The sequence below is a fragment of the Odocoileus virginianus genome, chromosome 14 (assembly GCF_023699985.2).
Source record: "Odocoileus virginianus isolate 20LAN1187 ecotype Illinois chromosome 14, Ovbor_1.2, whole genome shotgun sequence".
Lineage (NCBI taxonomy): Eukaryota > Metazoa > Chordata > Mammalia > Artiodactyla > Cervidae > Odocoileus > Odocoileus virginianus.
In genome coordinates this window covers 61,001,353-61,073,037 of record NC_069687.1, presented here as the reverse complement: position 1 = coordinate 61,073,037, position 71,685 = coordinate 61,001,353, and the positions used below count along the sequence as shown (strand labels likewise).

Below are 71,685 nucleotides of genomic sequence, written 5' to 3'. Positions count from 1 at the left end.
CCAAAATAAAGCCTGTCATCATTTATATTGTTTCCCCATCTATTTGCCATGAAGTGATGAGATCAGATGCCATGATCTTAGTTTTCCGAGTGTTGAGTTTTAAGCCAACTTTTTCACTCTCCTTTCTCACTTTCATCAAGAGGTTCTTTAGTTCTTCACTTTCTGCCATAAGTGTGGTGTCATTTGCATATCTGAGGTTATTGATATTTCTCCTGGCAATATTGATTCTGGCTTGTGCTTCATCCAGCCTGGCATTTTGCATGATGTACTCTGTATATAAGTTAAATAAGCAGAGTGACAATACACAGCCTTGACGTACTCCTTTTCCAATTTGGAACCAGTCTATCGTTCCATGTCCAGTTCTAACTGTTGCTTCTTGACCTGCATACAGATTTTTCAGGAGGGAAGTAAGGTGGTCTGGTATTCCCATCTCTTCAAGAATTTTCCACAGTTTGTTGTGGTCCACACAGTCAAAGGCTTTGGCATAGTCAATAAAGCAGAAATAAGATGTTTTTCTGGCACTCTCTAGCTTTTTTGATGATCCAGTGGATGTTGGCAATTTGATCTCTAGTTTCTCTGCCTTTTCTAAATCCAGCTTGAATATCTGGAAGTTCATGGTTCACGTGTTGAAGTCTGGCTTGGAGAATTTTGAGCATTACTTTGCTAGCCTGTGAGATGTTTTTGTGCATTAGTTTGAGCATTCTTTGACATTGCCTTTCTTTGGGATTGGAATGAAAACTGACATTTTCCAGTCCCATGGCCACTGCTGAGTTTTCCAAATTTGTTGGCATATTGAGTGCAGCACTTCCATAGCATCATCTTTTAGGATTTGAAATAGCTCAACTGGAATTCCATTACCTCCACTAGCTTTGCTTGCAGTGACGCTTCCTAAGACCCACTTAACTTCGTATTCCAGGATGTCTGGCTCTAGGTGAGTGATCACACCATCGTGATTATCTGGGTCATGTAGATCTTTTTTTGTGTAGTTCTGTGTATTCTTGCCACCTCTTCTTAATATCTTCTGCTTCTGTTAGGTCCATAACATTTCTGTCCTTTATTGTGCTCATCTTTGCATGAAAATTTCCCTTGGTATCTCTAATTTTCTTGGAGAGATCTCTAGTCTTTCCCATTTTATTGTTTTCCTCTATTTCTTTGCATTAATCACTAAGGATGGCTTTCTCATCTCTCTTTGCTATTCTTTGGAACTCTGCATTCAAATGGGTATATCTTTCCTTTTCTCCTTTGCCTTTTGCTTCTCTTCTTTTCTCAGCTATTTGTAAGGCCTCCTCAGACAACCGTTTTCCCTTTTTGCATTTCTTTTTCTTGGGGATGGTCTTGATCACTGCCTCCTGTACAATGTCAGGAATCTCTGTCCAACCTGAGATAATTTAGTTTAATATTATCCACTGTAAACAGTGTGATGCACATGGGGCTGGTTAGCCTTTGAGGAACCCCTAATCAAAAACCCACACTTCAGGGATGATTAGTGAGCCTCTGAAGCATCCTAATCAAGAAGATACACTCCAGAATTATGGATTAGAATTATTGTTTTTGAAAGAGAGGGTTGGTTAACTAGCAGAAGTAATGACTAAAATAATTCCCATTGAAATGCAGAATTGAAATCTATGACTAACTAGAAAGTGGCTTCCCAGGTGGCTCAGTGGTAAAGAATCTACCTGCCAGTGCAAGAGATGTGGGTTTGATCCCTGGGTTGGGAAGATCCCCTGGAGAAGGAAATGGCAACCCACTCCAGTACTCTTGCCAAGAAAACCCCATGAACAGAGGGAGCCTGGTGGGCTACAATCCATGGGGTCACAAAGAGTCAGACACAACTTAGCGACTAAACAGCAGCAGCAGAAAGACTATAATGGGCCCTACTCCCCTTACCCAAGCAAGTATGAGGATCTGGTCTGCCCAGCCCACGCCTTTGGAGCAGCACTTGCCCTTCAGACATTCGCTTGACCCTGTGCTCTTTCTCATCCCTCTGGCCTGTTTCCTGACCCAACCAGTAAGTTGGCTAATTCTGCTTTAAAAAATACTGTTCCTCCTTAGAATGAACCTCTCAAGCAAAGAGCTAGCTGGAATGCCTAAAGATTGCGAGGGACTTTTCCCCCACTCACAAGAAACCACTGTGTGATCATTTTTATACCTGCTTGTTAATAAACACTGACCCTTAGCAGAAATTGGTCTCAGATTCCTTTTCATCACAGCAAACAACCTGGTAGCAAATTTGTCAAGGAGAGGGAGCAATCTCCACTCTCAAACGCTAGAGGTAATCGGCTTTACAAGAATAACAAAAACAACAACAAATAAATTGCCCGACACTGACTTGCTGTGAATCCACTGGCTTAGGATAGTTTGCAGCATTACCTTTTAGCCTGAAAATACACCTCTCCAAGGTCCTGGGATCTCCTACTTGTGTATATGACGCAAAGACACACACGCTGACTTCAGAGTGGTGAAGTTAAAAGATTCCACCTGCTCCTTCTGCCCCTCAAATCCCTACTTTGATCTACAGGTGGAGAGAATTCACCACAGTGAGGTGCCTTCTAATTAGCTGCAAAGATTGTGGCTGCCAGGACTGCTTCACTAATGTCCCGAGGCTATTGCTCTGCAGGTTCCCTGGTTGTGTGCTGGGAAGTGAGGCTGTGAGTGGGGAGGGGGTGGAGGGGGGGTTAGCAGGGGGCGGGGGCACCTGGCTGGAGAAAGGGCGGCAGGAGCAACACCTGCTCCTGTGTAACACGATCCTGTTGTCTTTATGAGGACAAGACTTCCAACTGGTCCAAGTGAGCATTTTGCTGCTGGTAGACAATGAGAACCAGGCCTCCAATCGTGGCCAACTTGACCCACTATTATGGAAATTGCTCCAATTAAGTGCATCACATTTGCATGTGAAATGACAACTAAGTGCTTGCCTCAGAGGCAATTTTTGCAAAATGAAGCTGGGTGTTAACAAAATAGGGTAGTTTGTCCTTTGTTGGGATTATTCGTGACCCAGTGAGATGGCAGCCCTCCTCAAGCCTTGCCTTGTGCCCTGTCATAAATTACTTGTCCCTCAAATGCTTCCTATGGCTTGCAGATGAGCCCCTTGAAATAAATGGGCTTCAATCACCAGTTTCAACAATTGTCCTGTCTCCAAGTAATAAAACATCTGGAAAATTGGGCTAAATGGATAAAACAGTTCTCTGTAATAAGTATCTGGCATCCTTACAACTCTGTATAATGTTTTTTTTTTAAATGACCAGATGTGGTACTTTTGTGTTATGAAGAACAGAGGCATGTTTAGTCATGGTTTTTATTGCATTGAAATGCAACATATATTTTCATAGCTCCCTGGAGAAATGCTCTCACATTGATTAGGGATTGTTGATGTGTTGGTTTACAAACTTGAAAAGTAAGTGAACCGCTCAGAAAATTGCAGACATAATTTAAAACATCAATAAACTGGACACTCACAAGACATCAGCTGAAGAAAAAGAATTCAGTCCATAAATTTACCTTCACTCGTAGTGGATTGTTCCATCAAATCTTTGATCTTGCTGTCGTTTATATTCTTATCTGTCTTCTGGAATATTTACAGCTTTATGAAAAAATGGTTTCATCAAACTTGCTGTTCACTTCTTTCCAATTTCTCATTAAGAAAGCTTAGCTGCTAACCCACCTGTGTAGTCTCCATTTTATAGACCTTTGTAGGGTTCCAACAAGATGCTTTTAACATCTGTGTGTGTATGGGGAACGGAAACAAAGATATGTAGAACACTGTCCACTGGGCTACTATTCTAAAAATCTCCTTGAACACCACACCACCGAGGACACACACACACACACACCCATTTATTTCAGAAAGTTTGGAAAACACAGAAAACTATAAGAAGACATCTTGCTGTTCCCCTGAAACACAGCACTGCAAACCAATTATGCCTCAATTTAAAAAGTAAATGTTTAAAAAAGTACAGAAGAAAACTGAAAAATCATCTGTAGCCATATCCAGTTACTGCCACAGTGTATATAGGTAGCATTTTTCATTTTATAAGATTACAACGATATCCTATTTACTGTGTTGTCCCTTCAAATACCACACATGTTTTGTTCTTTTAAAATAGGAAACTTGATAGAAAGACTATTTTTATTGAACTAGTTTATTTGGGGACATTTAGAGTTTTTAGGAATGGTCACTGCTGTAAACAGTCTGTGATATTAAAGTTGCCGAGGGCAGAGAGGGAGGGAGAGGGATGGACTCGGAGTTTGAGGTTGGTAGATGCAAACTATTATTTTTAGAATGGATAAACAAGATCCTGGTGCACAGGGAACTATAGGCAATCTCCTTAGAAACGCTATAATGGAAAAGAATATAAAAAAAAGAATATATATGTGTAAAACGGAGCCATTTTGCCCTACAGCAGAGATTGCCACAACACTGTAAATCAACAGTACTTCAATAAAAAAGAACAGTCTAGGAGAAATATATTTCCATAAAAATCTTTTTATAGATCTCTGATTATTTCCTAGAAGTAGAATGGCTAGGTCAAAGGATATGAGCTTTTCTTTTTAAGGCTTTGTTTTAATACATACTGTCCCGAGTGTTCTGCAGAAAGGTGATGTGTGTCATACACACCCACCATGAGAATATGGGTGTTTCACCTCTCAGGCCCTCTGGGTCCTCCCATTAGAACCAGTTCCAAAGTAAAGGTATTAACCCTCTATCGGCTCATTAAGGGCTTCCCTGGTTGCTCAGGCAGTAACGAATCTGCCTGCAGTGTGGGAGGCCTGGGTTTGATCCCTGGGTTGGGAAGATCCCTTGGAGGAGGGCATGGCAACCCACTCCAGTATTCTTGCCTGGAGAGTTCCATGGACAGAGGAACCTGGCGGGCTACAGTCCCTGGGGTCACGAAGAACTGGACACAGTTAAGCGACACACCCACACCCACACCCACACCCACACCCCTGCTTAAGTTGCCGTTGTTCTCCAGCCTGCCCGCCAGCCTCCTCCATCCACGGGGTCTCCCAGGCAGGAACACTGCAGTGGGTTGCCATGCCCTCCTCCAGGGGATCTTCCCAACCCAGGGATCAAACCTGTCTCCAGTGTTGCCCGGGGCTTCAGTTTACTCAGTGGTAAACCTGAAGAGAGTGTGGCTCAGCTGGTAAGGAATCTGCCTGCAGTATGGGAGACCTGGGTTCAATCCCTGGTCTGGGAAGATCCCCTGGAGAAGGGCACAGTAACACACTCCAGTATTCTGGCGTGGAGAATTCCATGGACATACAGTCCATGGGGTCGCAAAGAGTCGGACACGACTGAGCGACTTTCACTTTTCAAACCAGAAGAGAAGCTATGAGCTTCAGGTGTGTGCTTTGAAATGTACTTATTTTGTTAATATTTGCAAGTAGGGTGGAGGAACTGGAAAAAATAAATGGCGGTAGTGGAAGGGGCAATTTATTAAGTAGGCTTAAAATGCCTGAATTGGATTTCTGAAACATTTAATTGTGTAGCCTTGGGGAAATGGCTTAACTTCTGCTAGCTTTTTTCCCCCTTGGAAGTGTCAGGCGAGTGTATGCTCCTTGGCTTTCGTCTCGCCACGGCAAAGATTTGGAGTGATAGACATTAAAGCTCCCTCAGCGTGTTACAGCTCTCGGGTCTTGGACAGACCATGTTATACCTCTCAGGTCTCGAACAGACCGTGTTATAGCTCTTAAATAAATAAGTGTTACAGCTCTATTTTATTTAGATAATAGCAGGAAAATCCATCTTCGAGGCGTGAGGGCACGTGGATCCAAAGTCGCGAAGAGAAGAGCACCCCATCGTGTGGGAGAGAGAGAGAGAAGAGAACTTTGGCTCCTCTTTTTATATGTTTCTCTGTCCCTGGGCCTGTCCTGTGTAAATTGGGCCAGCCAGAAGTGTTGTTTGTTTTACCTGAGGTTCTCACTCTGGTCCTCGGACCTTCCTTTGTTCTATTTTCACGGGCTTTTTCCTTCCAGGTCTTTTAGCCACCGCCATTCTGGACTCCTTTTCCCTATTCTAACTACCTAACACAAGTAAAAGGAGGTTTGTTTCTGACTAGGACAAAATCCTTCACAAAAGAGAAAATATAGTTAGTTAATAAATTTCTGGAAAGATGTACCAACTTTGATGGTAGTCAAAGACAAGGTAAATTAATATAATAATGAAATAAGATTCTTTTACTGATAAAGAAATATTTTTTTTTTAAATACCCACTCAGTGCTGTGAAAGTGTGGTTAAATGGACACTTTAGGAGTATACCTAGCTATAATACTTTTGAGAAGCAGTTTTTACAATCAAGCACCTTGAGACTTCTTTCCTTTGGGACCAACAGGTCCCATCTCTAGAATTTAGCCTAAAAGAAATTCAACTAAGATGTAGAAAAAAATTGTCCATAAAGATGTCAGAGAATGAATGATACCAGGAAAATCTCAATAGTAGGGACAATGATAGTGTGGTAGATTTTATAACAACATAATTCATTTAGATTTTTGCTTAAATGACACAGGGTAATCCAAAACAAGTATATTTATGTTGGTAGAGTATTTCACTGTCAGAAATACATAAGTAAATTATAGTGTGCAATCATAAAAATTAATATTTAGTAAGAGTAACAATAAGAAAATATTCATGCTATAATGTTAGATGAAAAAAAGCAGAAAATAAAATTGTCTAATCAATATTATATACCTGTGGAGAAATACCATGCACAGCACAAAGACTAAAAGAAAAATTTATGGGGACATAATATGCAGCATGATGACAATGGTTAATAATACTGAATTGTATATTTAAAAGTTGCTAAGAGAGCAGATCTTACAAGTTTTCGTCACAAGGGAAAAAATCATAACAATTTATGGTGATGGACGTTAACTAAGCTTAGTGTGTGATCATTTTGCAATACATACAAGTATTGAATCATTATGTTGTACACCTGAAACTAAAAAAATTATTTCAAAAAAGCTTAAAATCATAGAGGTTTTCTTTGGAGTATGGTAAATGTCCCCCCTTTCTACTTTTCTATATTTTCCAATTTTGTGCAATGAACACATACAAATTTTATACTTGGCTAAAAGTAAACCCACTTTTTAGATGAATATTTCTCCTTGAATGAAAACATAATTATGAAAGGAAAAATGTGTTAGGTAAGGTCTTATTGTATGTGGACGTGAGTCTGAGGAATTCTGCTGAATTCAGATCTTGGAGCAAATGTATTGTGAAAACACATCTCATGAAGCACCTCTGCAGTCTGTCAAATGAACTCTCCGTCCACAATGTGAGTGATCGTCATTCAACATTTTTTTATGTATTGAATTTCCCTAAGTAGAACTTAGTTTCAAAAATATGTCAGTTTCCAAATACAATCAAAACTAAAACAGAAAAGCCTGCTTAAACTAGGGAAGATGTGAGCCCCCAGCTGGCCCGTCTGGCATGTGTTCTGTTCCAGGCTTTTCTTTCTCACCTCTCTGCCTCCCTGTTGATTTTCTCTTATTCTCATTCAGAGGATAACTCCTGGGGGTCAAAGACTGTAAACTTCAATTTATGTTCAGCTTCCAGAACGCTCTGGGGATCTAATGAGCGCTCGGTGCTAGTGCAATTGGCCTCTGCTCCAGCCCTGAGTTTGTCATGCTGGGAGGCAGAGAGGGGTTGATTGCTCTGTGACCCCCCATTGATACCAACAGACAGGGCTTCCTGCCTCCCCGCGGCTCAGTCCACTGCTGTCTGGCCCGAAGGGTGGAGGCCAAGCCGAGAGGTATTTCTTAACTAGCATTTTCCCGCTGCTGCAGGGAGGCTGGGTGGCGCCTTTTGCAGGTGCCCATGTTCTTGCTTTCCTAAGCTGACCCGTTCTTCCAGACAAGCCTTGTCTTTCTTACCCTTGTTGTAGTTGCATCTCTGGCCTCGTTCAGCTCTCAAACTGTAGTGTGTGAAGCCCTGATGATCAGAGTCCTCTGTGATGGATTCCATGAGCTCCAAGACAATTTTTTTTTTTTTGGCCAGGATTTCTCCTGTGGTCGTCTGAACGGTGGTTTTACCAGTTATAAAGACTTTCAGGATTGAAAGACATTTTCTTGGAATAAGACTTTAGTATTTGGAGGCTGCTCAGAGGAGTAGACACAACTAAGGAGGGTAGCTTGAGCAAACATGTTCTAGTTTTTCTTACCTACCAAGAAGTCCACAGGTGGGTGGCTGCCGGCTCAGTTCAGCAGCTTAAGGCCCTGCGGGCTGGGATCTCTGACTCTCCTGCCTCATTCCTCATGGCTGCTGAGATTTCAGGCATCATGTGTGGCCAGGGAGGGAGGAGGAAGAGGAAAAGAGGTGGCTTCAGACATATTGGTTTAACCAAAAAGCAAAACGTTTTCCAGAAACCTCCAAGCAGGCTACCTTTTATGCTTGATTGGCACTACCCTCACTAAAGAGGTAGGCTGGGCAACCAGTGCTTGGTAAGAGGATGAGGGTTACTATGTTTGGCTGAGACCAATTGCCAGTTATTGCTGAGGGCTGGGCATACTTGGAAATATCATTGGGGTTTGGGATGGCTGTGGGGGGGGGCTGATGAGTGGGCTCAACCAGACTAAGGGTCTCTGCACCACACACGCCCCATCCTCTTGCTTCCTTCCCAAATGATCCTTGTGTTCTTGACAAAGGTCAGAGCCTCACTTCTTTGGTTTCTTGCTCAGGTGAAGTGGCAACTGTTTCTCTGCCTCTGGGCTCCTCACCTCTCTCTCCACTCTATCAGTCACAGAGAGGCTCTTGAGGGTCATTCCTCTCTCGCCCTTGACCCTTAGGGTGGAAAAGAACATGATTTCTAAAATAAGAGCCTTCTTTGACTTCTGAAGTATGATACTAAAGTCCAGCCACTTATCAAGCTTTTAAGGTTTAAATTTCATGTATTCTCAACAAAATACAATCTTCCTGAGTTGAGGAAGAACATTCATGTTCAGCTGACAATAATGCAATGCTACTTTCTGCTAAAAAACTCCTAGTGTTAGTTGTTGACTGATTGAAAAGAGAAAAGGAGAAAGAATTGAGCAGAGTTCTTTCTTTCCCAGAACAGGGAGGATCTGGGGCTGTCCCCCAGCCCTAGGATCCCCTTCCTCCTGCTTCCTCTCTGTGTGCACATCTACAAAGTGCCTCTGAGTCTTTCTCAACCCTCCCTTTTTTCTTTCAGTTTTCTTATCTCCGACTGGGGCGGACCTCACACATCACCTTGTGATCTGAGTTCAGAATTGCCTGCGGCTTCCCCAAGCCAGGCTTCAGCAATACGTGAACCATGAACTTCCAGATGTTCAAGCTGGTTTTAGAAAAGGTCGAGGAACCGGAGATCAAATTGCCAATATCAGCTGGATCATCGAAAAAGCAAGGGAGTTCCAGAAAAACATCTATTTCTGCTTTATTGACTACGCCAAAGATTTCAACTGGGTGGATCACAATAAACTGTGGAAAATTCTGAAGGAGATGGGAATACCAGACCACCTGACCTGCCTCTTGAGAAACCTGTATGCAGGTCAGGAAGCAACAGTTAGAACTGGACATGGAACAACAAACTGGTTCCAAATAGGAAAAGGAGTACGTCAAGGCTGTATATTGTCACCCTGCTTATTTAACTTATATGCAGAGTACATCATGAGAAACGCTGGGCTGGAAGAAGCACAAGCTGGAATCAATATTGCCAGGAGGAATATCAATAACCTCAGATATGCAGATGACACTGTTAGGGGAAGCATATTGATTGAAACCGCCCACCCTGGCCCGCACTATAGTAACCACTTGCATGAGTTGTTTTATGACAGGAGATCCTAATAAGGAATACGGAACTAATAAGCCACCACCAGCCGGAAGAGTTCGGGAAAGGTCGAGAGGAGACCCTGCCTGTCCGTCCACTTTCCAGAATCCCTCTCCCTAGCATCCATCTTGGCTGAGCCATGCGTGCGCCACCAGGAAAGATTCTGAGTTAGAATGATTGACCAAAGCCACCCGGAAACTAATCCCATCACCATAAAACCCAAGACAGCGAGCCACGCGGCAGAGCAGTTCTCCTGGGTTCCCTTACCCTCCTGCTCTCCACCCGGATGCCCTTTCCCAATAAAATCTCTTGCTTTGTCAGCACATGTCTCCTCGGACAATTCATTTCCTAGTGTTAGACAAGAGCCCAGTTTTGGGCCCTGGAAGGGGTCCCCCTTCCTGCAACAACACCACCCTTATGGCAGAAAGTGAAGAGGAACTAAAAAGCCTCTTGATGAAAGTGAAAGAGGAGAGTGAAAAAGTTGGCTTAAAGCTTAACATTCAGAAAACTAAGATCATGGCATCTGGTCCCATCACCTCATGGGAAATAGATGGGGAGACAGTGGAAACAGTGTCAGACTTCATTTTTTTGGCCTCCAAAATCACTGCAGATGGTGATTGCAGCCATGAAATTAAAAGACACTTACTCCTTGGAAGGAAAGTTATGACCAACCTAGATAGCATATTAAAAAGCAGAGACATTACTTTGCCAACAAAGGTCCGTCTGGTCAAGGCTATTGTTTCTCCAGTGGTCATGTATGGATGTGAGAGTTGGACTGTGAAGAAAGCTGAGCGCCAAAGAATTGATGCTTTTAAACTGTGGTGTTGGAGAAGACTCTTGAGAGTCCCTTGGACTGCAAGCAGATCCATCCAGTCCATCCTAAAGAGATCAGTCCTGGGTATTCATTGGAAGGACTGATGCTGAAGCTGAAACTCCAGTACTTTGGCCACCTCATGCAAAGAGTTGATTCATTGGAAAAGACCCTGATGCTGGGAGGGATTGGGGGCAGGAGGAGAAGGGGATGACAGGGGATGAGATGGCTGGATGGCATCACCAACTCGATGGGCATGAGTTTGAGTAAACTCCGGATGTTGGTGATGGACAGGGGGGCCTGGCGTGCTGCAGTTCATGGGGTCACAAAGAGTCGGACACGACTGCACGACTGAACTGAGCTGAACCCCCTTCAGCATTTCTGTATTTGTCCATCATCTCTCCTGTCTTACCTTCCACCTGCCCTGGACTGGGGGTCGTGTACTTTCCAGTGTGTTCTCAGACCAGTGTGTCCCTGGTCTTGACCATGGTCTGCTGGGCAGAGGGAAATCTGGCATTTCATGTTTTGTTCACAGATGATTGAATTATGCTAAAAAAAAAATTAATACTGTGCTGGGAAGTCATTTTGAAAGTCCATATTTTTAGAGTATCTTGGGACTTACAGATGCAAATATTAAATAAAGACCACACATGTTTCTCTCCTGTTTTAAAACTCCCTTTCCTCTATGAAAGCTTTGAAATATGATATAAAAAAATACAAAAGTTACAACTAAATGGAAAAAAGAGGCTGGTGTTGTACTGAAGTGAAAAGCCGTGGAGCAGAAGCATCAGCCTCCTTATGGCATGGGGATGGACCCAGAGTTAGCCAAAGTGCAAGGTTTGAGGGCACAGTCCCCAAGGCTGCCCTCACTTTTGACACCAACTGCAGTGTGTGGGAAGAGGTTCCCCAAACCACCCTCAGTTCTGATAATTCCCTAGAAGAAAGGACTTATAGACCCCACTGAAAGCTATGATACTCACAGTATGGAACATCAGAGGAGAAGGATATAGATTAAAATTAGCTGAAGGAAGAAACACGTAAAGCAGAGTCTGGGGGCACGGGCTGAGAGCAAAGTTTTTGTTTTGGGGACACGTTACAATGTGCAACAAAACACAAAATATTACCAATCGGGGAAGTTCCTCTGAGCCTCGATGTTTGGAGGTGTTCTTGAGGCCCCATTCCATAGGCATGGTTGATCCAAGCCTTTGGTCTACCTTTGATCCACAGGTCTACCTGCAAGAGCATGTGACCCAAAGCTCCTGTCCTAAATCACAAGGTTGGTCTTTCTTGCCTGGCCAGTCCCACCTTAATACTATGGGATATGGCGGGCCTTTTAAAGATCTGCTGTGTCCAGGCTTTGCCCTAGACAAGGACACTTCTATCAGGAGTGACACAGACTTCCTCCCGGAAGCTGGGGCAAAGGCAAGACTTCTCTCCGGGCAAAAACCAAATTCTTTATTAGCAAGATGCTTCACTTCTTACTCATGAATGACATCATAGGCTGCCTCCAGGAAAGTGCAAAGTGAGAGGCATCAGAGCCATCTTGGAGACACTGACCTGTTAGTGGTGCTGGAGATCAAACACAGTTACTTTGAGTCTGTTTTCTTTCTCACCAGATAAGTTCTAGTGATGTTCCAGTGGCTGACAGACATCAGAGATACTAAGAAGCTAGGGCTCCAGAGTCTGGTGTGTTTCAAGACACCAATGCCCTGGGGACTCACAGATGACATTTCTGGAAGCAAATGACTGGCTCTAACTAGGTCAGAGTCTGTGAACACCTGAACTGGAGATTTGGGGGCACAAAGGCTTAGGGGATTCAAAAGAGGTCAAGCAGCTTGAGTTAGAAACTGGACAGGAAACCTTGGGCCTTATAAACAAGAGGTGAGAGGGGTGGTTTCGGGGTGGAGGGCACCACACAGCTGGTGAGGCACAGAGTTAGGAACTAAAGCAGTCAAAGGAGCAAAGAGAACACAGATTTGTTAGAAAGCTTGTGACTACACTGTCAGTGTCAGGTTTCAGAAGAAAAATATATTCTTCCTTAAGCGAAGGACTTAATAGCTTTCTCATAAGATTCTCAGGAATCAGTTCAGCTCAGTTGCTCAGTTGTGTCCAACTCTTTTGGTGAATAGTTGCCATCTTTTCCTTTAACAATATTTATTGAGCATTTACTATTCCCATTCTAGCTCAGATGGCAAAGAATATGCCTGCATTGTGGGAGACGCAGGTTCGATCCCTGGGTCAGAAAGATCCCCTGGAGGAGGGCATGACAACCCACTCCAGTATTCTTGCTTGGAGAATTTCATGGACAGAAGAGCCTGGTGAGCTACAGTTCACGGGGTTGCAAAGAGCGAGACAACTGAATGACTAACACACACATGTTATTTCCATGCAACATTCTAGGTGCTGAGGGTTCAGCAGAGAGCAAAATAAAATAGCAAAGTCTTTCCCCTCATGGAGCTTGATTTTTAGTGGTGGATACAAATAATAAATAAATATATGCCATGATGTGGTGACAAGTGTGCTAAAGAAAAATAAAGCAGGGTAAAGGGATGGAGAGAGAGGAGCTTGTCTTTGATCAGGAACCCAGGGACAGCCTCATTAATCAGGAGACATCTGAGCAGAGATACCTGGTTATGCTGATATCTATGGAAGATTGCTCTGGGCAGGAGAACAGTAAGTACCAAGGTACTGGGCTGTGGAGGGTGGCTGAAGTGGAGATGAAGCCAGATAAACCGGATCTTGTGGTTGTGAAAAGGAGATGGGCGCCACTGGAGGGTGGGAACTGTAAGTTCATGTGACCGGGACAAAGAAGGTTCATATCACACACACACATCTCCATGCTCAGCCTTCCTCAGGTCCAAGACTGATTTTTGCTGTGAAAATCAGATTTGGATCCCTTAAAAACAAACTCTGATTCTTTTCATTGACTCAAGTCATTTGCATTTAATCATAGTACAGTACCCAATTGTGTGAATTAGCATAGAGACTGATTGCTGACTAGTTCTAACTGGCTTTGCCACACAATAATGAATGGTGACTCTTATAGATGCCGAGAGATCAACAGTCAGATGTCTGCAACTCTCTAAAGTTAACAACCACAAAAAAAAAGGTTCAGCGCTTTCAGAGTTAGTATCCCCATATTTATCTGTATATTGGTTAGAACATTCTTAAAATAACACTGTTGCTCTTACCACAGTCCTTATTAGTGCCTGGCGTAAGCAAGCACATCATTTACATCCTCACGTTAAGACATCAGTACTGTTGAAATGGGAAAGGCTACCCTGAACCACTGCGTGTGATTTCGCAGTGCCTCACCACACCTGCACCCTCCCTGGAGGACTAGTCACCAGCACTCCTGTGTTGGTGAATCAAGGTCAGAGAGCTGGTGTCTGTCTCCTGGGTAGTCAGCCCCACCCAGCTTCAGCAGCTACACAATTGCGCCCCCTACCTCCCACTCCCACAACGGTCCCAGTAAAAGTCAGCAGGCCCTGCATCCACAGGTTCCTGCCTCCCCGCTCCCTCTCCTTAGTCCAGGCTTACCTGTCCTTTGCATTGGACAGAGCTGTCTCCCTGGCCCTGGCCCCCCGCCTCTCTAGCGGACGCCCTACGCAGCAGTCAGGGTGCTCTCTCAAAAATACATGTTCCGTGGTGTAGAAACAGTTTAACCTTTCAGTGTGGCTGCGGGTGCCATGCAGGGACTCATCCCTCCATGTCTGTGCCTCCTCTTCATCTGCTGAATGTCTGTCTTTACACACCCAGCTCAGAAATCACCTCCTTCTGGAAGCTGTCCCTTACTTCCCCAGAAAGTCTGTTATTCTCCCTATATTCTATGCAATGTATTTATTTGAGGTGAACCCCTTAACTAAGGAATGAAGGCGAACCTCATGTCCAAGGGGACAAAGAGCTGTTCCTATCACTCACGGAAATGTCCGGTGTGATTCTGTGGTTACAGACAGCTTCTGTGATGCTGCCAAGTGAGGCCTCAATGCACAGGTGAGTCCTGCAGCTCAGCATCACAGACGTCACCTGGGAGCAGAACCTCTGGGACTTCCCTGGTGGTCCAGTGGTTGAGACTCCACCTGCCAATGCAGGGGACGCAGGTTTGATTCCTGGTCAGGAAACTAAGATCTCACACTGTGGGGCAAGTAAGCCCATTCTGTGCAACTGCTGAGCCCATGTGCTCTATGATCCGTGTTCCATGGCAGGGCCCACAAGCCGTAACAAAGACCCAGGGCAGTAAAAAAAAAAAAAAAAACGAAAAGAAAAGCAGGATCTCTGCATCTACTCAGACCTTCTGGGTCAGAGTCTGCAGTTGAACAAGATCCTTGAGTGATTTTTACACACATTGAAGTCTGAGAGTTGCCTGTGTGAGGGTTCAATAGAAAGTACACCATAGAAAGGGCTATACCTGCTGATGCCTGCGGATGGATGTTTTAAGCTGGCCAGATTCTGAAGATGTGCTGGCTCCTCACACTGGGCACTAGTGTGAGCTGGCCACTCCTGGCTGCCCAGGCACATGCCCAAGTGGGGCAAGGGGGTGAAGGCCACTTCACCCGGAGAGAGCTGGGCAGGCTCGCCATGTGCCCCCAGAGCCACCCAGGCGGGCATCCACAGGACACGCGACGCCTTCATCTTCTGTTGTGTAGGAAACTGAGATGCTTGGTGTGAGGCGGCCTCATGGCTGATTCAGAGGCTTTAGACTAGAACCCCCCTACTCTGAGCTCCCTGGAGGTGTATCCTCAGACCCCCACAACCAGACATGTAGAAGGGTCTCCAGAAATGCTAATGGGTGGATTTTGGCTTAAGTGATGCCCGTTGTGCAGTTCACGCCTGTCAGGCCAGTGCAGTGCGCAATCACCCTGACGTTTAACAGAAATGAATCCGTCATGGCAGAAGTCTAGGAGCTTTGTCTGGGTTGAAAGGTATCACATTTAGTCAAAATGATCTACATTGACAACCATACCATCAACATCACCACAACCCCTGAGGAAACCCCACTTAGTAAACTGTGAATATGTGTCTGTTCATTCAGGCAAAGCTAGAGGAGGTGCCTAGAGGTCCTGTTGGCAGAGGGGTGGCTCTGAGGTTGGACCGTGGCCTGTAAGTCTGGCCTTCATTGCCTGATAACATAATGTCTTGAGGGCCCTCGTTTCTTATGCTTTGTCTGGTTTTAAAAGTGGAAGGTAAATATGGTCCCTGTGATTCCATTTTGGCCAGAAGTGGAAGTTAACTTCTTTACTCATAAACACACAGCACTTTTGTGGTGTTTTAATATGCATCAATTATCTAGGAGGGGACTACTGTGAAAACTGAGAGACAGCTCTTTGTTTTGACTGGGGCTTTGGCAAGAGTGGGTCATCATTTTGTTAAATCGTGTTGCTGACGTAGTGTGAGTCAGGGGACTTGAATGGGCAGCGTGCGGCCCAGGTTCAGGCTGCATCTGGAGACCCATGCTCACCATGACTCCGTGTACGTGGGCAGCTGTCTGACCCCTTTTGATGTCGTTTGGTGTAGTCTTGCTAGGGCACTCACATATTTAAGTGCATATGATTTTACTATAATTTTCCTTTTGTTTCTCCTCGACACTACAGTTAAGAAATGGCATTGGGTTTTTTGAAGTGAAACTTAATAGACTGTATTGTCTAAAAATTCTGTTTCAGGAAGGCACAGTAGAAAGTGAAAATGCATGCTCAGTCGCTTCAGTCGTGTCCGACTCTCTATGACCCCATGGACTGTGGCCTGCCAGGCTCCTCTGTCCATGGGATTCTCCAGGCAAGAACACTGGAGTGGGTTGTCATCTCCCTCTCCAAATCTGACCTGAGACAAGCAGATAGTAAAAATAATTGACACCAAAAGAGACAGTGTTACTGGTACAGATGTGGGTGGTTCCCTGAGAAGGCGTCTCCCCCTTGCTCCTGATGGGATAGGCCTGGGGCTGTGACGTGACCTCAGAGGAAGCGAGCTGTGTGGTGAGTTTGGGTCAAAAGGGCCATAGACATAAACCTACCACGGTTTCCAGTGTGATGAGGGCAGCGAAATGCCACAGGGAACTGAGAGGGCCGGGGAAGTTGGGGTGACTCTGCGGCCACCTAATGAAGGTGAGAAGAGGTGATTGTTGTTTTGGCTTGTTGTCACAGACAGATGGTGGAGGGGACTAGATGGGCCTCTACCCTTGACCTTAAAAAACACTTTGGAACTTGGACACAGCCTTAGGGGAAAAGTGGGAAGGTGGGCGGTGAGGGAGGGAATTCACTCAATGACTCAAGTTAAGTTTTCACCAAAACACCTAGTAAAAGAAAATTAGGGACTCCCCTGATCATGCAGTGGTTAAAACTGTTCTTCCAATGCAAGGGGCAAGGGTTCAATCCCTGGTTGGGGAACACGTGGATCAAGGCCCACATGTGGTGCAGTACAGAATGGATAAGAAAGCTGTGGTATATATCCACAATGAAACATTACTCAGCTATTAAAAATAATGCGTTTGAATCAGTTCTAATGAGGTGGATGAAACTGGAGCCTATTATACAGAGCGAAGCCAGAAAGAAAAACACCAAGACAGTATACCAACGCATATATATGGAATTTAGAAAGATGGTAATGATGACCCTATATGCGAGATAGCAAAAGAGACACAGATGTAAAGAACAGACTTTTGGACTCTGAGGGAGAAGGCGAGGGTGGGATGATCTGAGAGAATAGCATTGAAACATGTATATTATCATATGTGAAACAGATCGCCAGTCCAGGTTGGATGCATGAGACAGGGTGCTCAGGGCTGGTGCACTGGAATGACCCAGAGTGATGGGATGGGGAGGGAGGTGGGAGGGAGTTCAGGATGTACACCCGAACATGTGTACACCCATGGTTGATTCATGTCAATGTATGGCAAAAACTACCACAATATTGTAAAGTAATTAGCCTCCAATTAAAATTAAAAAAAATGAAGTTAGCTATTTGATCATTAAAAAATACAAAAAACAAAAAGAAAATATTAAAAAAAGGAAAAAAAAGAAAATTGCATTTCTTATACTTCTAAGTTTGTGTCCTAAGTTTCACAGTTACTACCCAAGTATAAGGACCCTTTCGATGTAAAAAATTGAGCAGGATGTCCCCAAGCATGAGAGCTGTTATGATTTTTCCTACCTTTGACTGAGAAAGGACACGAAGGTAAGAAGCCACTCTGTATCCAGGAGCTGCTTGCTGGCTACCCGAGTGGATTCTCTGACCAGGAGGCACACAAAATAGGAAGAACTCAGGTTCTGAGGAAAAAAGTCTGGGCTCTGATAGTTGCCATTTGTTAACTGTGGGCTCTCTGGCAAATTAAATTACATTGCTTTCCCAGTCTCCTCATTAACAAAACAAGGATAATGATAGTATTTACCTCACAGGGTGACTAAGAACATTCGGTAGACTCTGTAAGTCATGATGTGAGTATAAATGGACATGAATTATAATTTACAGATGATCTGTGTGTTTTGTATTACCTATGGACTTCAAAGTGAGCTTGAATTTAATTTCTGTGCAGGCTGCTTACTCCAGACTTAAGTACCAGACCCAACAAAATAAGTTAGGGTTAGACTTTTAAGGGAATTTCTCGTTTGTCTGACATAAAGATAGTGTTACATAGAGCTGGTGAATAGATTTACCCACCAGACCACAGACCAAGAGGATTTGTGCTGGCATGTCAGAATTAACAAGAATGACTCTCTGTGAGGCTTTCCCACTGGGAGATATGCCCTGGTTTTCCATTACTTAAGTCTTATCATTTCTTGCACCAAGGGGTGCAGACCAATTAATCACCAAGGAGCAGAAATAAATTGCCTCCCCTTTGGGTGACTGGCTCTTTGGGTGATTTACACTTTTTTATCTTGAGAGGAAAAGCACAGTGATGTTGTTTAGTTTACAGTTGGAATGCCCCATACTTCCAAGGAGACTCAAGTCATTTGCAAAGGTCAATCCTAATAGAAATCAACCCTGACTATCCATTGGAGAGTGGAAAAGCTGGCTTAAACCTTCAACACTCAAAAACTAAGATTATGGCATCTGGTTCCATCACTTCATGGCAAATAGATGGGTAAACAACGGAAACAGTGACAGACTTTATTTTCTTGGGCTTCAAAATCACTGCAATTGGTGACTCCAGTCATGAAATTAAAAGACGTTTGCTTCTTGAAAGAAAAGATATGACAAACCTAGTCAGTGTGTTAAAAAGCAGAGACGTTACTTTGCTAACAAAGGTCCATATGGTGAAAGCTATAGTTTTTCCAGTAGTCATGTATGGATGTAAGAATTGGACCATAAAGAAAGCTGAGCACTGAAGAATTGATGCTTTTAAACTGGTGTTGGAGAAGACTCTTGAGAGTCCCTTGGGCTGCAAGGAGATCAAACCAGTCAGTCCTAAAGGAATCAACCCTGAATATTCTTTGGAAGGACTGATGCTGAAGCTGAAGGTCCAATACTTCAGCCACCTGATGCAAAGAGCCAACTCATTGGAAAAACCCTGATTCTGGGAAAGATTAAAGGCAGGAGGAGAAGGGGACGACAGAGGATGAGATGGTTGGATGGCATCACTGACTCAATGGACATGAGTTTGAGCAAGCTCTAGGAGATGGTGAAGGACAGGGAAACCTGACATGCTGCATTCCACGGTGTTGCCAAAAGTCAGAGATGACTTAGTGACTAAACAATAACAACAACAATTTATCATATATTGATGATGGTTCATCTTTGGAGATTTGGGGGAACTTCTGCTAATTCATTGGCTCTGAATGTGGTCCTGTTATTTGAGGCATCCAGTGAAACTCCGATTAAGCAGAATATTCTAGAAATCGGGTTTTCCAGATAATACCAGGTAAATCATCTGGGCTTAGTCCAAGTTGACATCTATGTTTAATGCTTTGTTAGACTTTCTTGGCTTAGCAAGTACAGAGCAATGAGCATACTTTGGATATTTCTTTATGAATTATGAAATGGTTGAGAGTCACTCATTTGTTAAACAATTCCCTTGTTCATTCTAAAAATATTAGTTGTTTTACTACTGTGCGCTGGGTTAGGGACTAGACACACCAGGCCATCTGGTGGCGGCTGAAAGGAACCGTGTGCAGGCTGCGACACCGCCGCATCACAGCTACGTGACTCTGGATTTATTCTCGTGGGCTCAAGTTTCTTATCAGGAAAACTGTCCCCAATAACTCGAATATCTGGACTTCCCAGGTGACTCAGCAGTAAAGAATCCACCTGCCCAGCAGGAGACACCTGCCAATGCTGTATCCCTGGGTCAAGAAGAGCCCCTGGAGGAGGAAATGGCAACCCACTCCAATATTCTTGCCTGGGAAATCCCACGGACTGAGGAGCCTGGTGGGCTACAGTCCATGGATTGCAAAGAGTCAGACGTGACATAGCACTGAACAGCAGCAGCAACTGGAATGTCTAGTTTGCCAAGGACGTTTGAAGATAATAAAGCACAAATTCTCTATGAATGGTCTTCTTATTTGATGCCTGAGAATCTTGCATTGCTTTATGAAAATAATTTTAAATGGTCCAAACATTCTATCATTAAAAAAGAAGCCATTTATATTTTGACTCTATATTGTATTAAAAATAGCATTTTTTTTTAGAAGAAACTATTGGCTCAATTCTTTCCTCTTACAAATTTTCTTGAGAAAACCAGGGCCTCAAGAGATGGACTGACTTGCTCAAGGACCTTGTTAAAAAATAATCTGAAGCATATCAAAAAATTTAAGAGTTTATCTGAGCAGAAATTGAATTGAATTGAGCAGCATCCAAGCTAGCAGACAGAAAGGAGCTCTAAGGAGCTACACAGGAAGGTTCTTACAGGCAGAAGGAAGCAAGGACAAGCAAGTTATAGAGGGCGAAAAGCAGGTTGGTTATTGCAAAGTTACTTTTCTTTAGGGTGTGGCAGGGCTATCAGGCAGATGACCTAACTAGTGCTGATCAGGCCATTTCTGATTGACTGGTTTAAGATTCCATTTGCAGGAGAGCTGGAACTATAATTAAGTCTCAGTTTGGAGATGTGAGGCTTAGCATAAGTGATCTCTGTTATCTGGTTTTTAACAAACTCCAAGTCTGGGACTAGAGGTCAGGACACTCTTGTTCTCATCCAGCTCCCATTACTCATGGTTATGGGTCAGACCTACCTACAGAGCATCTGATGATACCAGCTGACAAAGAACAGTAGCTTGTCAACCTGATATTGGGCTGTAACTTCTCTCCACTTGCATCTGTCAAGGAAGAAGAATGTAATTATTGTGCCTTCGTCCATTTCCAAGAACTGCTGATTTTAATCTCAATATTTAAGCTTGTGTAGCTGGCAGAATTTTGGCCCCCAGGACCTCTGCTCTCCTTTGTAATGCTCATTTTTATATTGTATTGTGTAGCAAAAGACAATCTAGACAGCATATTAAAAAGCAGATACATTACTTTGCCAACAAGGTCTGTCTAGTCAAGGCTATGGTTTTTCTAGTAGTCATGTATGGATGTGATAGATGGACTATAAAGAAAGCTGAGCGCAGAAGAATTGATGCTTTTGAACTGTGGTGTTGGAGAAGACTCTTGAGAGTCCCTTGGACTGCAAGGAGATCCAACCAGTCCATCCTAAAGGAGATCAGTCCTGAATATTCATTGGAAGGACTGATGTTGAAGCTGAAACTCCAATACTTTGGCCACCTGATGCAAAAAACTGACTCACTGGAAAAGACCCTGATGCTGGGAAAGATTGAAGGTGGGAGGAGAAAGGGACGACAGAGGATGAGATGGTTGGATGGCATTACTGACTCAATGGACATGAATTTGAGGAAACTCCGGGAGTTGGGGATGGACAGGGAAGCCTGGTGTGCTGCAGTCCATGGGGTCGCAAAGAGTTGGACACGACTGAGCAACTGAACTGAACTGTAGCAAAAGGGACATTGTGGATATAATCAAGGTTACTGATTAACTGGCCTTAAAATAGAGAGATTATCTTGTATTATCCAGGTGGATCCAATGAAATGACATGAGCCGTTAAAAGCAGAGAAGGCAGACAGAAGAGGGGAACACATAAGTTTGGGAGAAGCATTTGAGGCACCATTACTTGCTTGAAGATGAAAAGGCTCATGAGTCAACGAAATGGAGAGCAGAGTCCTACAACCTCAAGGAAGTGAATTCTTTCAACAACCTGAAATGAGTTTGGAAACAAAATCTTCCTCAAAGCCTCTTGATAAAAGCTCAGGCTGTCTGAACCAGGACTTCAGCCACAGGAGCCTCTGAGCAGAGGCAAGAGTTGAGCCACTCTGTGCTGGCGCTTCTGGCCCACTGTGAGATAAGAAATGGATATTCTTTTCCTCTTATTTATTTATTCTTGATGGGGGAGATGTGTGGGTATTTTTTTTTTTTTTTTGAGATTTATTTATTTTGTTTTTTGGCTGCGGTGGGTGTTCGTTGCTGGACTTGGTCTTTCTTTAGTTTCAGAGAGCGGGGTCTATGCTTTGTCACAGTGGGTGGGCTTCTCACTGCGGTGGTCTCCTTGTTGCAGTGCCTGGGCTCTCAGGGTGCGTGAGCTCAGCAGGTGGGATCTTTCTGGACCAGGGATCCAACTGGTGTCCCTAGCACTGAGAGGCAGATTCTCAACCGCTGGAACACCAAGGAGCCCAACTTACTTATTTTTAACTGAAGGAGAATTATAATGGTAGGTTGGTTTCTGCAGATATTTTTGTTTTTAATAACACTTTGGGAACTTCCCAGGAGGTCCAGTGGTTGGGACTTCGCCTTCCTGAGCTGGGAGAGGCAGGGGTGGTGGCAGAGGCGGTGGTGGTCCAGGTTTGATCCCTGGTCAGAGAGCTGGGATCCCATGTGCTTTGTGGCCAACGGCAAAAGCATAGAACAGCGGCAACATTGTAATAAAGTCAATGCAGACCTTACAAATGGTCCATATTAAAAAAAAAAAAACAACTTTAGGGAGTAAATAAATAGCATTTTAATTTTTGTGGTTTACTTTCAAAGATTCCTAACATTAACCAAAGCAGTAAAGGCACGTGGATGCAGAATCGGCACAGAAGGACGAGAGGAGGGCAGCGGCCCCTGGCCTCACCCCTGCCAGCTTTAGCCCACTCTGCAGAGGCAGCCGGGGGCTGGGCTGCACATTCTGCAGAGGCAGCTGTCCTTCAGCCGTTCCTCGCATCTGTCAATAGTGCCTTCACACTGTGCACCTTTATTTCCCAGTTTCAGATTTTTCTTACTGATTTGTTGCTTAGGTAGATGTTACTTGCCTTAAAAAAGAAAAGCTCCAACACGGACATATTCCCGTGTTCAGCATCTTTCTTCTAAAAGTTCAGTACAGGAAAATGTTTTATTAGTCATCCTAGAGATTTGGCTTCTAGACAATTGAGGTTTTATTGTGTTTGGCTTCTTCAGTGAGTGAAAAGCACCATCACATTCTAATGGAGGATCCATGCCTCCTCACTGACAGCATCCTTTGCCATGTCCTTCTCCAGGGGAACTTCCTGACCCAGGAATCAAACTCAGGTCTCCTGCATTGCAGGCAGATTCTTTACCAACTGAACTACAAGGGAAGCCTCCCATCTGTAAACCACTGTCCAATCAAAAGATTTCAAACTTTACCATAACCTATGTATCCTAGGTTTTTAAGCACAATTTCACAGTTGCTGGATATAGCCAAGCAGTACAGTGCGTCCTTTATTTTCCACTGCATGTTTTCTACAAATCCTTCCAGGAGGATACGCAGAGCTCTACCAGACATTTGGATTTTAGACAATGAAGTGGACAGGTATGTGACTCTTAGTATTTGGTGTCAAGTCACAGTTGGCACTAGAGGTAAAGAATCTGCCTGCCAATGCGTAAGACATGAGACTCGGGTTTGATCCCTGGGTTTGGAAGATCCCCCGGAGGAGGGCATGGCAATTCACTCCAGTATTCTTGCCTGAAGAATTCCATGGACAGAGGAGCCTGGCAGGTTTCAGCCCATAGTATCGTGAAGAGTCAGACATGACTGAAGCCACTTAATATACACACAGTTGGAGAAATAGTGCTTCGTACCATAGTTAGGAGACTATGTCTGAGTTACATTTTAAGAAGCAATTTGATTAGGACATTATTTTGCTTGTGAATTGATGTACCAATTTCTAGTGGGTATAGTGTGCCAGAATGAAAGAATGATCTGATAACATGTTTAATCAACTATAGTTAAAGTGTAAAAATGAATAATTAAAAAAATGTAATTTTAGTCAGTTGACTCCAGCTTCTCATTTGTAACATCCTTATCAGACCTGTCAAGGTGAAGCAAAGCAAACCAAACAATTCACTTCTTTTCCTTCTCTTGTAAATTCACTGCATATATACCAGGAGTCCACATCTGGCCTTCCAGGGGCTGGAAAAGCAGGGGCCCAAGCTAATTAGGACCGTAGAGGAGGCAGGGTGGATCAGTGGTTAGGAATACAACTCTACTGTGATGAAACCCACCTTGGGTTTTGGATTCCCCCACTGAGACCTTCAGTCTCTTAGGGTCATTGCAGGGATTAAATAAGGTGGGTGTGTGTAGTCTTTGGCACAAGAAGCAGAGATATTAAGAGGTGGCAAGAATACACAGAAGAACTGTACAAAAAAGATCTTTATGACCCAGATAACCACAATGGCGTGCTCATTCACCTAGAGCCAGATATCCTGGAATGCAAAGTCAAAGCGGGCCTTAGGAAGCGTCACTATCAACAAAGCTAGTGGAGGTGATGAAATTCCAGTTGAGTTATTTCAAATCCTAAAAGATGATTCTGTGAAAGTGCTACACTCAGTACACCAGCAAATCAGGAAACTAGTGGTGGGGCCTGGAAAAGGTCAGTTTTCATTCCAATCCAAAGAAAGGCAATGCCAAAGAATGTTTAAGCTACCGCACAACTGCACTCATCTCACAGGCTAGCAAAGTAATGCTCAAAATTCTCCAAGCCAGGCTTCAACAGTATGTGAACCGTGAACTTCCAGATGTTCAAGCTGGATTTAGAAAAGGCAGAAGAACCAGAGATCAAATTGCCAACATCCACTGGATCATTGAAAAAGCAAGAGTTTTTCAACTATGCCAAAGCCTTTGACTGTATGGATCACAACAAACTGTGGAAAATTGTCACCTTACCTCCCTCGTGAGAAATCTGTATGCAGGTCAGGAAGCAACAGTTAGAACTGGACATGGAACAATAGACTGGTTCCAAGTTGAGAAAGGAGTACGTCAAGGCTGTATATTGTCACCCTGCTTATTTAACTTATATGCAGAGTACATCATGCCAAGTGCTGGGCTGGATGAAGCACAAGCCGAATCAAGATTGCTGGGAGCAACTAACACTTTTATTTTACTTTAAAATCACTGTTGATGGTGACTGCAGTTATGAAATTAAAAGATGCTTGCTCCTTGGAAGGAAAGCTATAACAAACCTAGACAGTGTATTAAAGAGCAGAGACATCACTATGCCAACAAAGGCCCATCTAGTCAAAGCTATGGTTTTTCCAGTAGTCATGTATGGATGTGAGAATTGGACCATAACAAAGGCTGAGCGCTGAAGAATTGATGCTTTCGAATTGCGGGTGCTGGAGAAGACTCTTGAGACCAAACCCATCAATCCTAAAGGGAATCAACCCTGAATATCTATTGGAAGGACTGATGCTGAAGCTCCAACACTTAGGCCACCGATGTGAAGAGCCAACTCATTGGAAAAGACCCTGATGCTGGGAAAGATTGAAGGCAAAAGGAGAAAGAGATGGCAGAGGATGAGATGGTTAGATAGCATCACCGACTCAATGGACATGAATTTGAGCAAACTCCAGGAGACAGTGAAGGACAGGGGAGCCTGGCGTGCTGCAGTCCATGGGATCACAAAGAGCTGGACACCACTTACCAACTGAACAATAACAAGATGAAATAAATGCTGGGGATTCTTGTCGTTCTTATCAGCTCCAAGACCATCCCAGTGGACAAAGGGGTCCCTGTCCAGCAACCTTTAGGGCAACTTATATTGTATATAAGTTGTCTGCATTATATGCAGAAGAGCCTGTGGCACTGGACTGGCCAGTGAGCAGTGGGAATTGCTCAATGTGTGCCGGGGAGATTGATGGCCTAGCTGTGCCCTCTGTTTGCCAGGCTGTAGGACACAGGAGTTGCAGACTGTTAGCCCCCAGATCACAGCTGACAGTGCTCATTTCAGTCATAATCTTCAGGGCTCTATAGCTACTCAAAAGGCTCCACACCATGTCCATTATGTCTTTTCCCATATCTTGGTTGTGTGTGCTTTTGCTTTAGAAAAGCACTTTATTGAGATATAACTGACACAAAAAGCTGTACATTTTTTGTTTTTAAATTTATTTTTAATCAAAGGATAATTGCTTTAGGATATTGGTTTGATTTCTGTCATACATCAATTAGCCATAGGTGTATCTATGTCCCCTCCCTCTTGAGCTTCCCCCCCACCTCCCAGCCTCTAGGTTGTTGCAGGGCCCCTGTTTGGGTTCCCTGAGTCACACAGCTATTCCCACTGGCTGTCTGTTTTACATACGGCAGTGTGTACGTTTCCCTGCTTCTTTCTCCATTCATCTCACCCTCTCCTTCCTCCCGTCCCCCAGCTGTGACTGTAAGTCTATTCTCTCCGTCTGCCTCTTCATGGGTGCCCACTAAATAGGTTCATTAGTACCGTCTTTCTAGATTCCATATGTATGTGTTAATACACAATATTTGTTTTTCTCTTTCTGATTTATTTCACTCTGTATAATAGGCTCTAGGTTCATTCGCTTCATTAGAACTGACTCAAATATGTTCCAAAAAGCTGTACATTTTTAATATATACAACTTGATGAATCTGGGATTAAGTCTATACCATCACTGCAATCTAAGCCATGAACATATCCATCACCTCCAAGTTTCCTCCTGTCCTTTTATTTATTATTAAAATTTTGTGATACGAACATTTAATAAAAGACCTACCCTCTTGGCAAAATGTCAAGTACACAATACACCATTGTTACCTACAGGCACCAAGTCCTAAAGCAGATCTCTAGGGTCTGAGCATCTTGAATTTTGTGTGATTCTTCATTGCGGTCAGAAGAGGGCACTGTTGCTTCACCCCAGTTCTGCACTGTGGCCCTGCTTCTCCGGCCTGCCCCGTAGTGTCCCATTCGTGGCTTTGTTCGGGAAGACAGTTTCCTTTCTTAAGTAACCAGGAAGGGGAAAAAAACTTTTGTCTGTAGCAGAAAAATATATACAGAAAATATTGAGAGAGTTTTAAAAGTTTTAACTTGTTTAAGTTATGCAACATTGTGTATGGCATTTTAAAAATAAACCAGTGACTAGTTTGTAACAGATAACCAGCAAGGACCTTCTGTGCAGCTTCGGGAACTCTGCTGTGTTATGTGGCCTGGGTGGAAAGGGAGTCTGGGGAAGGATGGATCCACGTGTATGTATGCCTGAGGCCTTTCGCTGTCTACCGGAACTATCACAACATTGTTAATCAGCTATGCCTCGAAACAAAATAAAAAGTTAAAAAAAATACACAAGTGAGACAGAGAAAATTCATGCTGATGAAACTGATGGAGAATCGGCCTGGAACACTATCAGTCAGAAACATCAGAGTGTAACTTGCTGTTCCTGCTGCTTTGGGGCAAGTGACCCAAAGAAGATGCAGAAGAAACTGATGCCCAGTTTTGGGGACGCGAGATGTTTCCTTGCATCTCTTGAAAACAGAAGCCCTTGTGAAAATTAAGGAGGTGCAGTATTGACTCACCTCCTGCCTGTGAGGTTTCCCTTTCCGTTTCTTGGCTAGTGCCATTCTGAGCCACTTAACCATTTTTAACAGGCCAGTTTTTAATGAGGCAATAAAAGCTTTATTTATAATCCTTGGGTGAAAAACGGCAATTGAAGACCACCATTTCACAACCCAGGCGCTCTGCCTTCTCTTGGTTTCCTTCTAAACTAACAGCAATCAGGGTGACAGAAATTGAGCTCCTTTTCTGCCTGTGTTTATGTTCTTTCCCCCTTATTTCTTTCAAGTTTCTTTATATGACTTTTTCTGTGGTTTCAGCTTTGGGAAGAGACACATTCGAAATGCAAATACGAGGACATTGATGGCAAGCCAAGCCTACACAGCGTAAAATCACAGTAGAAGGCTAGATAAAACGGAACTGGGGACTTGCCCAGCTTTAAGTATTAATATGATGCCTGTAAGTAAATATTGGCTGGATGAGTGACTGAATGAGTGGACAAATGAATGAATAAAACCACAACTTTTCAGATAATTGCAGGTAAGAAAATTGATTTAGAACTACTTGAATATATATACTTTTTTAAAGTCCTCGTTTTTTCCTGATATTACAGTATTTCCAAATATCCTCAGATCAAGAAATAGCAAGTCTTCCAACTTTATTTGGGATTTTAGGACTGTTTTCAAAAATGACTTATGTGTCTAGGGGAACTTTGTGACTTTACTTTTTTTAAAATTTAATTGGAGGCTAATTACTTTACAGTATTGTAGTGGTTTTTGCCATACATTGACATGAATCAGCTATGGGTGCACATGTGTCCCCCATCCTGAATCCCCCGCCCACCTCCCTCCCCATCCCATCCCTCTGGGTCATCCCAGTGCACCAGCCCTGAGCACCCTGTCTCATGCATCCAACCTGGACTGGCGATCTGTTTCACATATGATAATATACATGTTTCAATGCTATTCTCTCAATCATCCCACCCTCGCCTTCTCCCACAGAGTCCAAAAGTCTATTCTTTACATCTGTGTCTCTTTCGCTGTCTCGCATATAGGGTCATCGTTACCATCTTTTAAAATTCCATATATATATATATATATAGATAGATAGATAGATATATGCGTTAATATACTGTATCGGTATTATTCTTTCTGACTTACTTCACTCTGTATAATAGGCTTTCATCCACCTCATTAGAACTGATTCGAATGCATTCTTTTTAATAGCTGAGTATACCTTGTGACTTTATATCCTTGCTCAGGCTGTATTTTCAAAATGATGAGGAGAAATAGTTACGAGAACTTAAAGACAACACACTCACCAGCATCTCTCTTCTTGTTCATTCTTTCTTTCTTCTGACTTGCAGCTTCCTGATTTCAGACTCTGGTCTGAGTCAAGTGTGTGCTCACAGTGCGCCATAAAATCCTCTTAATATTCACTCATTCAAAGGTAGGAGCTCATGGACCACAAAGGTCCCTTCTTCGGGCCCCTTTTTCATGCCCAGACATGCTCAGACTTGGCGTCTTGCCCTGGAGTAAAGCCTATAGGCCAAAGAAAACTCATTTCACGGCTTGGAACAACGATCAATTCTTCAATGTAATTACTTAGGACAAATTAAGAGTTTAGATCCACGGGCTTTGGGAAACTCAAAAATTATGGAGAAGCAAAGGAAAATGGTTTCAGATGCCCCTGGGCTGTGAAAGACCACACCCTGCAGAGGTCCCGGTGTGATTCTGACAGACAGGAGTGGGCTTTTATCTAGTCTTCCACCAGCACCTCGGGGCAGGAAGAAGCAGGGGCTGTGCTTCACATGTGCACTGTTTTGGCCTGCTGCCTTCTAAAAACTGCTTTTAAAAAAATATAATTTCTTAAATACTTTCCCCTTTCATCTGCTTAGTTTTTAAGATGATGGAAGGTGAATTGTTTCTCCATCATCAACAGAAGAACAATCAGGACAAAAAGAAGAAAGTGTCAGTAAGAGATGGAAGGAAGCAGCGGTGACTTCCATGAATTTGAGTGTTTTTGCACAAGTTGGGTTTGAGAGAAGCACAGCCTCAGACAAACACTCCAAAATCATATGTATTAATAAATTAATTCAAGACCGGAAAAGTCCTTTAATCCAGTGCTATTGGGCAGGTTGTAGAAATATTAATAGCAGCTTTGATAAGGATTCAAGTCTTTATTAGGAGACTACCTAGGAAAAAATTATGGGGTTGTAGGAATATCATTCTCAAACAGTTGACTACAGAATCATAAAAGGAGCCATCATATAGCACTTACCACTAGCCGGGCTCTGTTCTACTCACTTTACATATAATAATTTATTAAAGAGCCAAACAAACCTCTGAGCCAGGTACTGTTATTAGCTCATATTGCAACCTGGGAAGCTAAGGCACCCAGGTATTACAATACTTGGCCTCCAAACACCTCGTTAGTAAATGTCAAAGCAGGAATTTCAGCTTGGTTCCAGAGTCTCTGCCCTTAACCAATTAACTGCCAAAAATAAAATACCATGTGGATACAGAAAGACTAGAATTTAAATGCTAAGTGCCATTATCTCTAATTTTTTCTTTTACTTTTCTGTTTTTTCCCCAACCTTCTACCATACAGTGCTTTTGTGATCAGAGAGAAAATAATAAATGCAGCTTTAAAAGCTTGACCCTAAAATCAATAACCCACCACAGGTTGTGAAGATCTTTGTTTTAAACAGCCCTGCAATAGAACAAGTCTGAATGGCTTGATTTACTAATGACCAGGACCTTATCGAGAAACACCAAGCAAAAGTGCCTCAAACGTGTCCCTCTGCAGTCCTGTAAGCAGTCAATATACTACCACTTGCCATGTCACTTGGGGATGTGGAAAGCGAGTCTCATAGAAAGAATGAATTCCCCAGCTCTCACCCTGAATAGAGGGGTACAGTCCCATGGTGGTACTCGGCACTGAAGGTTACAAATACACTGCCACACACGACTTTCCACCAAACATCATTATACACAAGTCCCCTGTATTCCTATAGAGCAGCAATGAATAATTGGAAAGTAAAAAGTCACACTATAATCCAATTTAATTCACAAAATACATGTAAAGTAGTCACACATATAATGGATTCGCGTGCTAAGTCACATCAGTCGTGTCCAACTCTTTGTGACCCCATGGACTGTAGCCCGCAGGCTCCTTTGTCCATGGATTTCTCTGGGCAAGAATACAGGAGTGGGTTGCCTTTTCTTTTCTGACAGACGCTTTTAGGAAACAAGTAAAAACTTATAATATGACCATGCCAATTTGGATCCAATTCTAAGAATACTCTCAAAGTTTATCATGACATGTTCAATGCAAATACAGTTAAAAAGATACAAATGCAGCAGGTGGTAAACCAAAATTTAGACAACTATCAGGTTAGATCTCTTGTTTCTTCCCAGAGAGACAAATAACTGACTTGAACAATGCTGATGACTCCTTGCATTGATTACTTTACTTTTTTCCTATCCTTGTCTTTTTAATCAATACTCAAATTAAAAAAAAAATTCTCCCGTTTATTAAAGTTTTGCTGGTAGGAACTGAAGCCTCATTTGCCTAGGTTTGTAGGCTTGTTGTCTGTGTGGGAGGGTGAAGAGTCAAAGCAGGCATCGCTCTGAGCGCCTCAGAATCTCCTTGGAGAATGAAGGACAGCGTGCCTGGTCCCGGAGATGCGAGCAGCAGTCCTCAGAACTGCCTCTGTGAACGTGCATGCCACGGCCCCTCTCCTGGGCAGCCTGCCTTCTGCAACTGGTGAAACAGCCATCGAAAGCCTGGCCTTCTCAGCTTACCTGGGGACAACCCACGGCGTCATTTCTGACCGAGACTGCGTCCCAGCTCAGCCTCTCCCCCTGCCCACCCTGCCGCCCCTTCTCTCCTTCCACAGCAGCCCAGGACACAAGCATGCCCGCGCTCAGCACCCACGCCGGGCCGGGAAGGGGTGGGAGGTGTGCGTGTCACCTCCAGCTGCGTGTTCAGTTCAGCGCGAATCTGACACTGGGGGAGCAAGAGCACAAACCTCTACTGGGCTCCAGGCCCCGCTGACTCCACACGCCTATCTCACAAGTCACACGAGGAAGGAAACCATGCCATCTTCCTTACACACACTCAAAAAGAGGTACACAGAACAAAGAGGACACTTTTGGAAGAGCGGCAGGCAGCGTCTCTGAAAGGCGGGTGGGGCGTGCAGGGGACCACAGGAGGCAGGACGGCAGCTGCTTAGCCCACTGCTTGGTCTAATCCCCTGAGCTGTCCTGTTCCTGGTACTATGGTCGCAGGGTGTTAATTAAATCATTCTCATTAATTCAGCCCAAGTGTAAATTAGGATGGAATGAAGATAAATTAGGTTTGAAGGCAGCTAATACATTTAACCCCATGCTGCTTATTTTGCAGCCTAACAAAATAACATTGTTAAGGGAGATAACAAGGCCAAAGCCTTGGGCACAGCTTCCTAATAGCATTAAAAACGAGCCCTTGGTTTGCTGTCACAAGGCAGAGGCGAGGACCAGCTCCCAGGGGCCCAGGGGACCGGCCTAACATCTTGAGGGAGGTGGTGGCCATTCTACAACAGGGATGTCTGTAGAGTTTCCCAAGATGTTTATGACTTGTATCTCCGAAGTCTATATCATCTGGTTTGATCACAAGTCTATCTAGAGAGTTCTTCCTGTATAAATACAAGACTTGCTGACCCTTTTCCTCCAGTAAGTGAAGTGATAAGAACTACCTTTAGGACTGACTGAGAGACGCTGGAGGAATAACAGTTTGAATGGCTGTGATCCTAAATTGCCAAATCACTTTCAGCTGTGAAGTAAACATTAGAAAGTGCCTATAGGCCTGAAAACTTATCAGGCATGGCTCAAGCAAACCACTGTACGGTTTGTAGGTCATTTGTCTTCCAGTTTTTATAACCCATAGAGTAAGTAATTTCTTTTCCCTTCCTCCATGCCGCTTATCTCCCTAAGGCAGATGAAGTGAATGTATATAGTCACTGAATACGTTCAAGATTTTCCAGACCACAACTTTTTTTCCGCTTCTCTTTTCTTCAAGTGTAGAAAGGTGGCCACATTAGGTAGAAAAGATACAGGAAAACAGCGTGGGTGGAAGACAGGATGGCCAGATGGAGTTCTCTCTTGTCTCAGTCCCGCCTACTGAGCAAAGCTATTTGCAAAGACATGTAAACTTTGCTGTCCGTCGTCCCCCCCTCGCCGCCCCCCCCCCCCCCCCCCCCCCCCCCCCCCCCCGTTTAAGGACACTCTGCATTTTCTGAGTGGTAAAGACGCAACAGAAACAGATGGCCTGTTCTTAGCTCAGCAGCTTCCGGTGGCAAGATCTCCAGCCGACCAAAGGAACTGAGGACATGTGTTATTCCTAGGCAGGGTCATCTAGGTACAGGTCCCCGTAGATTTGGTAAGTAACTGAAATAAGAAGGAAATACTTCTCTTTAATGAGAAAAAGTGTATAATCTCTTACACAGAACACCCGCCCCCACTCCAGTCCCACCCTCCAGGGCAGATACTAACAATTGGTCTTCAGCACCAACCTGCTTGTTTTTTACCCGCAGTCCAGAGAGAGAAAGCGTCGGAGGAGGTGCCTCCGGAGGCTGCACTGATTACCTTCCCCCACACCTTGCCGCAGGCTAAGAAAACATGTTTTTTAAAAGACGTCTGTGCAATACAACACGTTTACCCCTCTCGGCTTTTCAGCACCTATCTCCGGTATCTGCGGCCTTTCTCTGTCTGGTCTTTGCTGATTTTTATCCACATCTTTAGGAACCAGGGGTCGGCTAGCAACCTACCCGGTCTCTTTACCTTGCAGCTCGCAGACCCCCTGCACTTGGGTCTGATCGGTTACTGATCTGGCCTCTCTGGCTTTGTGGAGCAGTCTGGAGCCGCGACTCTGCATAATAAGTTAAAATATGAAGCAGATTTGTAAAGGCTCGTGGTGAAGCTGACGAGTTAATGCGAACAAAGGACTTCAGAGGGCACTGTCTTTCTTTGTTTGCGAGGAGCGAAATTTCTCAGCGCGAATACCTGGGGGGACCGTGCTTAAAGGAAAGTGGGGTTAAAGGACTGAGAGGGCCTTGGTTTCTGGTCTCTGGACTCCGGGCGCGCCAGGGGGAGCCTCCTCTGCCTGTTAAACCATCTCTGCGTCTAATATATATATATATATTTTTTCTGCATCTAATATTTAAAAGAAAGCTGGGAAGTGGGTATCTCCCCTCTAGCTATAGGGCTACGCCATTGCAAGTAGCGGTGTGCCCTCGAGCTGGACAATTCACTCCAGATCTCCCTGGGCCTCAGTTTCCCAATCTGTAAAAAAAAAGGGTGGGGGGCGGGGGGGGGGCTGGACCGGTAATCTCTACAGTTCATTCATATACTTTATTCCAAATGCCCGATAAAAACAGGCATTTCAGCTCCCACTGGAAAGACAAGCCCTTGGTACAAAGATCAAAAATGGGTTTCATAAATAGTGATCGCCGTTCGAGATTATTTTCTAATCACTTTTCCTTTTCGTGGCACGCGGCGCTTCAAACATGTATGGGCTGAATCATTTCTTTGCTGAACTCCTACCTAACACAACCTGGCGATAAAAGATAGGAAAGAGCCGGGTCTGAGGGGGCGATTAAAGGTTTATCACTACGGAGAGGTGGCGGCGTGGCCACTCCTTGGAGCAGTTCCTTTTGAATCAAGCGGCCGCGGCGATTGGCTGCAAAGCACGTGGTGCGCGCTCCGCCGGACAGCGCCCGGCTGCTGCTGCCCAGGGCGGCGTGGGGCAGAGTCCGGCCGCGGGTGCCGCACCCGCGGTGGGTGGGGGGAGGACGTGGGGGCAGGAAGCGCCCGGGGATCGAGTCTTTCTGGTCCCCTGCCCTACAGAGAAGCCCTACAGCCCGGCTTTGCCCAACGTGCGGAGTGCCCAGAGTGTACAAAATTGTATTCACACCTCGCCACTGTCCTCCCTCCAGGTATCTCGCTCAGCGGGCAGGCTGTGTGCGCCCAGGGCGCGAACCACTAACCCCCGTCTCGCCTCTTGTCTTTCTTTGCTGAGCCTCACGTCCGCTCCCGCAAGGCCGAGATCACACCTGGGGGGCGGCGCTGTCCCCAACCACCCCAGGAGGGTCCCTCAGCACCCGACTCTGCTCAGGACGCGGACACTGCGACCCAGGAAAACTTGCTTTACTCGCGATTCCCGCAGGCTGCAGCTGCTCGTGGCTGAGATTTCGCATCCGCTTTGTCTCTCTCTCCCCCTACTTGCCACAGCCCCCTCCCCCGCTTCCTCTCCCGATTAACTCCCCCGACACGCTCTCCTCCCCTTCCTCCTCCTCCTCCGCCGGCCGCTTTCACGCGCTTCCTCCCTCCCCCCGGTGTCACTTTTTGCCTACGCGCCCTCTCCCCTCCCCTCCCCTCCCCTCCTCGTCTCGCCGCTTATAGCCGGGCGCTGGGCTGCCGGGCGCAGACTGCTCCGGCAGCCGGAGAGGAGGCGGCGCGGCTGAGGCGCTGCAGAGGCCGAGTGGAGACGCCAGGCGGCCGCCGGCGCGCACGGCTCTTTCCAGCTCCCTCCCCCGAGCGTTCAGCCCGCCTCCTTCCGCGGCGCCTGCGGCCGCTGGCTCGCGCTTCCTTCCCGAGCGCCCTCCGGGAGCTGCTCCGCGGGTGGCAGGCACAGAGTCCGTGACCTGGGAACCGCGAGACCGCGGCGATCAGCCCGCGGTAACCAGCCAGCGAGCCGGAGCCCCATGCGCGCTCCTTTCGCCGGGGCAGTCGCTGTTGCTCCCTGGGGCTGAGACGTCTGCTCCGTCGCCTCCCCGCCCGGTTACCGAGGCCAGACCCAACTAACTGGTTGTGTACTGTGGCCGGCCGCCACTGCTGTAAGTCTCCGCCACCGCCGCGGACCTGTTGCGGGCGCCGCGGGTTTCAGGGGCTGCCTGGTGTGCGTGTGTGTGTGTGTGTGTGCGTGCGCGCGCGTGTGTGTGTGTGCGCGCGTACGCGCACCGCGGAGCCCGGAGCTCCGACTTAGGTGGCGGTGGGGAGCTGTTCCCGGGCGGAGACCCCGGCCCGCCGCTGCGCTCCTACGGCAAACAGAGCCGGGAGCTGCCCGAGGGGCCTCCTCTCCGCAGCCCCGACGAGCTGCTGGGGAGGAGCTCAGCCAGCATACGATCGACCCCACCCCCCCGCAACACCCCCGCAGCCCCACTCCCCTCCGCGGGAAGAGCTGTGCCGAGCGCGCGGGATTGTTTGTTCCCCTTGCACCCTTTGCGGCTCTGCGAGCCCTGGGGTCACGCACAGACACCCCTAGTGAGGGCCTGTTCACTGCGGCCAGATATCTGTGGGGAATGAATGAAAACTGCTTTCTAAAAAATTAGTTTTTGTCATTCAAGTTGTTTAGCCTTAACATGCGTAGCTTGGAAGGATAGGAATTGGTAGGCGGGGTGATGAACCACTGGACTTGGCGTGTATCTGGTGTGCCCTTACAGGCATGGCCTTGTGTTAGAGCGTTACAAGTGCTATAGAGGACTCTGGTAAAATGCTTTTCTTGTTAACAGTCTCTCTATAGTGTTGTTCCTTTGTTATCAATAATGTAAATTGCCTGAGAAAATCTGCCTAGTTTCTCCTTTGATGGCCTGGAGATCAGGTTCAAAACTTAAAGAAATGTGACGCGCTGCTAAGTATTGGAGGCTGAGATCCTGGTTAAAGAGCATTAAGTGAACTGAAGTTACTGTAGCGAGAATTCCTTTTGATGTTCACTGGTAATAGCAGCCCTTTTCCCCTTCTTCTTTGTGGAGGCAGGTTAAGTATATGTGTGCGTTTTTTGGCCACTTACTTGGCATGCAAATATTATTTCTTTGGGGGCTTAAAAAATGCCAGAAGGATGATTCATTCTGTGTTGAAGGTGTGTTTAGAGGCTGTATACATGGTTTCTGCTGATGCTTTCATGTTTGCATACTTTTAAAGCAAAAGGCAAGTTGTCTCCCTTGGGTCTTCAAGTGTACCTTTTAATCAAATATTCCTGCAAGATTGTTGGATTTTGACTGTGACACACCTCTCCATCTGGGTGGCATCCAAGATGACAGGCTAGGCTCTTCTGCTGGACTTTGAACCTACTTGGGAAATACAGGAGCATAAACACAGGCTGCAAAGAGATGCAGATCCTATATCCCACGGTCTTCTAAACTGTTATGTTAAGTGTAAGCCTGGCTATGAGTGTTATTTTACACTGCTCAGGGAAATGCCTTCTGGGCCTGGTGGGTGTGATTCCAGCTCAATCTGCAGGCACTTTGGTGCTTCTCTACCTTTTGCAAGAGCCTCATTCTTCTGTCAGAGCTGCATTCACTCTGTCAGAAAGAAGGCAGCTTTTTTAAAAATTGAAATACAGTTGATTTACAATGTTGTTAGTTTCAGGTATAGAGCAAAGTGTTCAGAATGCACACATTTTTATGAATCTTTTCCATTGTAGGCTATTGCAGGACATTGAGTATATATGCTATACGGTAGGTCCTCTGCTACACAGTGGGTCCTTGTTGGCTGTCTATTTTATATATAGTAGTGTGTGTATTTTAATCCCAAACTCCTAATTTATTCTTCCTTTCTCCTTTCCCCCTTGGTAACCATGTTTGTTTTCTATGTGTGTGTCTATTTCTGTTTTGTAAATAAGCTCATTTCTATCTTTTTAAAAAAGGTTTTCCATGTAAGCAATATCATATGGTGTCTGTCTTTCTCTGTCTCACTTACTTTGTATGATACTCTCTAGGTCCATCCAAGGGAGGCAGCTTTTGAGGTTGCTTTGGAAGCATTAGTTTAAAAAAATTAAAAAGCATAGCTACTCATTTGGAATTCTTGCAAGTTTCTATATAAGGCATAAGAGTATTTATACCACTTTTTGAGGTTTAGGCTAAAACTCTTCTTCAAAGTACTTAAGATTGAATGTGCTCATGCAAATGATGACTACAGCAGTTGAACAGCAGGGATGCTAATTCAGGTTTTGAACACATTGGAGAACCTGGTGCATTTACATAGGGTCCTGTTGCTCTTTGGAGCATTGGGCCTTGGGTAATATGGACTAGACCTTAGAGGCTTAGCTTGAGGTGGGGGTGATGTTGGCCTCCTCACCATTTGTCACAGCTCAGGTCACTGTGGAGACGGATGGCTGCTTCCTAAAGTCTTAACACCAGAGCCCTAGGACTCTGTTGTTTATTTTCTTCTCCAGTAAGTCATGTTTACTCATGATGGAAAGTTACATGCCTAAAATAAAAGAAAACAAGTTGCAACTCCTAATAGTCTGAGGCTGGTGTGTCAAAGGCACCTGCCTCTGTTGTTTTTCTGTGCCTGCCTTGCCTCCGCTGGTCAGGTTGAAGGAAGCAACCTGGTAAGGACTGGCTGTTCCCTCTCTGGAACAGATACTGTATCGATGCAGTTCACTGTCCTGGAGTAAACAGCTTCCCTACGAATCCTCTGACAGGTAGGTTCTTGAAGCCTTTCTTCCTTTGACCTAACAGAAGGGTAGGGTTAAAAAGGAAAAAGATAATTCAGTTTTTGAAGATAGGTGATAGGCGTGTCCTGTATCTTTAGCCTACACTTTGATGACCGAGGAAAGCCAAAGAGTCAGTTCGGTTCTGCTATAATTCCCATTTAGATACTGAGGAAAGCACTGTAGTCAGCAAATAAGTTCTAGAGTGCAAATAAATTTTAGAGTGACCCTAAGTTAACAATGGCTGGCAACACACATACAGACGCACACACGTGTGTATGTCTGTTTTGATCTAGATAAAGTAACATTTGCATTCTGATCTCCCTGTATGCAGGTGCCAGCGTTTGCAGGTACCCAGGGATGGTCCTCGTGATCCCTGTGTAGTCGAGAGAGAGCAGTGGATACACCCTTTGTTCTTGCAGCTGGTTTTCTAAGAATTGATTTAAAGCAGGGAGAACAGAACAACGAAACTCCTGAGTTTGCTACTCAAAATAGTCTTTCTTTTTTGGGCACAAATCCCCATTTTGGAAGCTGGCCAGAGCAGGAAAGGTGGGTGGTAATTGAGGCCAGAGTCTATTCTGTGTTTCCAGGATAGCTTGCTGATCAGTAAATGGTCCTGTTTATACTGGGGCTCTTTTAGGACTGAAGTGGTAGAGGTGTCTGGTTAGAAATGATTTGTAATGTTAAATAAATGTTTCGTCACTTCAGAAGTTGGCTTACACCTGTGGTTTTAGTGTTAAATTTCCCATTTACTATACCTACACTTTGGTAAAGACAGTGGGTCTTACCAAAGGAATTCTTAATGGAATTAATTAGTAGGTATTTGTCTTACACATGGCTTTATGTTGCATAGGACATTAAAACTTGTGCCCATCCCGGCATTACGAGAGCTGGAGGCCTGGCATTGCAAGTGACCAACCCTGAATCAGCTGGACCAGGGCAGGGACCTGTGAGAATGAGACCTTGATCCTCTTGGCTTTTGCTGACACATTCTCCAGGACTTCAACATCCTGAAAGTTGGCAGTCAGGTTTTCCAAGATGAACCTGCTCTTGAGCAGTGATTTTTTTTTTTTTTTAAAACAATGTATAGTTTACATAGCTCAACAGTAGTGTTGAGTGTCTTTCCTTATAGGTAACTGTCTCTGGCTTTGGATAGGCCTGGCCATCCATTATTCAGAATATTAGGCAGCGGGGCCCACAGTGAAGTTTTCGGTTCCTTTGTGTCTTTTGTCTTCTGGTTTCAACGTGGCTTTGGTTCGGCTGTTCCGAACACTGGGAGCATCCCTGTTCAGTAGTTATGTGTGGTTTTTTTCAGGAGTGGAAACAATGTCTGTCAGTGTGCATGAGAACCGCAAGTCCAGGGCCAGCAGTGGCTCCATCAACATCTACCTGTTCCACAAGTCCTCCTACGCGGACAGTGTCCTCACCCACCTGAACCTGTTACGCCAGCAGCGCCTCTTCACTGACGTCCTTCTCCACGCGGGCAACAGGACCTTCCCCTGTCACCGGGCCGTGCTGGCCGCTTGCAGCCGCTACTTCGAAGCCATGTTCAGCGGGGGCCTGAAAGAGAGCCAGGACAGTGAAGTCAACTTCGACAATTCCATCCACCCGGAAGTCTTGGAGCTGCTCCTCGACTACGCCTACTCCTCCCGGGTCATCATCAATGAAGAAAACGCAGAATCGCTCCTGGAAGCCGGCGACATGCTGGAGTTTCAGGACATCCGGGACGCGTGTGCCGAGTTCCTGGAAAAGAACCTGCACCCCACCAACTGCCTGGGCATGCTGCTGCTGTCCGACGCGCACCAGTGCACCAAGCTCTACGAGCTCTCCTGGCGCATGTGTCTCAGCAACTTCCAGACCATCAGGAAGAACGAAGACTTCCTGCAGCTGCCTCAGGACATGGTAGTGCAGCTCTTGTCCAGTGAAGAGCTGGAGACCGAAGACGAAAGGCTTGTGTACGAGTCTGCAATTAACTGGATCAGCTACGACCTGAAGAAGCGCTACTGCTACCTCCCAGAGCTGTTGCAGACGGTGCGGCTGGCGCTGCTGCCGGCCATCTATCTCATGGAGAACGTGGCCATGGAAGAGCTCATCACCAAGCAGAGGAAGAGCAAGGAGATCGTGGAAGAGGCCATCAGGTGCAAACTGAAAATCCTGCAGAATGACGGCGTGGTGACCAGCCTCTGTGCCCGGCCCCGGAAAACTGGCCATGCCCTCTTCCTCTTGGGAGGACAGACTTTTATGTGTGACAAACTGTATCTGGTCGACCAGAAGGCCAAAGAGATCATCCCCAAGGCTGACATCCCAAGCCCGAGAAAAGAGTTCAGTGCGTGTGCAATCGGCTGTAAAGTTTACATCACTGGGGGGCGAGGGTCTGAGAATGGAGTCTCGAAGGACGTCTGGGTGTACGACACCCTGCATGAAGAGTGGTCCAAGGCGGCCCCCATGCTGGTGGCCAGGTTCGGCCACGGCTCTGCTGAGCTCAAGCACTGCCTCTACGTGGTCGGCGGGCACACTGCCGCCACTGGCTGCCTCCCAGCCTCCCCCTCAGTCTCTCTGAAGCAAGTGGAACATTACGACCCCACAACCAACAAATGGACCATGGTGGCTCCCCTCCGAGAAGGGGTCAGCAACGCCGCGGTGGTGAGTGCCAAGCTCAAGCTGTTTGCTTTTGGGGGTACCAGCGTCAGTCATGACAAGCTCCCCAAAGTTCAGTGTTATGATCAGTGTGAGAACAGGTGGACGGTCCCGGCCACCTGTCCCCAGCCCTGGCGTTACACGGCGGCAGCTGTGCTAGGTAACCAGATTTTTATTATGGGGGGAGACACCGAGTTCTCCGCCTGCTCTGCATATAAATTCAACAGCGAGACTTACCAGTGGACCAAGGTGGGAGACGTGACGGCAAAGCGCATGAGCTGCCATGCCGTGGCCTCCGGAAACAAACTCTACGTGGTTGGAGGGTACTTTGGCATTCAGCGATGCAAAACTCTGGACTGCTACGACCCAACGTTGGATGCGTGGAACAGCATCACCACAGTCCCGTACTCACTGATCCCTACTGCATTTGTCAGCACCTGGAAACATCTGCCTTCTTAAATGCCTTGCATCCTGGAGAGAGTGAGCATGAGGTAAGTCAGCTTAGCTGTAAGTATCTGTATAGTTGAGTGAACTGTGTACGCTCGTATGTGGAATAAGATAGGCTCCATATAGCCCATCCTGTAGCGGTACCACACAAACTATACCAGTAAAAGCACTTGCACCCCAAAGCTTAAACACTTTAGTTGACCACAGCTGCAGCCCCCCCAGATCATCAGCCAGTGGTTCTCAGCCTCTACTGAGCCTCAGTCTCGCAAGGAGCTTTCCAAAATCTGCCCACCCCAGAGGCTAGGTTTGTTGGGTCTGGATGGGTCCCAGGCATTAGCATTTTTAGAAAGTTCTTCAGTGATTCTAATTACCCCCTGGTTGGGAACCCTGACCTATGTTAATAATGCCAGCTGATGTCTTCTGAGCCCTCCCCAGTTGCTGGCTGTTGGCCTGTGTGTTTCACATGGATCTTTTCATTTGGTCCCTACAACAACCCTGTGCGGTATTATTACAGGAGCACTTTATAGATGAAAACACCTGATGTACACAGGGGCTCAGTAAGTTGCCCGAGGTCATAGGGCTTAGCAGGTGGAAAGGTTGGTCAAGACCTCTGCCCAGGCAGTCTGGCTCCAGACCGTAAGCACTTCAGCTCATGCCGAATGGGTACTTCGTACACTTCACATTGATATCACCCCAGGAGATAATTGTTGATATTAAGATTGAGCTTCCTCAAACCCTTTTTGGAATGAAGTAGGGTTTCAAAAATCGAATGCTGAAAATTACTCCCAGTGTATTCTGTTCAAAATTATTTATTAGCTTATTTAAAATGTCCACCCGCCCCCATCCCCAAACTGCCCCCTATAGGGCATTCACTAACTTTTGTGATATCTGGGTCTGTCCTTGGAAAAAGTTGCCACCTGCATTGTATGAGCTTGTCTGATGCGTGGACGCAGAGCCATCCAAACCACCCTCCCTGCAGCTTTTCAGAGTTAATCATTCAGGCTGACCGCATTGTCAGGGTGAACAGAAGTTGTGTTTCTGTGTCATATATCTGAGTGCATAATGGTTGTCTTGTGTACTTAAGAGTATATCATACTCTTGGTTCAAATAATTAATTGGCCTTTGCAGTTCAGGGTTCAGGGAGCTAATGGCCGCCTTGCTTGCTTGTAAAGCACTCAGGATTGGCCCCGAAGTCACTTAAGGCGTGTGTACGTGAAGCACAGAGCACGTGGAATGGGTTGATTTGTTTTGGTGACTAGAGGGCTTGTTACTGATAATAAGAGGATGAAGTTTAAGACTCTGCTTTGGAGGAGCTGCTTGTGAAGAGGAACTCATTACTTGGAAAGGTTCAGTTCTGTGTCCTCTAGTATGTTTCACACCTTTCAAGGGGACCGTCCAGCAAAGAGGGGATTTGGACTCATTTGTCTTTTCTTTACCCATCTCTTACAGCTCGTTTAGAAACACCAGTAAATTGACTTCCCTTTCCCATGTAATCTTTTTATTTCTTTCATTTCTTCCACCATCTCCTCCCGCCTGTTACAGTTGGTACAGTTGTTAGTAATGTTTACCTGCTGTGAGACACCGTCAGGGGTGCAGGAACTGTCAGGACCGTCCTCTGGGGAGCGAATGGGGTAACTGTTCCAAACCAAACTGGTTTTTGCAGCCTTGCTGGCATCTCAGTAATCCTGAATAAACAAATGCTCTGAAAGGGGTTACTTCATTTGCAATATAAATGCATTACTCAACTCTAAAGCAAGTTTAAAGAACCTTCTAGGCAGAAACATCAATTAACAGCGTGCTAAATTGGGTGTTAGTCCAGAATTGAGTATATTTGCATAGGAGCGCCTTAAAAGTTGCCAGTGACAGTTTGGATACTTCCAAGCAGTAATTGGCTTGGCATCCTTGGAGTGAGATAAGGAACTGGAGGCAGAAAGAGAGCTACCACATGAGTCTGGTTCTAGTGTTCAGCTGTGGAGTCTGGACCTCTCTGCACTTCAGACTTCTTTGTTAAATGAGTGATTCGAATTGTGCTTTCCTAGAGATCTGTCCCAGGTTAGACTTGGATGAATTGATAAATGAGAAAAAAGCAAAGAAAGGGGTGAAAATACCTAGCCCATGTCTGTAACATATTAAGTGTTCAGTACCCTTTACTAGTTGTCTTTCCTCCCTTCAATTTAGGCCTTACTGCGAAGTGGAATTAGCTTTACGTGTTGTGGGAAAAGGAGGTTTCTATGACTGTTACCTGCTTGTTATCTCTATACTTCAATTTTGGTACCTTCTTTCTCAACCCAGAGTGAGTATGTTAGCAAACACTTGAATTCATCCTCTCCTGGGTCTTTGAACCTTAATCACACATGTCCGGCCCCTGGGAAATGGAGCAAAAAAAGTGTTGGGTTATATTCGAAACATATCCTCTCCACTCTTGGTGCTATTAGCCAGAGAGTCAAGCACAGGACAAGCAAATTTGACGGGGCTGGATTTGCCTTTTTAAAGGATGGCGTGGGCCTGATCAAAGCCACTCTTGCAGTTTCCGACGGGGAGAATGTTGGTTTAAATTTTTAAAGTTTACTGCACACAAGATAGTGTTGAAACACTTAAGCCGGATGGAGTGACTTAAAAGAGGTACTGTGTAGGTATCAGTCGTGAGCTGCGAGCACTTCCGGGACCTGGCTTTGCCTTCCAAATGTAGGTGCTACCTGAATTAATACAGTGTTAACACAAAGTTTACCTCTGCCTGAAAGCTTATCCACCAAGGTGATTTTAACTCTTTCTTGCTGCTCTGTCAGCACTCAGAGGGACGGAAAGGAGATGACTTTGATTTCACTGCATGTTCATGGTGCTCTGTGGCCCCAACTTGACAACACTTGGATTTTGGTTCGCTTGTGCCTTGCCCCCCTTTCTAGAGGTGTTTTTGTTTTGGGTGTTTTTTTTTTTTGGTTTGTTTTTCTGTTTGAGTATGCAACATCTTGAAATTTCATATTGTTACAAGATACATTCTTTTGGTCTCATGTTGATGTATAGGTTCCAAGGAGGTGTGGGGGTGGGGGATGACACCGTAGTCTAAGGAATGTCTTGAAAGCTTGAATCGCTGTTTTGGAATGGAAGAAACAGCTAATGGAATGAATCAGACTTCTGAACACACGAGAGCAAGAAGGACTCCGTGAGTGATGAGCAGCTGATCCTGAATTCCCTTTGTCTCTACTTGGAATTTCAGCATTGGGGCTGCAGATTCCTATGCTAGGGCTGAAAATGTGCTCCAAGAACAGATAGGGGGAGCTTTTCAAAGACAAAAGCCCTCTGCAAACTCTCCTTATGTAAAATTAGACTTAACCAAGTGTGAAGGATGGGTGGTGTGAGAAACCACCAGCTCCCGTGAAACCTGCAAGCTTTGTGGTTCCAGCACCTTGAATTTCTAATCGATGGGCGGTGAGTCCTGTAGGTAATGATGCTGAATGCTGCATCCCACAGCCCGAGTCTCCCAAGTGTGTACTGATGAACTTGGAGAATAAACTCCAGCCTTGGCTGCTGAAGCCTGGTGTGCTGTCATGTGAAAAGAAGCGAGACTGATTTCTGCCATAATGAATAGCAGAGATGCATTTAAATAAGAGGATTAATATGTCTGCTTTCTATATGGTGAATAAATTTAATTTGGAATCCTTTATGGTAAATGGGCCAAAGGGGGTGGGGGTGAATTGGCAGAGGAATCTCTCGTGACCCGCTGGTGATCACTTTACAGTGGCTCTGTTTAACCATGGAGAGGAATTACGCATATCAGAAGCAGAAGATGTAACAGCACCTAGGTGTATAGGTTTGGTTTGAATGTATGTGTGTTTAATCAGGAAGTGAGGATCTTTTCTGTGGATACCATTGTTTTTGCTGGAGCGTCTGCATGCATAAATGCACAAGTGTATTCATTTAAGTCTGGCACTTTAAATATCTTTGCACTGTGCCTACCAAATGTGTAATTAAGACCTTTAGAAGCAATATTGACCAGCTGTGTCCTGAGTTTAATTTTTTTTTTTTAGATTTGAGACTTAACAAAAAAATCTTCCTTCTCCTCTGTTTTAGCTGACTCCATCCCTTGATGAGACAAGATGTGATTTCTACTTTAGAGAGGCCAAATTGAATGAAAGACAAGAAAAAGGAAAAGAAGTTGCTACAAGACTCGCATCCAATCCACTGCACCTTGTAAATGCTTCAAACTGGACATGAAGGAAGGGGGTGGGGGAGGGGGTGGGATTTTCAGTGCAAGTAGCACATGGTTTAAATATGAATGAACAAACCTGTGATCTAGTCCTTGTCTTGTAATTGTGGATTAATGTCAGCATTAATCAGCTTCTCAAAGGGAGAGAAAAGCCAGCCCTTTTTCCTTGCTGTACCATATTCAGCATTTGATTTTCCATGGGTTCCACCACTTATGTGTAAAATTTGAAATGGTTGTCACCTCTCTCTGAGGAGCAAGCTTGAAGCCTCCACACCAGCTGCTGTTGGAGATTTGAAAACCCGACTGTGGGGCCAGGAGGGGAGCTGGCTGGGCTGGCTGCAGAAGTGAGGACCGCTGGACTCCACGCTAATCTCCCAGGGCTGTGCTCCCCAGAAATGCTTCTGAACAATGGGGACATTGTTGGTAGCTGTTTGCTAGATGTTCTTTTCTATTTATAAGTGACTTTAAACTTTCCCTTGGCTGGTAAGAAATGTGTTGTAGATTTAGCTATTTATTGTTTGACTCCTGCATGCTGAAACAGTGCTTATAGTTGTCTTCACGTGTATGGACGCGTGTGAATGGTTGTACGTTTTGCACAATTTTGTGACCGTTGTGAAGTGCTCTGATGCACAAAAGTGAAAACTTCGGCGTTACAATTAGGGGTATAACTGGAGGGTGGGTTGGGCAGGGTTGGGGGCGGGCGGATTTTGTAAATGTCAAGACAGGGAAAGATTACAAAATAGAAACTTAAAGTTACATCCTAGAGGTAGGGAAAGCATGAAGGTCATTTTTTTCTTAAACTTAAGTCAACTTTGGGGTTTCGTGGGCTCTGGTCATGCTGGTGGCTCCTGGGGCAAGGGAAGCCTTCTTTCTGTCCTTCCCATCCCTCTTTGATTTACTTGCTTCTGTCTCAGCTACTGAAGTTTGGAAAGGACCAAATCACTTGGCGGTTTTTTTTTTCCCCCCTTTGTGTGATATCCTGGAATCCTGGAAATTCTATGGACTAGTTCTGTATATAGGGCACAGGTAAAGGCATTGTCCAAAGTTTATTTATTTATTTATTACCCAGTGAGAATGCTTGGCCATAATCCCAGTTAAAACAGAACTCTCACCGACAGAAATTAATTCACTCATCAGATTTGCTTGACCAAGACTGGTCGTTCTCTCTTCCTGCTGTAGCATTTAGCAAGTGCTAGAAGTTCTCCAAGGCGATATTCAGAGGGGTAGAGTGTATACTTCAGTGCTCTTAGGTAATTCTCTGAAAGAACTCCTTGGTGCACAAAAGTGACACGTATGGCCCCACAAACACCAGAGAATTGTAAGCAGTGGCCCCTGCTGAGAGGCCTCCCTGGAGAGCTGGGAATGGGTTGTGAATACATTCTTTGCTAGTTCCATGCTTGTTTGCTAAACATGTGCCGTGATAGGTATTAGCGGTAGACTCATAGGTGCTTCCTTGCAAGTGTCCGGGGAAGCCCAGCATTTGCAACTCACACTGCTTCCATTGCTGTTTCTCATAATATTGTATCTTAGAAAATAGGGTTTAAGACCGATAACCTTTGACATTGTGTGTTTGCATTGTCTAATGACAGATAAATCCCTCACATTTCTCTCCACCTGAATACATTAGACTAATTGTACATGTCTGTCCGTGCCGTGAATAAGTGGGCTATAGTCGGACCAAAATAAATGAGCCATTGAAATCAAAGGGAGGGTCTCAATACTTTCCAGCAGTCAGTCCCTCGCTCTTAGATGTGTTCTAAGCAATGCAAATGTCTGATTGTACCCTGGCAGTATATTGTAGCAGTTATAGCTCCGTAGTTTGTGATGCAAATCTGGCAAGATGTGGGTGTCGCTACGTGGCTTTTGAGAGCAGGGTGAATTTTCTGCAGCTGTTTCGAAGTTGCGGTCTGCCCTTGAATCCTCTATTAATTGCAGTGTGTGAGCCAGAGGGACCGGTGGTCAGGGTGGGCCCGCAGCCTGCAGGGAACTTTCTGGAGTCCTGCTCTTTGAATTGACAGAGGCATTTGGGCTCACTGCTTGACCATTCTCACCCTGTGAAATGTCCTACACTTTGAAGCAAATACAATTCCCCGCACAGCGCACACAAAAACCTTGGCATAAGACAGAGAAGGTTCTTCTTATTCTGTGGACTGGTTGCTGTGGAAACGGATAACAAAGGGCAGCCTTCCACTTCTGGTATAATTGTGTAGACCCCTTTTCTCTGGGCTTGACACCTGTCTGAATAAGAATGATTAGAGCTGAATAATATCCCTCTCTTGACTATTTTGAGTATGTGGTTCACGTACAAAACTGTAAGTTGAAGAAGTAAAGTGTTCGTGTTCATATATACTTGTTTGCTACTGCATTTTTGAGGTTTTGTAAAACTGTTATTTTTTTTTTTTCACAATGTGAAACTGAAGGTCAAATAAATTATTAGAGATTTTCTCTTCATTGTGTGTATGGGTCATTATTGAATATAATTTTAGGCATTTAAAAATTGTGCTTTTTCTAGTTGAATTCAAAAGAGGATCATTTCAAATTTTTCTGGGTGTCCTCGTATTTCACCATTTAGTTATATCCATTTATTAGAGCAATTTTGCACATTAAGTAATTTAAAAATTTTGGCCTTTTATAATATTTAAGCAAACCCAAAGTATACCTCAGTTGGGCTTACTGATAGTTTAGAATATAAAGTCATGTACTATGCAGTGATAAGACAGCATGCCTAATATATAGAAGGAATTTAGTTTCTGTACTCCGTGTGGGATATATTTTGTTAGGAAAGCTGTGAGAGAAGAGGCTGGAGGTAAATCCTGTTTTCATCTGACACTGCCTTAGAGTCATTTAAAGTAAGTGAAAATATATGCATATTATTTCTTTGAAGTGGCACGAAAAACCACAAGTGTAACCCTTCTGGTACACTTAGCTTCTTTTCAGTTGAAAGCCGCCTTCCCAGCCGGCTCATCGTAAAGCCTCTCGCGTCCACTTCAGGATGGCTTCGTGTCTCATGGGGATGGTCCCTTATCACTTAAGGTGGGCCCCTTGTTGTTTTAATGGGCAGAGCAACATTGGGCATGATCTTTTTTGGATAGACCATAAATACTACCTAATTAGAAGTCTAGGAGAGACACAAGTAGGCAGCGTGCAATTACTGCCCTTGGACTTGGACCACGATGTCAGAGCAGATGCCTCAGGTTTTACAGAAGCGTCTTTCAGGCCCATGCTGGGTGAGGCTGGTCCGGAGCCAAGCCTTGAGAACAAGTGACTGAAGAGTCCTGCGGTCCCTCCGCACACAGTGCTCGTGACCCATGGAAGCCCTGTTGGTGACGTCATCTATGACACCGTGTGACGTGGTGAGGGGAGACAGTGAGTGGACACGTGGGATCCTGAGGGGAAGCCTTGATGCCAGTCCTCAGAAGGCTGGAGCAGAGTTCATGTAGAGATGATTGGGGACTGACTTCTCATTTCTCAGGAGTTCTTTATCATCTCAGTAGGGATGTGTAAACAGATTAAAGAAGATACTTCAGATTCCTAATTTTCATTCATTTGGAAATTTCACTTCATTCAGATAGCCTTATCACCCCAGTGGTGGCTACATTACTCTGGATTGCCTTCAAATGTGTATAATATCTATTGAAATCTGGCCATGGTGGTTTATCCACAGTTGGTGAAGCCTTTTGGAGGCTGGCAATCCAGGGCTTGGACAGTATGCCTACAAGGCCATTAGCAGTCTGGGGTTCTTTTTAAAAATTTATTTTTTTCTGTTTGGCTGAGTGAAGTTCTAGCCGTGGCAGGTGGGACTCTCAGTTGTAGACGTGGGATCCTTTTGTTACTGCCTTCTGGGTCTTTAGTTTCAGCATGTGGGATCTAGTTCCCTGTCTAGGAATCAAAACCAGGCCCGCTGCAATGGGAGGGCAGAGTCCCAGGCTCTGGATCACCAGGGAAGTCCCAGGGGGATCTTCTGCCTTGGCATCCTGGACATGGGCCTTTGGTCCTTATGCTTTGCTGTGTATAGTCGCTCAGTCGTGTCCAAATCTTGGACTGCAGCCCGCCAGACTTCTCTGTCCTTGGGATTCTTCTGGCAAGAATATTGGAGTGGGTTGCCATGTTCTCCCCCAGGGAGTCTTCCGAACCCAGGGATCGAACCGGGGTCTCCTGCCTTGTAGGTGGATTCTTTACCAGCTGGGCTACCAGAAAAGCCCATGGCAGCTGTTTTTCACAGAACTACATGTACATTCTAGGCGGCAAAGATGGGAGCAAAGGGGAAGAAGTATTTGTCAGATGAAATTTCCTTTTTCTTGAGACAATTCAGTTTCTCAAAAAGACTCACCTCAGAAACTTAAACACCTCTCACTGGCCAGAATTGGGTCTCACGACCTCCTAAAGATGTGAGACAGCCTGATAAGAGGAGTACTTTTACGTACTCCACTTACAAGGCGTGATGCCACCCCATAAAAAAAGTGATTTTTTTGCTGCTAAGGGTGAAAAGGAGAGCAGATGTTGCTAAGCAATTGCTGCCTAGGGTCTGCCACAGTGGATAATCCAAGGGTCATTTTAAACAATAGCCCCATTGATGGAGTGACTATGAGGCACTGGAGCTGCACTAAGGACATGCTTTCCTTCATCTCTTAATTCTCACAACAAATGCAGGTAAGTACAGAGAGGTTTCCTAACATCTAAGCCTCAGTTCCTTCCTCTGTAAAATAAGGATGATTAATTTTTGCTCTTGTTCAGTCACTAAGTCGTGTTTGACTCGTTGCGACCTCGTGGAATGCAGCACACCAGGGTCCTCTGCCCTCCACTATCTCGTGGAGTTTGCTCAGATTCATGTCCTTTGAGTCGGTGACGCTCTCTAACCATCTCATCCTCTGCTGCCCCCTTCTTTTTCCTTCAATCTTTCCCAGCATCAGGGCCTTTTCTAATAAGTCAGCTGGAAACATTTATTTATATGCTACATTTAAGCACCAAGCTCAGTACCTGGCACATCGTAGGTTCTCACTAATTTTCAGCTGTCATTTTTAGATATTTTAAACATCCAATAAATCAGAATCTGAGTGCTTATTCTGTGTGACGGATTGTATTGACATGTCCATCACCTTAATTGATCCTTAGAGCAATTAAGAGGCACTTTTTTTTTTTTTTGGCTGCACCCACGAGGCATGTGGGATCTTAGTTCCCCGACCAGGACTCAAACCCCTGCCCCCTGCAGTAGAAGCTCAGTGTCTTAACCACTGTACCCCCAGGGAGGTCCTAAGAACAGGAACTGTTATTACCCCCGTTTTGTAGATGAAGAAACAGGTTTTGAGAGATTAACTTGCCAAGGAAGTGGTGAAGCCTGGATTTCAAGGCACGCTCTATGAACCTGTCCAGGAATGTGGAGGATGGTGACTCATGGGGCTGAGCCTGACTGTGGGAAACCCAGGACTGCCCATATCTATTGTGTCTGGGAAGGCGTGACTTCGTGAGAAGGGCTGAGAAGTTTGCAAGTGGTGAGTCCCACCCTGGACACCAGGACTAAAGAAGCAAAGGGAAGGAAAATCTAGGCCGCTCACAATGTTCCTTGATGACAGATTTCTGAAATTCTGATTGAGGAGAATTTTAAAATAAATGGGGGCCCTGGGTGGTTGTTACACTTGATAACTCATTGAGCTGTACACTTAGACTCTGTGTACTTTTCATTCGTATAATGTTAATCACTTAAACATTGAATATACAAATGGACAATGGACAGTACATAATAAAAATACAATTCTGAACCATAAAAACCTGCAGCAACCAGACCAGGAAACCAACTGTATTATCTCTCGTAACCAGCCCAGAATGTCAGCCTGCAATCTACAAGTCAGACTTGCAGGAAGTCAGATTACTATCTCTAGCAACTGGTCTAAGAAGTCAAACAATAACCTGTGCAACAATTGGCCCCAAACAGCCAGGACCTGATTAATAACTTCCAGCTTTTCTAGTTTTTGTTGCTACTCTCCACTTCGGACCAACCAGAAAAAAATCAAATATCCCCTCCTAACTATCATATAGCATGCCTGCTTCTAGTTAGTCTGCCTCCAGCTTCCCTAGGTCACCAGCCTCCAACCCAGGCATATCTGAAACCTTCCATTTTTTCCACTATAAAGCTTTCCCACTTCTGTGCCGCCTTTGAGTCTCTGCCAAAACCAACTGACAGTGACTGACTCCCCTGTGATACAGCAAGCTCTGAATAAATAGCCTTTGCCTGTTCTCATTTTGTTGATTTTTGTTTGTTTTGACAGACAAATGTTTGTTCAATAAAAAGTTAAATATTTCAATAAAAGTGTTCATAAAGATGAAGTGAGAACCAACATTTTGGGTTCTGGGCAAGCTGGGCTTTCAGAGGATGTTATTTGCATCCTGCATGTCACAGAAAGATGAAACGTACATAACACATATTGTATGAGAAAAATGGATTTTGAGTTAATGAGGTTGAGATTAGGGCATCTGGTTTGCCAAAAGGAGAGCAGTTGCTTTGTTTGGGAATATTGTGAATAAAGTGAGAACACTTAAGTGAGTTTTACAGCCATATTCATGGTGCACATGAATGTATGAATAAATGCAAAAACTTAGCAGTTAATTCCTGGTCTTGCCTGTCACAAATCTTAAGTGCTTTGCCTGTCTGACACATACTCAGACAAGCCATCTGTCCGGCATTTGAGTTTAATCACAGACAATGAATTGTAAAGCTCTGTTATTTGTCAGACCTTGGACCACTAAGTGCAAGACCTAACTTTCAGAGGAAAAATAAAGTGTACATTGAAGCTTGACTAGGAATTAAAAGCAATTTGACTAAGTAAATTATAAATCTACCATAATCTCGTCCCGCTCTGCTTACAGTCCAGCTTGCTTTGTGAATTTGGGAAGACCAAATGAGACAAAGTTTCTGTCTTTCTCTTTCTCTGGTCCTGTTTCCTTGGCAACCATAATCTTTATATGGGCAAATATGGGGGACGGCATCGAGGAAAGGCAGTTGGAGGGGCAGCCAAGTCTTCTACTAATCCTTTTCTTGGGTTGTTGGATGATTTGTTACAAAAAAAGTGATTTTACACCCAGTTTTTAGATGTTGCTGGGGGTGTTTATTGAATATCCTAGAAGGGCTGAGAGCACTTGCTGATTTTGTAAGTACAAAGAAGATGAAATCAGTAGATACAAATTGGGCACCTGCAAAGTGAGGACTAAAACCTCTCTCTCTCTCTCTCTGAGGATCTAACCAATCTATCTGCAAGCTCTAAATTGCGAACACCGGGGTGCCACTCAGCCACCCCCACACATTCTGGCCAAGTCTGTTGCTGCCGGGAGAACCGTTTTTGAGAGAAGAGATCTAGGAATTCTGCTATCATGTGTCTGCTCATGTGTCTGCTCTGAAGGGAGAAAGAGGGAAAAGTAGAAGGATTCTGGGGCAGACGTGCCTGGGGGTCCACCTCACATTCCTTTCAGATGCTTACTGAGGTTGCACCTATTCAAGAGACGGAGGCGATCAGTCAGTATCCTGTTAAAATGGAAATCCCTAAGCTCAGTCTGGGGGGCTGTTAGTATTTACCTGTTCAGATGATCCAGGCCACCCTGGGGCGTGGGTGGGGGTCGGGGCGCTGATCAGCTGTGTCTGGGAGCCCTGTGGGGGGTTCTGCCCAAGTGGGGCTCAGGCTGGAAGGCACACTCGGGAACACTGGGAGTCAGGAGGCCTGTGGGTGTTGTAGCAGCAGGTGGGAGAACAAATGAGAAAGGCGCGATTTTACTTCAAAAACGTTACCGTTGGTGGGAGGGAGGGATGAGAGGGCAGAGCATGGAAGATTTTTAGGGCCCTTAAGCTATTCTGTATGATACTATAATCATTGAAATGTCCTTATGTATTTGTCCAGACCCGTAGAATATATACCAAGAGTGAACCCTAAGGTGACAATGTGTCAGCATTACGTTCCCAATAGACCCAGGCAGGACGACTCCGGTGGGGACTTTGATAGAGGGGGATGTTGTGTGCTGCTGGACGGGGGGTTATGTTGCTGGTGTGGGAACCCTGTCCGTTGCTGTCAGTTCTGCTGTGAACCTAAAACTGCCCTAAAAAAAAGGTGTATTAAATGCCAAAAAAATAAAACAAAGAGTCTTTAAAGGATGTCAAATAAATTGTTAAACCTAAATAAGTTATATACTGTATATATATATATTTTAAAAACTGTTACCATGGGTGAACTCCATGTACTGGAAAGAGGAAACTCTCCCACCCGTGCATTCATTGACCCAGGACCCCGGATCAGGCCCTCCTAGTGCAGGCTTAGGACGTGGAGTCATGATGAGGAACGAGCCACCAATTATAACACCGCTGCCAGGAGGATGCGTCCTACACTCCAAGCTGGGAACGTAAAATTCACACTGTCAGAACCGACTGACTCACAAATTAATGGCAGTCAGTATTTTGGCAAATACCTATACATTCACAGTATAAGCGTTGATTCAGAGATCTTTATTTCTGCACACTATTTTTTTTTCCTTAATAAGACTTTGTGTTTGAAATTTAAGGACTGTAATATATTCTTATTTCCATGTTCAGGTAATTTTCTAGTGCAGAAAGTCAACTTCATAAATGGTAGTTGTTGTTCGATCACTAGGTCGTGTCTAACTCTTCGCAACCCAATGGACTGCAGCACGCCAGGCTTCTCTGTGAAAGTTGCTCAGTCGTGTTTGACTCTTTGTGACCCCATGCGCTATACAGTCCATGGAATTCTCCAGGCCAGAATACTGGAGTGGGTAGCCGTTCCCTTCTCCAGGGGATCTTCCCAACCCAGGGATAGAACCCAGGTCTCCCCCATTGCAGGCGGATTCTTTACCAGCTGAGCCAGCAGGGAAGTCCAAAATACAAATGCCTGTGTGACAAAATAACCAGAGAAGGAAGGGATAATAATCGCAGGTTGAAATATAGAAATGTTCAGAGATAAAACAAGCCATTTGGGAACAACAATAGGTCTTTCAAAAGTTCTGGTAGCACTGATTAAAGAGAGCTGGGAGAAGCAGGGTGTCTATCTCTCGGATGACACAGCAAGGCTGGCCTTGCTGGCTGGGGCTAGGGCAGACGGCTTGAAGTATCTGTGCAGAGGCACCTTGGAAATCCCTGGGGGGTGGAGAATGGGGTGGAGCATAGTCATGATGGAGGCGGCTAACAGGTTGGGTGTCCTTCGCTCCCAGCAGACCGGAGAGGAGGCTGTGAGGAAGACGGGTCTTGGGGGACGACTGCCTGAACAATCTCTGAATGGCACCCCCAGCTTTTCTTGCCATCCAGGAACCATGTCCAAGGGCAGACAGTCACCCTTGGGCAGGGATTCCCGAGGCCTCTGGGCTGGCACTGCGTGTGCCCTAAACTCTGCACATTCAGCGAGTTACTCAGTCTGGGTGGTGAGCTGTCATCAGCAGATCCCTTCCTGCCTCTGAGAGCAAGGGCTGGGCAGCATCCTCCCCTTTGCATCTCTGACGAGGTGTAGGGGCTCTTTCTAAACAAGAGAAGAAAGGGGCCACCTTCCAGGTGGGAAGGGGTGGTGGGTACTGCACCTGGAGACCAGGGACCAGGCAGCAGCCCTCAGTGGGAGCAGAAACGGGCGAAGCGGAGAGGGGAGAAGAACCGCTCACCTCCTCAGGTTTGGCTCATGCATGGTTGGCCACGTTCACAGGTGGACCCGGAGCGGCGTCAGAGTCTGTGATGAACGTACATGGTTTCTGTACCCACTGTATGGGACAGAGCCTATAAGAAAGGGAAGCGGGGGGACTTCCCTGGATCCAGTGTTTAAGACGCCACGCTTCCAATGCAGGAGGTGCAGTTTGAATCCCTGGTCAGGAAACTAAAATCCCACAGGCCAAGCAGTCCCTCCAAAAAAAAAAAAAAAAAAGAAAGGGATGAGGGATGAGTAGATGATGGAGCTGTTGATGCCTGGAAGGCGCCCCACTAGCAACAGGAAACATTAGTCTTTAGAAAAGCGCTTTCTCTCCTTCCTGCCTTGCTTCACAAGGGTCTGACCTGGGATGTGGTCTGAGTCTTCCTCTACTTTCTCTGGTCATCTCCTCGTATTCTTCAGGCCTTTCTCCTGAACATCTCTCGCTGGGCCCATCCTGTCTTGATGTCCACTTCTCAGAAAGTCTTAGTCACTCAGTCATGTCCAACTCTTTGTGACCTTATGGACTGTGGCCCATCCATGGAATTCTCCAGGCAAGAATAATGGAGGGGGTTGCCTTTTCTTCTTCCAGGGAACCTTCCCCACCCAGGGATGGAAGCCGAGTCTCTTATGTCTCCTGCATTGCAGGAGATGCTTTACTGTCTGAGCCACGTGAGGACCCGACTAACCCAGGAGGGTCATAGCTGAAGACAGATTGGAATCGCCACCTACCTGCTATCTCACCCCTTGACCCTGTGATTTCATGCGGGCCAGGCAGGTGTGGGAGCAGGTGAGGGACGGTTTCCAATAGGGATGAGATCATCTGCGTGGCCCAGCTCTCAGTATCTCACTTGCAGAGGGATAGTTTTTTTTTTTTTTTCACTTTCATTTTTGTATTCAGGGGAGATGACTAAATGGTTTTGAAAACTTCCTAGCATTTGGCAGCAGTCTGCCTGAGCAGAGTGATACGATTGCTTTGCTCGCAACTAAGCTGCAATTTTCGGCAGGATTTCCAGAGCGTCTCAGCATCTAACAACTCATGAAAACTGGGTAGTAATTTCAGGATGCCTAACATCTGTTTGTTCGTTTCGTTACAAGTCACCTGGGCAAATGCTCTTCCTCCCTCTGCCCCATAAATGAGCTAATATCCAATTAGAACATTCTGGTTAATAGCAGCAGCAATCATCCAGAGGCAGTCTACAACAAAGCCTTAAAAGTAATGGCACTTCCCCATGTTAACAAAACCCAACCATTATTTTTCTCTTAGCTCAAATGGGCTATTTGCTGACATCTTACCAGCCATCACAGCTTATTCTCTGAGGAAGCAGCAGCCTTGGTTTCTTTGAAAAGAAACTGCTCCTTTTATCCGGCGGTTTTGAATAAAAAGATTTGGGAGCAATATAACGTGCATTTTTACAATAATGTGGTTCCATAATAGCACTGTGGCCCATCCCTTTCTGATCAGTTTTAGAAGCATGACTATTGCATCTATTCAAGATTTTCCAATGGAGACCTTTGAGCATGGTTTTGAAATAGATGTTGAGCATGCTGAGTTCCAGTTATTTCTCCTCTGTGGTTTTTTTTTTTTTTTTCTCTCCGAAATGGCTATCATATTACTCAGGAAGAGCATGGAGATTGAACGTACCTGCAAAGGTCTTAACAGCTTTGGAAGCAGCAGGAAGCCCACCCTGGTCACGTTCAGTTTATTAGCCATCCTGACACCCTAGTAAGTATCTTTCTTCAAGGTCAGTTTTCTGTTGCTGGGGTGGAGAATTGGAAGATGACCAAAAGACAGCCCCTTAGAAGCTGCCACTAGTGGATGCCAGTGTCTCGATGCCGTCAGCCAGCAGGCAGGAGGGGAGGACAGGCATTGTGTGGGGCGTCCCCATCCTGCCTGAGGGCATCCAGGGCAAACCCTGTGGGGCAGGGGGTGACTGCAAGTGGTCTCAGCTGGGGCCCCACGGAAAAGCTGAAAGCTCGGTTTCTGTTGTCCATTCAGGTTTTATCTCTCTACCCCAAGTCAAAGCTTTCGCAATATCATGGGATCAGGACTGGTTACCCGTCTGGGGTTTATAGTCAGCCTTGGATCCTGACTCTCAGCCTGTGCTTAATTTTCTGTGGCGACAATTAAAGCTCATTAAAAAGCTGACACATTGTTTTCAGCCTTCCACTTGTCTCTGTGATTCACTTAGAAGTTTTAAGAAAGGAGGAGGAGAAACCATATTAGTCACAGGAAAGAATAAAGTTTGGGGCCTCCCTTTCTACATCGTAAAGTTATTGGCAATGGGAGAGTTATTGAATGACTTCCACTAAGTCCCTCTGTTGAAATGGTAACAGCAGGGGATGAAGTTAAGCCTCATCGGGGTGCCATCCTTCACCCACTGGCAGTGTATTAGGAACAAAAATAGAGTCAGTGACAGCCACATGCCTTGCTTGTAACAAGCTCAACCTAGGATTTTAACTGAAGGAGAAATGACAGATGATAAAGAATAAGTTTTTAAAATCCAGAAAAAAGTTTTCACGTGGCAACTTGAGAAAAATAATTTCAAACTTCTTTTTACCAAAATTGAAATATCTAAGGAACTCAACCTGTTCCCTGTAGAGTAGGTAGCCTAAAATGAGATTTATTTAAAGAAATAAATACTTAATTTGATATTTAATCTGATGATCATAGTTCCAGATGGAAATATTTTCCAGGGAATTTGAAAACAAATATTTCTGGAGGTGAGGTTTGAGTCTTTATGTGGCACCTATGGTAGGAAGCGTCCACAGAAATGTACCAGAGGACTGAATGAAGACGAGAGCATGTTAGCTTGCTCCCGGGAAGTAATTTTTCATAAACCACCCACCTTTTGAGAAATAAAAATCAAGGTAGGGCCAAGTGAAACCATTGTGTAACAAATTTTTGAAAGCCTTTGAGTATGACTCATGTGTAGAAGCTGATAAGCAAGAACTGTTTGAAATTTGGGATATACTTTTCCACGGAAGAGGTGTCATCCTTGGGTGAACTTGCTGTGACGGCCTCTAACATTTTGTGGCCTAAATGCAGCTGACCCCACAACACCATGCCTGCTTGGATTCTGACCAATTTGGTCACAGTGTGGAGCAAGGAGGATCATTCATAATGCTGAATCTGTAACTTGCATTTTTCTTTTAATATGCCATTGAGCTGTTTCCATGTGGATATTTTTCTAATATGTTCTCTTTTCCTCTGGAAGCAGCTTGGGCATCAGGACTTTAGAATACAGTAGGCACCCTGGCCCAGTTTTATATGTCATTCAACAGCAGGAACACCCAACCAGAAACAGTTTGTGCTCCTTCCTGTTTCACGTTCCATTAGCCTCCTCAGTCCAGGCTGCCTGATAAACACTTGCTACTGTTGTTGCCTACTTGCTGATTCATGTCCGACTCTTTGTGACCTTATGGACTATAGCCTGCCAGATTCTTCTGTCCATGGGATTTCCCAGGCAAGAATGCTGGAGTGGGTTGCTGTTTCCTTCTCCAAGGGATCTTCCTGTCCCAGGAATTGAACCCAAGTCTCCTGCATTGGCAGGTGGATTCTTTACTGCTGAGCCACCAGGAAAGCCCAATAAACACTTATTTCACTTCTGCTTTTTGGGGTTCTTTTGCTAGTTTAAGACCTGGGATTTCAGATATATTTGAATGAATGCAATCAGAAAATATATTTTCTCAGTGGCTTGGCTGTGAACAGAGCTTCTTAATTAATACAGTCTCTCAGAAGCAGTTACTGCATAGAAGTGCAGTCTGCTGGCCAACATCTCAGACCCCCAAATCAATTTTCTTGAAATCTTTGCTGTGCATTTGATACCACCACTGTGGTTGTAGCCTTGGCACTGCTGAGCCGCTAACAGTGATGTGCTGGATTCTGTATCAATCAACACTGTCCTGGGATGTAAACTGTTCAGCTAAGAGCTGCTGTGTTGAGCAGCAGAGTAGGTGTGCAACAGTATAACACGCCAATTTTATATGTGAGAGAAGAAAATGCACGTGCAAAGCATTTGCCTAAGCTAACTGGCCGTCCTTACATAGTCTTCCTGCTTTTTACAGCAACATGAATATATTTTTTTCACTGAAGTACAGTTGATTCACAGTGTTCTGGTAGTTTCTTCTGTACAGCAAAGTGACTCGGTTATATACATATATACGTTCTTTTTAATATTCTTTTCCATTGTGCTTTATTACAGGGTATTGAATACAGTTCCCCGGGCTACACAGTAGGACTTTGTTGTTCATCTAGTTTATGTATAGTAGTGTGTATCTGCTAATTTCAAACTCCTAATTTATCCTCCTCTACCCCCTTTCCCCTTTAGTAATCCTAAGTTTGTTTTCTATGTCTGCGGGTTAGTTTCTGTTTTGTAAATGTTTGTGTCATATTTTAGATTTCATATGTAAATGATATCATGCGGTATTTGTCTTTATCTTTCTGACTTACTTCATTTACCATGATAATCTCTGGATATATCCATGAGCAACATGAATATTTTAATAAAAGCTCTCTCTGAGGTACAAATGATGTGATGAGCAAATAGATGTGCCATTTATTTCTTAACTCAATTTTTAGCCTTGAACTAAGTGACTGGAATAGAATTGTACAGCTTTGTTGAGCTGTGAAATAGAAGTTGAGTGCGTAAAAGCATTTCTTTTCTCAACCTGGTGTCTTCTTTCTTGGGCACTAAGGCTTCTTTTTATGTGAGGCAGGCCCTAAGTCATGAGAATAAGGTAAATGGTATTGCTGCTGTAATAGGGACGCTTGGCTTAATCTTATTTTCCTAGCTTGCAATTACATCAGCCTATGTCACTAGAAGCAGAATGTGTTCCATTATGTAGTGTCTTTAATCTGGACTGTCTCTGTGCTTGAAAACCATTATTGCTTTAATTATCACCACACCCCAGGAGGAACCAGAGGTGGAAACTCTGACTGGCATTCTAGGGTGACAGGTGAAGGAGTTAAGAGATACTGAGTGATGAGACAGCCTCCAACACCCAGCCAACCTGGAGACAGTCTGCCAGTCCTGAGGAGCCAGGGTCACACTCTCAGAGTCTGATCTGTGTTTCTGTGTGAAATGTCTGACAGTTAAGATAGTCAATGATCCTGTGGCATCTTGAAGAATTATGTCAACAGTCAATTTGATTAAGGTCACAGAGCCAGGTAAATAACCCTCAGCCTGGCTTTACTATAAAGGAACACATCCCTGGCATGATTTTGAATTGATGCTTTTTAACTGTGGTGTTGGAGAAGACTCTTGAGAGTCCCTTGGACTGCAAGGAGATCCAACCAGTCCATCCTAAAGGAGATCAGTCCTGGGTGTTCATTGGAAGGACTGATGTGGAAGTTGAAACTCCAATCCTTTGGCCACCTAATGTGAAGGACCGACTCATTGGGAAAGACCCTAATGCTGGGAAAGATTGAAAGCAGGAGGAGAAGGGGATGACAGAGGACAAGATGGTTGGATGGCATCACCGACTCCGATGGGCATGAGTTTGAGTGAGCTCCTGGAGTTGGTGATGGACAGGGAAGCCTGGTGTGCTGCAGTCCATGGGGTCACAAAGAGTAGGACATGACTGAGCAAATGAACTGAACTGAACTCCCTGGCATGAGAAAGAATTTAGTTCTTTCCAGGGATTTTGAATCACTGGCTTGGGGCAGCCTGGTTTAGAGGGCTAGACCAGAGGAGGAAGCGTGGTGCTCGCTGGTCTTGCTTTTGGCTTGTCCTCGTCTACTGCCCTTGAGGCCAGCAAGCACCCTCTCCCACGCAGCCCTGCAGAACATCCACACGCACACACATGCACACATGCTCACGCACACACGCGCACTCCAGCTCTCCTCAAGCTCTGAGAATCTTCGTCAGTTGACAGTTTAAGGAGAACTACAATTCTGTGATATTAAGAATGATATTAAACCTATATTTCATCCGAAAAAAAAAGTCTCAAAGGACAAAGTGCCTGGTGCTATCGAGCCAGTTTATTACTTCCTTAGGCACCTGGCACCTCTCAGAAAGCTAAAGAGTCAGCCGGCCATTCACAGGCGGGGCTTTAAGAATGTGGGAAGGGCATGCACTGCTGCAGGTTGCTGGTTGCAACCAGCAAGAGCTTGCTGAAGGATACAGGGCCTGGCAGGTGGATAATCTGGGGGGAAATTGCTGATGTGAAGTGATGCTGTAGAGGAACACTTGTTTTATTCAAGTATGTGAGAAGGAGTTACAGAAGGCATCATCTGAGTCTGGGTTACTTGCCCACCCGGGGCAAGAAGTATTCCTGCCCTCCAGGAGAGGGCCTTGAGTTGGAGGGACCCTGCAGAGATCACCTAGTCCAGAGGCTCTCATGCCCACAAGATACAGTGTTTCTTTTCTTTTTTATTATTACAAATATCTGCTAATTTCCCCCTTTACTATCCTTGGTTAAAATTGCCAGATAAAGACACCCAATGTCCAAATGCCATTATAATGCTGTACTTACGTTACAGTCCAGGTTGCCCAGGAAAGAGAACCAGAGACGGCCTTAGGCAGTAGGAAGCACATGGGACACGCTCTCAGGACCAGCACGCGTGGGAGAGGGAAGGAAGCAGGACTGGGCGGGACAGAGGTTGGGCTGTGCTTGACCACCGTCCCACAATTGGCTCAGCAGATCCTACGGGGAGCTCTGGAGCTGGGGCAATCCTGCATAACTGTGCCAAATCAGAGCCTCATTACCTGCCAGCGACCATGCAGTGGGTGGAGGCGGCCCCGAGGAGGAGGGATGGGGCAGGACCTTGGGAGAGGCAGCCGTCTGGAACGATGGCTGCGAGAGGGTGGCGGCGCTCAGCTCCGGGCTGTCAGCAGTCAACCCTCCAGCAGCTGAGAAGGCCCTGGAGTGGGAACTGGCCTGGGTCACACAGGGTCCAGCACAACCTGTAAGAGAAAGGAAAAAAATAATAGGGAAGTAACTTATAATAAAAGCATATGAATTTTTGGGATGATAAAATTAAAGATATTCCATTCTATTGTCTAGCCACAACTATTTCTTTTTTCAAGTTAACTTCATCTTTTTACTTTTACTTTCAAAATATTTATTTGTAATATTTTAATACTTTCTTTGTAAAATTAAAAATGATTTATAATTTCTTTATAGTAAATAAACATAAATATATTTTAATTTTTTGACGTGGACCATTTTTAAAGTCTCTATTCAATTTGTCACAATATCGCTTCTGTTTTATGTTTTGGTTTTTTGGCTGCAAGGCATGTGGGATCTTAGCTCTCTGAAAAGTGAAGTGAAAGTGAAAGTCTCTCAGTTGTGTCCGACTCTTTGTGACCCCATGGACTATATCCATGGAATTCTCTAGGCCAGAATATTAGAGTGGGTAGCCTTTCCTTTCTCCAGGGGATCTTCCCAACCCAGGGATCGAACCCAGGTCTGCTGCATTGCAGGTGGATTCTTTACCAGCTGAGCACAAGGGAAGCCCAAGAATACTGGAATGGGTAGGCTAACCCTTCTCTTCCTGACCCAGGAATTGAACCAGGGTCTCCTGCATTGCAGGTGGATTCTTTACCAACTGAGCTATGAGGGAAGCCCTCAGCCAGGGATCAAACCTGCACTCCCTGCATTGGAAGGTGAAGTCCTTAAATATATGTTTTCTAAACGTAAAAGATGCACCGGGGCTTCTCTGGTGGCTCAGTAGTAAAGAATCCACCTGCCAATTCAGTGGACACGGGTTGGATCCCTTGTCTAAGAAGATCCCACACTCCAAGGAGCAAGTAAGCCTGTGCTACACAACTACTGAGCCAGCTACTGAGCCTGTGTGCTGCAAATACTGACACCCCCATGCCCCAGAGCCTGTGCTCTATAACCGGAGAGGCCACGACAACGAGAAGCCTGCAAGGAGGGCGAGGCTCCTGCTCACCGCAACTAGAGAAAAGCCCATCAGCAACGAAGACCCAACACAGCCAGAAGAATAAATCAATAAAATTGTTAAAAAAAAAAAAAAAGCCTCCGGTCTTGGCTGTGGCATGTGGGATCTAGTTCCCCGACCAGGGATTGAACTCAGCCCCCTGCATCAGGAGTGCAGAGTCTTAGTGACTGGACTACCAGAGAAGTCCCTAGCCACAGCTGTTTCTTACAAATTAATTTGGGCTTATGAGAAAACAACACTCAGCTGAGTATTGTCAACACTTTTTTAAATACTTGGCATTTTGAAAGAAGGGCCAGGGAAGTAGATTTGTATTTGTACTTGAATGCAGCAGTTACATAGGCAGACTAATACACTGTCACCAGAGATTTACTGAAAGGGTGATCAATTCTTGGTAAAATTCCAAAGAAGTATTTGCACAAAACGGTACATTTTCAAAGAATCCAATGTATATTAAATCTGAGAAAAAATACATTCTGTTTATATGTTAAATGGAGTTAGACCTTAGACAATTTTATCAAGGTTTTCGCTTATATAACTGGACGTTCATATGAGCTTAGGGAGGGATATGGGAAAAATTTTTGTCATGTGGACCAAATCCCACACTTAGTAAGGTGCTGACTGCCTCTGGTTCCACCCATTAAATGCTAGTGGTTCCTCCCAATCCGTGCAACAATGAAAAATACTCCCACAGATTTCTGTATTACCCCAAAGGGTACTATTCCTTCCCCTGAGAACCAAGCTTGTCAATCCTCTGCTATAAGCTTAAATATATCTGCTTTCTCTTCTCAAGGTTTTTTAAAGCAAGGGATGTGGCAACCTCTGGTCAGTACCTGTTTCAGCAATGTTGTGCTGTGCTTAGTTGCTCAGTTATGTCCAACTCTTTGTGACCCTATGGACTATATAGCCCGCCAGGCTCCTCTGTCCCTGGGGATTCTCCAGGCAGGAACACTGGAGTGGGTTGGCATGCCCCCCTCCAGGGGATCTTCCCAACCCAGGGATCAAACGCAGGTCTCCCTCATTGCCGGTGGATTCTTTACCACTGAGCCACCAGGGAATTAAAGCAAAGCTGTCCAAATTAAAGAGCCTCCATGGCCACATGCACATCTGGTCAAGGTCAAAATCACACCAGGAATCCCATGGCCTTGAGTGCCGGCCTCCCAGGCTCTCCCACAAGACTTGGGGATGTCTCCCTCAAGTGTTTGAGCAACAAACAGGTTGTCAAAGGTGCAATCTGGTTTCTTGATGGCTAGCATCCAGGAAGGGCTGTTTGCATCTTGGGCTCCCTTTACTTAGCCCACTGTGGCTACTCCCTTGCTTCTTGCTGTGGGAAAGCTGAACTTCAGGAGAAATAAATCTATCCTACCCGCTTAAACACAAGCAAAGGAAATGGTTGTTTTCTCCGTGTGCTTGATTTGACCCTTCTGGATCAGATGCCGTATTCCTTTCCTCCTACATCAAACGTCCATCCTAGCAAATACAACAGACGTAGCCTGCCTGAAAGCGTGTTAGGCCAAGCACCAAGGAAATGGAATTAGAGAGAAGAAGAGGTTTCTAGGCTGAAATTGGGGAAGGAGTACATTAAGGCTGTATATTGTCACCCTGTTTATTTAACTGATATGCAGAGTACATCATGTGAAATGTCGGGCTGGATGAAGCACAAGCTGGAATCAAGATTGCTGGGAGAGAGAGCAAAAACCTCAGATGTGTAGATGATACCACTTTAATGGCAGAAGGAAAAGAGGAATAAAGAGCCTCTTGGTGAAAGTGAGGAGGAAAGTAAGAGGAGATTGAAAAAGCTGGCTTAAAACAACATTCAAAAAACGAAGATCATGGCATCTGGTCCCAACACTTCATGGCAAATAGATGGGGAAACAATGGAAACAGTGACAGACTTTATTTTCTTGGGCTCCAAAATCATTGCAGATGGTGACTGCAGCCATGAAATTAAAAGATGCTTGTGTCTTGGAAGAAAAACTATGAAAAACCTAGACATCATATTATAAAGCAGAGACATTACTTTACTGACAAAGGCCCGTCTAGTTAAAACTATGGTTTTTCCAGTAGTCATATATGGATGTGAGAGTTGGACTATAAAGAAAGGTGAACGCTGAAGAATTGATGCTTTTGAACTGTGTGTGGTGTTGGAGAAGACTCTTGGGAGTCCCTTGGAGAGCAAGGAGATCCAATCAGTCCATCCTAAAGGAAATCAGTCCTGAATATTCACTGGAAGGATTGATGCTGAAGCTGAAGCTCCAATACTTTGGTCACCTGATGTGAAGAACTGACTCATTGGAAAAGACCCTGATGCTGGGAAAGATTGAAGGCAGGGGAAGAAGAGGACGACGGAGAATGAGATGGCTGGATGGCATCACCGACTCGATGGACATGAATTTGAGGAGGCTCCGGGAGTTGGTGATGGACAGGGAAGCCTGGTGGGCTGCAGTCCATGGAGTCGCAGAGAACTGAGTGGCTGAACTGAACTGTGAAGTACAAGACAATAGCAACGGACAATTTGGAAATTGAAAAGGAAAACCTCTGATGTGACTTATTTTGCACAGAATGTTTTATGCTAATTTAGATGTTAGGATTTAATGTTAAAGTGCGCATGCAGCAAAACTGCTGACACCTATGATGGCTTGGGCTGCATAAGGAATTACAAGACCCTGGAAATGACTGCCTGAGCCTCAGAGTAATTTGCATCCAGAGGAGTCCATGCAAGCAGATGGATGTATTTTATCTGCGCACCTGAATAACATACAGACAAGTGTTAGTCATTTGTTTATGAGTATTTTCCATTACCGCTCCTCTCCCAAAACAAGGCAAACATTTCTTATTGTTCGGGTCTGTCCCCTCTTTAATGGGCTGCCAGAAATAGCTGGCATGGATCTTTCTGTTTTTGTTGATGACTTTTCTGATGCACTGGGTTTCTTCTTGGGATTAGAGTGAAAATTTATTGATCTACTGAAAACATTAGTATGTTTTCATACTAATGATGTTGCTGAGATGTCTAAGAGATTTTTTTTTAAATGAATAATCAATCACCTTGCAGATTCTAACTCAGAAAGCAATCGTCTTAGGAATTTTGAACAAGCGTATGTTGGCATAAGCCCCATTCTATACTCCAAGGAGCGCATTGTGATAATGTTCTAAATTGTGGTATCACACCCTTTTTAAAATTTATTTTTGATTGAACGATAATTGCTTCACAGTATTGTGTTGGTTTCTACCAAACATCAAGATGAATCAGCGGTAGGTTTACCCACGTCCCCTCCCACTTGAACCTCCCAGCCTCCTCCCTCCCCATCCCACCCCTCTAGTTTGTTGTCCCGCCAGGTTTGAGTTCCCTGAGTCATACGGAGACTTCCCATTGGCTATCTGCTTTACACGTGGTCATGTATGTTTCCATGTCAACCCGCCCCCTCCTTCCCCCGCCCCCGCCCCGGCCGTGTTCGGAAGTTTGTCCTCAGTGTCTGTGTCTCCACTGCTCTCTGCAAACACACCTCTGTAGGTTTCACACTAGTTCACATCTCATCAGAAAAATCAGTGCTCAAAATTATGTGCACACAGTTTTACTTGTAGCAAACCTCTTGTTAAATCTGACGTAGTACAGCCTTACTTAATTCAGCTTAATCTTGATTTTACACTTTTCTTAGTTTTTTAAAAAAATAATAAAAGCAATTCTGAATGTTTGAACTTCAAGTAAGGACTCAACATGGATTTTTCAAACGCACATTTGAGAGGCAGGGCCGTCACACTCAGCGGTACCGGCTGTGCAGGTACACCTGCTCTTGGAGACTGCCCCCGTTACCGACATATGCAGATAGCTGGACGCCTTCGTAGTATGTGGGTGCGTGCTAAGTCACTCAGTCCTGCTCGACTCTCTGCAGCCCCATGGACTGTAAACTGCCAGGCTCCTCTGTCCATGGGATTCTCCAGGCAAGAATACTGGACTGCGTTGCCATGCCCTCCTCCAGGGGCGGAACCATAGTCTCTTATGTTTCTTTCATTGGCAGACAGGTTCCTTACCACTAACGCCATCTGGGAAGCCCCTCCTTCATAGTAGGTTTTCTTAAATGCATTATGCTTATTTCAAGGACATTATTTTACCCTAAACCTCCTCGCTGCTATAGTTTTCAGATCGGAATTTAGATTCTTGGGATTATAGACTGATGTGGACAGATGTTTCTAGTCCTGGAGATGAGAGAAACTTTATCATTAGAATCTTCCCAAAGTAGGTTAAACCAAAATAAGTAAATAAGAATAGTATCAACCTGAGTAATATTTGCAATAAAAACGAAGGAGGCTCAGAAACTAGCTGGAAGGCAATTCCAAAAGAGGATTCTAAACAAAAATTTCAGTGAAATTAATGCACAATTTTTCAAATAGTTATTTTTTTAAATAAATTACCTACTTAATTAAATTTTAAATAAAAGTTTCTCATTTTTAAAAAAATACTCAATCCTTAATTTTCTTTGCTTCTGAGAACAAAAAATATCATGTGTACTTGACTGGACTGGTGACTAAAATGAAAGAAAGCAAAATTAAAGTTTGTTTCCTTTTTTTGCATCTCAAATGAAAGTTGCATTATTTGTGTTCATAGTTTAGAATTATTACCACAAAAATATAAAGGGTCAATAGGTTGAAAAATATTACTGTGCAAACTGGGGAATTCTTTTCCTCCAAAGCATAAAAGAAGGCTAATTGAAAATGGACAGAGAACATTAATAGACAATATATCAAAAACAAAATGCAATTAATATCTAATAAAGGAAAATTATTAAGCACACAGAAATGCAAATTAAGATACTACCCATGACGTTTTTTGCCTAGCAATTTTTTAGTAAAAGTTAAGAGAGTGGAAAGAAAGGAAGAGAGAGGAGACTGGCAAGTGTGATTGCAGGAACGAGTACTTGCATACATTGTCAACAGGAGGATAAACTGATACAGTATTTGAAGACACAGTCTGGACAAAATTTTAGGGATCTTTGAAAATTTATACCTTTGACCTAATTATGCCATATCCGGAAGTCCTTGCTGATGAGTCCTCTTTATTCAAAAAAATGTCAGGTTAAAAAGCTTATGGAAGCCCTAAATGTCCCACAGTAGAAGACTGGTGAAGTAAACAATGGCACATCCCCTCAATGGGATATTATGAAATCCCCAAACATAACATTTACAAAAGTTATAACAGAGGAAAATGTGTATTATAGAAAGCTAGGTAAGCATTACATAGCTCTCAGTTATATGTAGATTATTAAAGTACTTATATTTACGACAAAAGGTAAAACTTGAAAAGGAAGAATGAGAAAAAAATGGAAAAGAAAATACCCAAATGTAAATTATTGTTTTTATTTGAGTAATGATTTGAAAGATGGGTCACTTATTTCCTTTTCTCCCCTACATTTCTCATTTTCTTTAAAACAAAAAAAAAGACTATTTCTAAAACTATCCATATAAAAACCATCAATAATCACATGTTATAATTGTAGGCCAAGATAAGTGAGCAGTGAAGTTCCGGTCTGGTAACACATGAAAAGTCCTACCATCAAGGGAAATAGGTGAATGTTCCAAAAATTCTGAACGCTGACATGGTTTATGCTGAGTCATCACAGTCTAGTTGGAGGCGTAACACTGACCGTTAGGTACTTGTGGGTGTCATTTTGCACAAACGAGTCATTTGTGAACGAACCTCCAAGGGAGGGGTTTTATTCTACATTTTTCTTTTTGGTTGCCTGAAAAGGTTCTGTGGACAAATCACCACCATTTACCCTGTCCTGTGTGAGCTCAGTTTGACTCAGTCCCTGTCCACCAGCCCCTGCTTCTGTGGCTTGCCCACATGTCCCCTTACTTTTCTTAACCAGGGAGGCCTGACTCTGGGGTACTCCACAGAATGGATGCTGGAACAGATCATGTCAGACCATTGTGAGTTTCATTTCTAATGACTCATTATTGCCTGTCTACATAAGGACATGGTTTCATCAGATATGATATCTCTTGTTCTTTTAGAATTATGCGTGTAGCTATCAGTAATATCAGACATTTTAACTTGAAAAATCTTAAAAAGCTGAGTTGTAACAAACAAACAGGGTTGGGAAGCTTCAAGGTTTGGAGGAAGAAAGGCTTTAAAATATAATCATTTTGAAAACTCCCTTTGCTTTATCTGACTGCAGAAAAAGACTGGCTTTGCCTTTCCCCCATCTTGAGCTAATCATGCCTAGTTGATGTTAAGCTCTCAAATTAAGCATCACTTCCTCATTAGCCGCTTTCCTTGAATCCTAAACTAGAATAGACCCTACACTGTCTGTGGTGAGCTGCCCTTTTTCTTCCAGGATTTCTAAGCATCACTTCTAAGTATTCGTAATTGAGATGAATACTTGTAAGTATTAGCAAATCTTTCTTTCCTGCTGAACTCTGAGTCCATGAGAGCAGAGTCCTTATCTATTTTATTTATCATCGTGTCCCCAGTGCCAAGAACAGGAGCTTGGTATGCACTGGGTGCTGAATAAATATTTGTTTAATGAATGGATTTTCCGGTGTGACCTACTAAAGCAGAAAAAGAATGGTTGGCACAAAATCAAATAGTGGTGGAGTTGGAAACATAAATACTAAAGGCTTTGTTACTTTTTCTTTAAAATTTTACTTTTATATACATACACACACATACACAAAATCTTATATCATTGCTCTAGTTTTGAGTTCCAGAAGTTTTGTTTATGTTTGTTTTTATTATGTTTGAAAGTTATGAATATGTGGTTTGGGTGGTTCCTCTGCTATGAGAATAGCAAACATTTGGAACCCCTCCAGAAGTTTAGGGTAAATACTTCTTAGACAACTTTACCCACTTGAGCTGTGCTTTTACATAAATAAAATTTAGTACAACCTCAAAGATGCATTGGGTGGTATCCTGCAACTTGGCCTGTCTATGAATCCAGAGATCCCTAAGTCCCTCTTTCCTGAAGTTTACAATAAATTACTCCACTTAGCACGTCTGTTATTCTGCCACTTTGACTTCTTTGCCTTTTGTAAAAGCAAAATTCTTGGAATTTATTTTACAGGCACAAATCACCTTGTAATTCTTTGCACTTAGTTAGTAGCTATTGAGCATGTAACTACAGAGCTGAACAATTACCAGATACTGTAATCATGCAAAGATTTTAATCTTTCAAATTAGATCTCACCTCCACGCTAGGGAAGAGTAGGAAATTTACAGGATAATTAGCTCATGGGCTAGTCAGCACTTCCAGGGATTGTCAGGAAGTGTCTGCATGAATGGTCTTAAGGTATTATTTATTTTTTATTAAGCACCTTTCCTTGAAACTACCCTGCATGCTTTGCATTGTAGAAACTGGAGAAAAATGTCTTTTGCAAGCTGAGGCAGCCCGTCTGCAATGAATCTTGGGCAGAGGGTGGCATATTTGGGGATGGCATATTCTGCTACTCTTCCAGGGAAATAGTCTTCCAATTATAAAAAGGGAGCTGAGTAAACCTTCAAAAATGAGATACCAAAAAGCAAGAAGCCAAAGTTTAGATTGTTTTCTTCATAATGTTTTTTGATCTTTCTAAATGCCCTTTCTGGCAATTACCAGTGTAATTGACTCCCCCCCCCAAATATTTAGTTTTTGTTTATGTATTTATTTGGCTGTGCTGAGTCTTAGTTGTAGCAGGTGGGATCTAGTTCCCTGATCAGGGGTGGGACCTGGGGCCCCTGCATTGGGAGCCAGGAGTCTTAGCCACCGGACCACCAGGAAAGTCCCCTATGCTTATTTTTTATGAGCTTATTTTTTCGGAAACTTTGGGAGAGAGAATTTTGAGTTGCAGGGCTACCTACCCTTACCCCAGACTGGAGCCCGATCCCCTCTGCTTGACGACACAGAGAAGAATGCAGAATGCATTCAGTGGTGACACACTCCTAACTTGAACTTGGCCATGTTACAATAGGACCATCTCCCCAGGCTACACATCAGGGCTCCCTCCTCCAGACGGGTTATCACACATTTACCAGCACTCCCCACCTGCACCAGAAGAGCCCCAGACCCACACAGGCATTCAAAGAACGCGACTTCTTCCTTCTTTTTAGTAGCAGACAAGAGAAGTGAGACTTTCAGGTCGCTAGAGCAATACGTGGGGCTGGGAGCAGGGGAGCCTTCTGGCTGCTGGCCCTTCGTTTCCGACAAACAGGGCATTTTCAGGGGGTGGCCTATAGAAATGAGGAGGCTGGAGAGTGCTATAGCCAGGAAACATGGGTGAGTTGAAAAGGGAGGAGTCCTTCTCAGCACCAACTTCTGAGAGCAGGAGACGGGCTGGGAAATTCAGCTCTAAGTAGTAGGGTAGATGGGGACTGCATTCAGGGCTTTGGAGGGCTTGGAGCAACTCCTCTTCAAGAGAAATATTTTTTAAAAGGTTTGAATTTAGTAGTCTTTCAACTTAGCAATTTCATTAGAAGTCATCCTCTTTTCACTATGATTAAGAGAATTCTCAGGCTGAAATTACGTTGCCAACCAAAGTGTCCTGTTCTGTAAATAAGTTCATTAGTGTCATTTTTTTAGATTCTACATATCAAATGGTACCTGTCTTCCTCTTTCTGATTTACTTAGTATGATGATCTTTACATTGTAAATCAACTGTTTCAATTTTTAAAAAAGTTACAGAGGACTTCCGGGGCTTCAGTCTAAAGTGTGGCAGAGTCGGACATGACTGAGCATCTAAGCATGCTTGCATCTGTGACCTGTGACCCGTCCTGAATCTGGTCCTGCAGAGGTTCAGGAGAAAGACCAAGCCTGAGCCTTATTTCCAAGGGTCTTTCCATCTCACTGGGACAAAGCTAACCCACAGAAAATAGTAAGATGAGAGTTAATCACTGACCGAGGAAACCAGATCTGAAAGAGACACGTGCACCCCAATATTCATCGCAGCACTGTTTATAATAGCCAGGACATGGAAGCAACCTAGATGCCCATCAGCAGACGAATGGATGAGGAAGCTGTGGTACATATACACCATGGAATATTACTCAGCCATTAAAA

General features: G+C 44.6%; 1 protein-coding gene and 1 long non-coding RNA gene across 8 annotated transcripts; one reads left to right on the top strand and one right to left on the bottom strand.

The window, feature by feature from the left end:
* Positions 1 to 25,925: 25,925 nt before the first annotated feature.
* LOC110126039 (uncharacterized) lies at positions 25,926 to 34,608 on the bottom strand. 6 transcript variants are annotated; one of them, XR_011491270.1, is made up of 4 exons: positions 32,631 to 34,608; positions 30,234 to 32,505; positions 28,655 to 28,874; positions 25,926 to 26,817 (listed from the first exon to the last, which is right to left on the bottom strand). It is a non-coding gene; the product is annotated as an uncharacterized lncRNA (long non-coding RNA). The 6 variants fall into 6 exon arrangements; XR_011491271.1 differs by having other exon boundaries at positions 28,655 to 31,139; positions 31,367 to 32,505; XR_002310281.2 differs by having other exon boundaries at positions 28,655 to 32,505; positions 32,631 to 32,762; positions 33,143 to 34,608.
* Positions 34,609 to 34,762: 154 nt separating this feature from the next.
* ENC1 (ectodermal-neural cortex 1) lies at positions 34,763 to 47,545 on the top strand. 2 transcript variants are annotated; one of them, XM_020875478.2, is made up of 3 exons: positions 34,763 to 35,209; positions 39,122 to 40,934; positions 44,959 to 47,545. In XM_020875478.2, exon 2 carries the CDS (start codon positions 39,133 to 39,135, stop codon positions 40,900 to 40,902), a length of 1,770 nt encoding a protein of 589 aa, XP_020731137.1. In that variant the 5' UTR covers positions 34,763 to 35,209; positions 39,122 to 39,132; the 3' UTR covers positions 40,903 to 40,934; positions 44,959 to 47,545. The 2 variants fall into 2 exon arrangements, with proteins under 2 accessions (XP_020731137.1, XP_020731138.1); XM_020875479.2 differs by lacking the exon at positions 34,763 to 35,209 and adding an exon at positions 37,779 to 37,797.
* The last annotated feature ends 24,140 nt before the right edge of the window (positions 47,546 to 71,685 follow it).

Bases quoted from the DNA above. Each gene is read 5' to 3' on its own strand.
- ENC1 (XM_020875478.2), top strand. From the start codon at position 39,133: ATGTCTGTCAGTGTGCATGAGAACCGCAAGTCCAGGGCCAGCAGTGGC.